Genomic DNA, 71,521 nt, shown 5'->3' with positions numbered 1-71,521 from the left:
TCTGGGGTGTCAGCCACCCCACCTAGTGGGGTGGCTGACAGAAATGCATCTTTTTCCAGAATTTAAGATCAGCTTGGTTCCATCTCAGTAAGTCTGTTTTCCCTTATAGTTGCTTTAAGATCATTTTTTCTGTTTAGCAAGTCCTTTTTCAACCTTATTGTATCTCAAAAATTCTCTGGAACCTCACTATTTCTGCTGTTTATGCACTGACAAAGATGACGGTTCACTATTCATTTCTACCCTTTCTACAGATACCAGAGTGAGGAAGCAAGAAACAGGAGTGGTGTGTTGTCAAACGTGACGTTTCCCTTTCTCTTGCCTGGCCTTCCTGCGCCAGACTACTTTGCTGAATCCAAGGAAATAAGATCCTTCCTAAGAACTACAATAGACGCAACGTTGTTAACGTCAAGTTCCCTTCTATGTTTCTGAGAAGTAAGAACTACTCAAAAGTTTAGTGAGGCTCTTGCTTGTCCTTATTGCTGTAACACCCAAGGCCAGCTAACTGTATGTGCCCTGTCAGAGGGTCGGAAGCGGAAAAGTGCAGAGGGGTCGCACCTGCGGGGAGAAGCAGACAGGACAGGTGACCCAAACCTGACCAATGGGATGTTCCATCCCATCTGCCTTGGGCTCAGGATAAAAGCTGAGGGATCAAAGGGTCAGCCCTCTTTCTTCACCGGCCAGCATCTGAGGATGAAGAAATCTCTTGTGGTTTGGGCTGGACCGGCCACTGAAACAAATGACAAGTTCGCAATTCCTTATTTTGCTGGGGGTTAGAAAGAACCATCATACCCTTCACAGGGGCCTTTAAAGTATTGCACTTTAAAAACTAGCTGGGTTCTAGGTTGAATGGAGCTCTAAAAAATTGTTTAATTGCAACTGGTAGGGTGCTTGCTACAGTCCTCAATAGTGGATAGGTCTAGTTGGAATTCAATCTTTTTTTTTCTTTATTAGTTGATATTTAGCTAGCCACTGACACAATTGGTTGGATGGTCACATCCAGAGGGTAGTGGTCAACAACTCAATGTCCAGATGGAGATCAGTGACAAGCGGTCCCAGAGGGGTCTGTAATGGGACCCGGACTGTTCAATATCTTCATCAATGACACAGACAGTGGGATTGAGTGCACCCTTGGCAAGTTTGCAGATGACACTAAGCTGAGTGGTGTCATTGACACGCCTGAGGGTCAGCATGCCATCCAGAGGGACCTGGACAGGCTTGAGAAGGGGGCCTCTGTGAACCTCATGAGGTTCAACAAGGCCAAGTGCAGGGTCCTGCACCTGGGTCGGGGCAACTCCCAGTATCAGTACAGGCTGGGGGCTGAAGGGATTGAGAGCAGGCCTGCTGAGAAGGAACTGGGGGTACTGGTGGATGAGAAGCTCAACATGAGCCAGCAATGTGTGCTTACAACCCAGAAAGCCAACTGCGTCCTGGGCTGCATCAAAAGAAGCGTGGCCAGCAGGTCAAGGGAGGTGATCCTGCCCCTCTACTCCACTCTGGTGAGACCCCACCTGGAGTACTGCATCCAGCTCTGGGGCCCTCAGCACAGGAAAGACATAGACCTGTTAAAGCAGGTCCAGAGGAGGGCCACAAAGATAATCAGAGGGCTGGAGCACCTCTCCTGTGAGGGCAGGCTGAGACAGTTGTGGTTATTCAGCCTGGAGAAGAGAAGGCTCCAGGGAGACCTTATTAAGGCATTTCAGGACTTAAAAGGGGCCTATAGGAAAGATGGGGACAAACTTTTTAGCAGGGCCTGTAGCGATAGGACAAGGGGAAATGGCTTTAAACTAAAAGAGGGAAGATTTAGACTAGGTGTAAGGAAGAAATTTTTACAGTGAGGGTGGTGAAACACTGGAAGAGGTTGCCCAGAGAGGTGGTAGATGTGCCATCCCTGGAAACATTCAAGGTCAGGTTGGACGGGGCTCTGAGCAACTTGATCTAGTTGAAGATGTCCCCGCTCAAGGCAGAGGGCTTGGACTAGATGACCTTTAAAGGTCCTTTCCAACCCAAACTGTTCTACGATACAATTCAGAGTTGCATAAATAAAAGACCAGAGCCCTTGTCGGTGAATTCCCAAATTCTTCTATGAGATAACACAGGAACCTGGACCACATGGTCCAGATTCCTGTACACTGCCCCACCCCTGCTTGAATCAAGAAAATTCATGCCTCGCATCTCTCTTTCCTGACACTAAAAGGTAGGAAACCACATTGCAGCCACTCCTTTGTAGTGTAGGCCTACACAAATTTCCCTTAGCCTCTAACTTTCTTTATAATAACTACAAGAGAACAAGAGAACATCAAAGGTCATTTTTCTGTAAATGCCTGCCAGCACTTTGGGCCTCTCCAGCCCAAAAGTTCTTTTTATTCCAATTCCATAAATCATTAATCCATAAAAAGATAAAACATACGACATATCCCACATTCACCCCCAGCACTAAATAAAAGAGAAGAGAACTGAATACCACGTCCAGTACCTCAGGATCCTTGGCAATTTTGGCCAAAATTTCTACTGTCCTGTTCAATGAAAAAAGCAGTGGTGCGTGCTCTAAAAGCAGGAAGGATTGTCTATGCAATCCTAGAGAGACTAAAAAGAACAAAACTGTATCACAGAGAAATTGTCTATTGTAAACTAAAGCCACTTTACCACTACTACTTCTTACAGCAGGTAATGTGGCCCTAAGTCATAACCTCCCGATGTTTCAGAACAGTTTGCAGCAGCTTTTCATTACTTCTAACAAAAAGTACTTCAGATTATATTAAAACTAGTTATTGAAATTTATCCAGCGAGGCTCCCCTTTCCCCATCTGCCTTTAAGGGAAGGCTAACTACTTCTTACTCAATAAAATAAAATTAGGAGTGGGGAAAAAAAAAAGCCCTGAAGATCTCACTATTGATTATGCACAATGGTGTATTTCTTTCCCAAGATTATACGAATTCTCCACAGGTCTCAGCTCTAGAGAAAAGTCTCACCTTCGATTAGCAGGCGGCAGCATGTCTGTAGCTTCTCCAAAGCAATTCTTTTCATTCATTTGTCTACTGTAAACTATAGCCACTTTACTACTCCTACTACTACTGCTACTTCTTAGAGGAGGTAATATGGCCCTAAGTCATAACCTCCCTGTGTTTCAGAACAGTTTGTGGTAGCTTTTTGTTTACTCCCGACAAAAACTACTCCAGATTATATTAAAACCAGTTACTGAAATGATTCTGAACTGGGAAAACTTCTGTCAAAAGGCAGCCAGCTAAAGTTGACCGTGCACCAATACTTAGCATGAGGTAAGTACGAGAATTATGTAAGACCATTCTAGGAGATCTAAATTAAATATAACTGGATTTGTAGTTCTCAAGCAATCCCATGAAACGATACTGTTTCAGCAGAAAAATACAGAGGGGAAAAAAGTTAAGGACAGCCTCAGTTCAAATAAATTGAAAAACAGTAACTTGAAAGCTGGCAGCAATAGAATTAAGACAACAAGTTCCATTTTAATATAAAAATAATGACCACAACATCACAAAGTCTTGAGGTGAACTTGCTGTCTCGCACGTACACACATGGAGGAAGCATGCAAGACGTCCTTTCCGTTCTGATTCTAGTCTGCGATATGAAGGTTTACAACACCGTATTACAAAACATCCTTCTCTAGAAGTGTTTTGCTATCGTTCATATACTTCAGCTGAAAGCATTTATTTAGCAAGTGTGAAAAATCTTGCTTCCAGAAGCACTCGCGCCTTCTCTGGAAGCTCACAAGTACGGCAGACTGTGCTTCCCTGTGCACATTCCTCATCCTCTAGCACTGGCGTCCTCTGGAGGGTCTCTAATAACGCGTTAGCTTCAGCAACTCCTGTAATTTTAGGACTTGCTCTCAGCTGCACTCACTTTGGGTTTTTTCCCCAGTGTATTTTCTACCTCCTTATCTTCTACTTCATAAGTAATACCCAAGAAATACCTGTTCCTTAGAGAACAGGGAAAACGGTCAGATTTAAAGTGTGCCTGTTCAGTTCCCAACTTAACTGGTGATGGGGCAGCAGGAGTCTCTTTGCACGTGATTGCTATCCAAATGGAGTAAAACTAGTTGAAGAGAGAGCTACCATTTTGAACTGGAGAAAGCAGAGGAACTCCCTACAGCTATTTTCTGTGATCTCTTGAAATACGTGCTACAGAAGATACCATCCGTATCAAGAATTCTGATCCAACCTTTACTACTGTCCCATGTTTTAAATGCGGTCTTTCTGTCCTTACTAGAAAGGATAGACCAAAAAAGCCCCTGAGATATATATGCCTCCTCCGTGCTGTTCATTTACTGATTATGCAAAAATCGGGAGTGGGGAAAAAAAAAAGCCCCGAAGATGTCACTATTGATTACACACAATGGTATATGTCTTTCCCAAGATTATACAAATTCTCCACAAATCTCCGTTTTAGAGAAAACTCACCTTCAGTGAGCAGCAAGCTGCAGCACGTCTGTAGTTTCTCCAAGGCAATTCTTTTTCACTTGGACCATGATCTGTGCGAGTGTTTGAACAATCCTTTGTCTCACCCGGTTCTCATTCTGGGCACGTCAGAGTTATGCAGAAGTGAGGTGGTTCGTGTAAATAAACCTGAGACGTCTAATTACGGGTTGAGCAGGGCAGAACCTCCTGTGACTGCCCTCATTGTGCTTGATAAAGTCACCCTAGGATAAAGACTCCATCCCCTCATTATTCAAATTCCATCTCCTGCCTTCCTTTTCCTGTTAACTGTCAACTCTCTCTATTTGCACTGTAAACAAAAGGTTTCGTAAAATCCACAGGCAAACTTTAGAAAGAGGTAGCTCAGGTGAATACAACCGCGCTAGAACAGATCAACTATATGCACTCACCGGTGCCTCTGAAAGTCACGTACAGGTAAAAAAGGACAGTCCTGTTTCCTTTGGAAATAAGTCCCTTTACATCAACACCCACACTCACACTCAGTGCAGAGTGCCATTTTGCAAGTGTCCGTAGTCTCCGCAGGAGATCTGCAGGGTTCATTCAAACCACCCACAGCCCTACTGACACACTTTTTGGGGAAGGACATGTGAAAATCCCAACCTTGCTTTGTAACCAGTGGGAAATTTCCACAGCACGGAAGCTGGAGCTTGGAAGAAGTCTGGGTACCCCAGGCACCATCTGGCTTTCTTTCCTCAGCCTCTTTTTCCTCCAATCCAGGGCAGATTCCCTTCTGTTCCCCAGCTCCCCTATCTACCGCTACCAAAATGCTTTACGGGTGGCCCTTAAAGATACAGAACTGCCTAAGCAAAACCTTGAAGCTTGGCTATGTGGTCAGTTTCTGACCAGTCCTTACCTTCCTCTACCCTTCACCTTTTTCAACCACCAGCTCAGGAGGAAAGTTTCGCTTTCTTGCTGCTTTCTTGCTGCTTTCGTCCTTTCTCATAATTTTCCCCGTGTTCAACGCTCTCCCGTGTTCAAAACTTATCTTCCGCCTTCACCCACGCACTGCACAATGAAAACCATTCCACCTCCCAAAATCCCCTCCCAGGTATGCGAGATTCCCTCCCATCTCCCTATGCATGCATAAATTATCTTGCTGAAAGTAGAAGTAGTCTAGCAGCAGCATGCAGAGGAAAAGACAAAACGCGTGTTCTTCCAGCTTGCTTCTGTTGCTCATGACCCTCTTCAGTGTTACAGACAACCACAGCGTGAATTGTTTCAAGCATGCCTGAGATCGTTCAGCGTGGATGAAGAGTCCACCACCTTCATAAATACTACTTCTATAAATCAGAATTTTAAGACTAGAAAAGGTCATTATGATACCGTAGGGTGGACTGTACACTCCAAATTCGGAGAACATACTGACAGTCGGTCTTAAACACACATCACAGAGCTGGGGTCAGCAGGATTCCCTTGTTTGTTATGGACAGGCCCACAGAAATGTACATAAAATAAATTCAGAAGGACAGCTTGAGATCTTTTGTTCCTCTAAGCTATGTCAGTCAAAGACTGGCATTTCACTACTGGAGGCATTAGCCCTTCTCATTTTTAAAATCCACTTTCCCTCATTATAGGCGCCCATTTCTCAGATAATGGGTAAGAGGTGGCTTCAGCCTTGTCCACATATGCTTTTGGTAAAGGCTGTTTATCACAGCATTACCAAATGTTTGATGTTGGAAGGACCTCTGGAGGCCCTTGCTGCCCAGGACCATGTTCAGATGGCTTTTGAGTTATCTCCAGGGATGGAGACCCCACAACTTCTCTGGGCAACCTGTGCCAGTGCTCCGTCACCCTCACAGTGAAACTGTTTCCTGATGGTTAGACGGCACCTCCTCTGTTTCAGTTTGTGTCCATTGCCTCTTGCCCAAATTCCAGCTGCTGTCCTTTAACTGTGTGTATTGACACATCCACTATAAAACTTTCTAAATAAACAAAACATTCTGGTTCTGCTGCAGGAAACCATATTTTCAAAAGAATGAAAAATGTGCAGCTAATTCTTATTACGTATCAAAGAAGAACATTCCATGTTCATTGATTACTCACACAGACCTCAAAGCATTTTTAATTATTGTATTTTTTCCCTTTGCAGTGCTACTCAGAGTAAAAAAAAATAATGAAACTCGCGTGAAAAAAAAACCACATTAGTTTTAAACTCTACAGAAAAGTCATTTTAGGCTCTGCAGGACTCCTTCCAGAAAGAGCTTATGACTTTCTGGTGCACATAATTTTGCCTGTTGGGTAGATGATCGGATCTAAACCAAAAGGAACCATAACGGCGTCAACAGTAGGTTGTATATGTTATGTAATATTTTCCTTCCATCTCTGATCAAAGAGACCCAATTAAAAAAATTTGAAGCTCTGACTTAGAAGGGAAGAAGACAACTTATCTTCACTTTCGCAAAACAAGCTCAACTTCAGTAGGATTACCAGAGTTGTTCAGATTTTCAAAACTTTGTTTTATAGAATAATCCGCTTTTGAAAATGTTTCTGGAAAAAACAAACAAACAAACACACACCAAATATTCAGCATTGTTAATTTACATTGGTCTTTTTCCATAGAAAAACAGATTTTATTTAAAAACCAAACACTATATATGCTATTAACTGCATACACCTGACAATCACTTCATATGTTGGAATATAGAATCATGAATGACATTGCAACATTACAGAAGTAATCTCAAGTAAATTGCAAAATGATATACAGGAAGGACTCTTTGCACAAACAGACGGGTGGAGGACAGAAGACCACGTGGTACCAATTCCAGGGAAACGTTCTAGAGAATACACAGGAATAGCACTTAAATAAGAGGTGTCAGCAATAGAAAAAGAAACATAGGCTGATCTTTAAGGACAAACTAAAACCAGAGTAATGGTTGAACCTGAAATGCAAGGCAGGACGTCAACAGGCTGGAGGAATGGGCTGACAGGAACCTCATAAAATTCAGTGAAGCCAAACATACAATCCTGCACCTGAGATAGAATGGCTGCATAAATCGGTACAGGCTGGAGACTGAAAAATTAAGTAGCAGCTGTGCAAAAAGGGCTTGGGGGTCCTACGGACAACTCAAGTATGAATCAGCAAAGGGCCCCTGCAGCAATGAAAGCTAAGAGAAAGCTAACAGGCTAGGCTGCATTAGCAAGACAATTACAGCCAGCAGATCAAGGGGAACGATTACTCCTCTTTACTTGGCACTTGTGAAGCTGTATCTGGAATTCTGTGCCAAGTTTTGGGCCACCCAGTACAAGACAGAGATTGACAACTTGGAGGGAGTGCATAAAATTTATTTCTCTTGGAATAGTAAGTCATAGAAATCAGAAGCAGAAGAAATTGCTTGGACCATCCCATAATATGTATTTTTACCTTGAAATTTAGTTAAATTTTATTCAAAAGTGGCAGCACAGGGAACAAATTAAGTTCATATGACCTGGAGTCAAAAATCCCCTCCACTTTCATACCGGAAGCATGTTCTTCCTTTGGCTTACTGAGTAACTTGGGCACTTAAGTTACATATTTTGGCTGAAGGTACTCAAGCAGCAGCTCGTTCTCAGCTCATGCAGACTGTACTTCTCAGCAGTTACTGTCCTCAGTAACTTGCTCATTGTTTTTTAGCCAGTTACTTTGCTAATTTTGCTTTATAGTTGTCCAGTAGTAACAAATCTCATGACAACAGACCTCAAGACTTACCAGTTTTCCTTGAAAACAACTTCAGCCTCCTTATTCTTGATCTTTCACACCTGATCCTCAAAAGAAACTACCATATGTCTTCCAAATGTGAGTCATAGAAGTAAAACCAGTATCTGAGCTAGACACCAATACAGGACTTTAAGCTCTGGCATAAACCAATATAATCTGGTCCCTTTCCCACAATTAGCCTCTGAGTTCCAGAGTCTATAAGGTACACGTCTCTAGCTTTTTCTGTAAAACACCTATAACATCACCTTTTTCATCACACCTCCCCACTTCTGTTACCTGCAAAATTGCAATTTAATCCAGATGAATCAACTATTTTTACCTAGACACTTGTCCTGGTTTCAGCTGGGATAGAGTTAATCTCCTCTCTAGTGGCTGCTAGGTTTCAGATTTGGTGTGACAGGATTGTCAATAATGCATATTGTTTTAGTTTTTGCGAGGTGATGTTTATACTATTCAAGGACTTTTTTCAGCTTCCCATTGAAGCTGAGAAGGAGCATAGACAGAACAATGGAATGGCCAGTGGAACATTCCATACCATAGAAGGTATATAAATGGGGGTTGGCCCAGGGTGCAGGAATCCATGATCACTGCTTGGGTCAGGCTGGGCAACCAATTCACTGGGCATTGAGAGGGAGTTGTGTCTTGTATGTTCTTTTACTGTTATTATTATTCTAGCATTATTACCCTTATTATTATTACCACCATTATTATAGCATTATTATTATGATTACCGTTATTATTATTATACCATTATTATTATTATGTTCCTTTTACGTTATTGTTTTATTAAACTGCCTTATCTCAACCCCTGAAGTTTTGTTTTTTTCCCTTTCCCCTCCTTTTCTCTCTCTTCTCCCTACCCTTCCAAGGGGAGGGGGGGGGGGGGGGTGGGGCGGGGGCAAGGGGGAGTGAGCGAGCAGCTGCATGGTCCTAGTTGCTGCCTGGGGTTAAACCATGACACTAAACCCTAAATTTTTACTTAGTTTTGAAGCTTAATGCTTCTATTTTGAAGCATTTGAGTTGAAGAAGGGCTTGTATGTCTGAAAGTTTAGAAGACTTACAGAAAATTTGAGAAATGCCTAGCACATCAATGGTAACAAACAAGTGAAATATAAACTGGATGTCAGTTAAGCCTACAGTCTAGAATAGGATGGAGATGAGTCTTCTGTGCCCTAAACTGGTAATTCACCACTCTTTCAGTTATGATATTTATTACAAATAACAGCTCTTCTCTTACCAGTTCAGCTTTGTAGGTACTAAGGACTGGAGGAACTGCTGATGTTGTAAGACCAGAAGACACCCCTGTTTTCCAGAGCCATATAAGTTTCAGCATTACTCCATCTATTTTCAAAACACCAGCAATTCCACTACAGCATTACCATCGCCAGAGTTATGGGCAAGAATACTGCTGCCATTTCTCATGAAGCACTGAAATGAGGTAGATGTTCATACCTTGTCACTGTTTCCTCAACTTGCTTCCTCTATGTTCTTCTCTTCATCAGCAAAGACTCTAAAGTACCCATACTGCATGGAAAAATCCATTTCAGGATCATGGTATTCAGCTCCTGGCGATAACCAGCTTTTTGCAGATACGGCCAATGGCATCAGAGATGATCATCAGGATAAAACAGAGGAATATTCAAAGCTTCTGAGGTTGCAGGAGTAAGCCTCCCCCTCCTCTCTATTCTCATTTCGTTTTCAGAGGTCCCAGCTACATGGATATTGTATTGTCATATGCACAACCAGGCATCTCTGTTGACCGTTAACTTGTTTTGCCCTGAGTACTTTTGGCAAGACTGTTGAGAAACACAAGTTATCTTTCCCAATTGCATGTTGGATCTGGCTGTATCAAGAACCATTTTGTAGTTGCAGGTTTCCAGGAAATACCAGGCCTTGAGGGTGAATGTCCTCAAAGAAGAGCTCAAATAAAGGAGTTTGTGGGCTAATGCTGCCATAGAGTCTACATGAGGACTGCATGTGTATGCTTGATTTAACTAAGAGATCGGTCTGGATAGGTTGTGGTCTTGCAGGCTGCTGATGGCTAACTTATTTCACAGCTCTTATCTTTTCTCAAGGAGACCTTTCCAGTACAGCCCTTACTTTCTGCACTAACCGTTGTTGGCAGGCAGCCTTGTACCAGACCGTCCCCATTTTGGCCCAGGGCTGGATGCAGCGGCCTGAAGGTGGAAGGTCCTTCCTCTCTCGCTGAGAAAACTTGGATGAAAACCCAGGGTCCACATTAGGAAACTGAAACGGGGAAGGGGTGGGGGTCAGGGGTGGCTGCCCACTTTTGGAGACGCTTGGTGGGAAGGAGTCCCCTCAGGTGAGCTCTGGAGCTTCCCACCTTCTTCCCCAAGAGATTTCTGGGGGAAAAAAAAAAAAAAAAAAAAAGAAAAAAGAAAGAGGGGACGACGCAGGTCTTCACGCCGGGGGTGACCCCGAGCCCTGTTTACCCCCTTCTCCTTTCCGGGCCTAAAAACCACCGCTGCTCTTTGCTTCTCCTTCAAGCATGAAGGACCTTGACGCTTCCCCCACCACACCACCCCCCCCGCCCCGGTGGCGCAAAGTACAAGGGGTGGTGCCGCACGCTGGCAGCGGTCCCGGCCCCCTCCCCTCTCTCCCTCCCCTTCCCCCGCCGGGGCGAGGGCCCTGCCGGCCCCCCGGGATGTACCTCACGGCCGCCCGCAGCCCTCGAGCTCCAGCCACCGCCTCCTGGCTGCCCGCTTCCTAAGGGGCCGGGCATGGCGGCTCTCCCCGCCTCAGCTGGGCAGTGCCGCGGCCCGGGCAGGCCCCACCCCCGCTGCCTGCTCGGCCGGCGGGGCGGGGAAGGGGCGGCCCCGCAGCCGCCCTATAACTCCCCTTTCGCCGGGCAGGGCGGGAGGTAGCGGTTCCTCAGCGAGCGGGATGGAGGCGTCGTCGACGGGGCAGCACCCTGTGGGGTTGCGGTCTCTGGGCAGAGCGCTGGCCGGCAGCCGCCCCCAGGAGCGCCTCGGCTGCCCCCCGACCTCCGCCAGCGGCGGCGGCTCGAAGGCTGAGGCGCGGGTGCTGGTCATCAACACGGGCGGCACCATCGGCATGGTGCAGGACGTCAAGGGTGAGGGGGGACCCCGGGGCGGAGCGGGGGGCGGCGGAGGCGGGCTTCCCCCCTTCCTTCCCCCCTCAGGGCGGGCTGAGGAGCCGGCCTGGTGCGGGGGGCCGGCAGGGCGCTGGGCTGGGGGATGCGCCGTCTCGGCCGGCGGAGGCTCTGGAGGCTGCCGCTTCCTTAAGTGACAGCCGCCCTTTGGTGGGTGCTCTGCCCGGCGCGGCTCAGGGGTTCGGCAGCCCCGGGTTTCTGCGAGAGGGTCCGAGCAGCGCCGGATGGGCGTGCGCCTTCCTCTCGGCCTCTCCTCCCGCCGGCCGGTTATTTCGCGTGGCTTACCTGATAGGCATCCTTCTGACAAGTGAGCCTCACAGTTAGTTTTAGAGCGGGTTTGGGCAGAGGACAACGTGTTTCCTGGAGTATGAGTCCTTTCTCCCCTCCTTCGCGCACTGAAAGTGAAACCGGCTTAGTTGTACCAGTCATGCAGTCTTTTTTTTTTTAAGCTCAAAAAAAAGCCACTGTCCTGGGCTACTCAGAGAGCACGTGCCTCACATTCCCACTGGGAAGAGCATGGGCTGGTGGAGGTGGTGGCCACGTCAAGGATTTTCAAGTGGTGACCTGACAGACACAGCTGATGCAAATGTGGCAGCGTATGTGCTGCCAAGTGTCATGACAAGCGAGATCAGATGCAGCATCTGTGCTCATCTGCCTCCGGGCAGGCTTCTGCTGCTCTCTTATCAGCTCTTGACTTCCTTCAAGAAATCATCGAAGGGTTCTGCTTTACCTTACCAAGAGAGGGTGAGACTTATGTTGATGAAAAGGCTAGACATGCCAAACCCCCTCCCACCAGCTGAAAAATGTTTAAATCAAAAATTGAACTCTCACATGTCTTGGTATACTGCCTGCATTTTACCTGAAAGCTTCTTGGGTACCTGCAGGTATACCTATATGTTTTCAGATGCCCCTAAATGTCAGCAGGTAGGTGCCTAAATTCACCTAGCGCACCCCCCCCCCCCCCCCGGCCCCTGGTCCAGAAGCTGGTTGAAATGGTACTTAAGCACCACTAGACCGTCACTCGGTATGCACAGATCCTGAGGGATGCCAGAAGCATCAGCCAACTAAAGTGTCTGGGGAAAAGAACAGATTTCAGCCAGGTCTGACTTGCTGCAGGGCTGTGTGTTTACCAACATTGGTATAAAAGGGAAGAGCGTAATCTATGGGGTGGTGGAGATAGGGAAGCAGTGCAATTTTGATGAAAATCTAGTCAGTTTCCTTCCTCCTTCACTTGTGAGGCAGTGAAGCATCCTAGGGATTCCAGAGGCTGTGTCTGTCTAGGTTCAGAAGTGTGGGTGCTTGCATTCCTTACTACAGAATTTCAAGCCCCTGCCTGAAACACCATCTCAGCTGCTCATTTGTGGGATCAAAATACTTGGGACTTCACCTCAGAGCTTCCTAGACTAGATTTTTTTTTTCTAATACATGTACTTCCTTTTCGGAAGACAGGATGATGTCTTTGTTATTGTAGGGAAGATGATTTAAGGGGTTGTTCTGCTTTGTGTTTGTTTTTTTTTTTTTTTTTTTTTATGGCTGTAATCTTTGTGTTTATTCTATCAAAGTTGCAAAAAAAAAAGTCTATATTTCAGATGACATGTCGTGACTTTCCTCTCTGTCTGCATTATTTATACTAAAATAACATCCTACTTCTATTGTATCAGCTTCTAAAACACTTTTTTTAAGCAAATAAATTAAAATCACGTCTCTTGCTTATAAATGAACTCCATAACCTCTGCTCATCTTGTATGCCTTTCTCTTTTCCTTTTGCTTAACAAGTGTCAATCATTAAAGCATGTGCAAACAATCTAACTGTTATGATCCAATGATGCTGACTTGCTACATCCTGGTGAGGGTTTCAACCTGCTTTTCATACACAGTTCTAGCAGCAGAACAGCCAGAGCACCTCTTTCAGAATATTTGGCAGTCTTTAGTGTTCAGACAGAAGTTGGTGAAAGGGCATGGGAAAGGCAGCATGCTTCAAAGGAAAAAAGCAATAGATGCTCATTTCTTTTATTAATCAATTGATAGAAAGTGCCTGTTTACAGCCATACCTAGAAATAGAAGTGTTTTATTTCAAGCAAGGTGAAGAGAAGTAGCTTCCTTGAACTGCATGAAACCTTTCAGAGCAGCAACTGCTCAAAGTGAAGGGATCAAGCCAAGTTTCTACCTAACTAATTTCTATCTAGTCTTACAAGCTTTTCTATGGCCTTTCCAGTTGCTGGGAGAAGATGGTTTCATTTTTAAAATCGGACTGTTTTGATAGGCCTAATGTGTTCTGTAAAGGAATATATTCCTGTGCAGAACTGTCCCCGTGTACAAGACTGATACAATCACATTCCCTGGGCTCGTGCATGCATGGAGCAATTAATCATCATGGTACCTAATTGTAAACCTCCTGCATGGGTTCTGCAGTTGACCTGTGCATGTGTGGCAACTCCAGCGTGTCTTGGACCTGTTGGACTTTCTGCACACCTACAGGTTACCTGTGCAGGAGGCATTTTCAGAGGATGGATAGTCTGTTTCTCTTTGTGTGAGTTGGATCACAACCAGACTCAGTTGCAGGTTCTCTCAGTGTTCATGGTTTTGATGTTAAATAATCCATTTCATTTTCCTTCTACTTCCTCTTACTTATTTTCTCCTACCACAGCCTCTTTTGGCTTATCGGTAGCTCATTTCAGAAAGAGAATCTTACTGCACTCCTTAGTGAGGTTACTGTGAAACTAATATTTGCATCGAGTTTGTGCTCATGTTCTGACTGGTGCCTTCAGGAAGATCTTTTCCTTGGGCTAGTGGGCTGGATCTCTTTCCTAGCTTTTACCTGAAATATTAAAGAAAAAAAACCACCCAACAAATACAAGTAGAACTAAACTCAATCACCTCAGAGAGATTACTGATCATGGAATAGAGTCTGCCTGGGTAACTTAGTTAATTATCTGTATTTTCTCTATGTACTAGACTGCCAAAGGACTGGCTGCTGTAGTCCAAACCTTTTTCTGTTTGAAACCTATGCACCTCACTTCTGAAAGCTCTACTACAGCTGTAGAAATTAATATTTTGGAGAAAACTTTCTGCTTCTCTGCCTTTGCAAAATGTAGTCTCTACTTTTGGGATCTGGCACCGTAGATGTATGTGTCATTTGTATTGATATTCCTATAAGTAAAAACTGGTTTAGCAAAGTCCTTTGTATTCGTCAGCATGGAGAGTTTGTTAGGATTGGGGATGATGACTTCAGCATGCTGATGTACAGTACGCTCTTTCTCCCTAATGTCTGTGGTTTCTTGGGTGCAGAGCTCCACTGACACAGCTGCATCAGAGTTTTTCAGTTCCCCGCTCTCTGCTGCAGCACAGATTATAGGATATCGTAGTTGGCAAGTAGCAATCGCTGTCTTATCTATAGCACCAGAGTGAAAAGCAGAGTCCTCCACTGTAGATGTGACAGAACCCTGATTGTTCTCCTCAGCCACAGTTGCTTGTTTGCTGTTCTGCCTTTGCCCAACTGCTTTGTGATGCTGGGGTTGGCCAGCTGAAGAGGGAAAGGACAGAAGTTGATGAGAGGTATTTGGACAAGTTGCACAGCCTGCCCCTTCTCTGCAGGGGTGAAGTTGCCTCAAATACTTGGTTAACAAGCTTGGCTCACAAAAGATGTTTTCCGTGCATAATAAAGTACAAGAGTTCTTAAAACAGTTGCACTTGAGTTCCCCTGTGTTTGCTTCTGGAAGCCATAAACCAGAAAACAATGCTAAACCTGGATGCATTTAGGGGACCGCATAGGTTGTAAGTGGGTCATCTTGGATGGATCTGCAGAATGTCTTAGGAGAAAAAAAAAAAAAAAAAGGTTTAAATTCAGTGCAAGCAATTACAGAAAAATCCTGTCAGATTTGTGATTAAAAGGTGAGGAACTTCCATTTATAGAGAGGGGTTTTAAGAATATTAATGTATACCGTCTCTCTGGTTCCTGGGCCAAATACAAAAAATAAACAGTCTAATCCATTGTCAATATTCAGAGCAAGATGAGCACTGGACAAACAGAAGAATAATCACAAAACACCCAGAAAACACTTGAAACTAGGCTGCACTTCAGAGCCAAAATGACTCTATGCCCAAACACAGCAGAAGTGGCCATTTGCGACTAAGCTAGGAACATCCTTAATAGGAAAAGCAGGGATTATTGCTGAATGAAGGAAACATCCAAAGCTTGAAAGGGTGTTAAGTATATTTTGTAACACAAAGTATTCTGGCAGGAATCCAAACAAATCCACTCAAATGCTGTTGCCGTCCTGTGAGAAAGTTGGCTATGAAGGGGCCTGCTGCTTCGTTTAAGGCAAGCCAGGAGGGAGATTAGAGGGTTCTTAAGGATTTTTCCATCAGTTTGGAAAGTAAATGGAAAAAGATAGAAACGCTATTTAAAATACTTTCTGTGTTTTGGAATATTTTAAATGAATGTTGCTATTTGAAAGTGAAACAACAACGAAAAAAAAAAAAAGAACCAGATGCTAACTTGGATGAGAATTGCTTTTAAACAAACATAATAACTAGGCAGTAGGAGAGATTTACCTGGCCTTAAACTAGGAATAACTACAGCTAGCAGAAGTAGAATAATGAGGTTCGAGAGTTTGTTTGCGATCTGAACAGGTCGTATAAAACATTCACTGAGATTCAACTGAACTGGACAGTAATGCCAGTAGAATCTTGAAGTCCAGGAGGATGTACCTCTGACAGAAGTTTCTTGAACGAAAAACATCTCAAAAAGTCAGACTTAAGAAAAACAGGGTGACTTCTGAGTCTGGACACCAGGACTGTTGCTGTCCTTCCTGAAACAGGGTATTGGGAGACGAGTATCAAGTTAGATTCACAAATGAACTCAGTTCTATGATGCTGAGGATGGTAACATAAAAAATTTAGGTGCCTTTCTGTCTAACAGAGAATGGCATGTGGATTCCCTTTGAAATGTTGCAACCAGGACAACTGCAGATCCAGCAAACAGTAAGTGAACTTAAGCCCGAAGCATTTTAGGGCCCCCAACAGAGATAGTAAGACAACATCACGGGTAGGAAGAGGGTGAACAGAGCTTAAGATGCATCCACTCTTTAGACTTTTTCTATTCAGCAGCTTATGCACCTTCTTTGCCTGTTGCCAACTGAGATGTTCAGTCCTAAATGTGCTGGTGGAAAGTACCTATTCAAGAGAGAGTGATTAGAGTATGTAGTTAAGACTTATGGGAAATTGAGGCTTCTCTATCTTTGTGTGTGTATATACACAGATCTTTGTCTATATCTGTCAGTGCTCAATACCTACTGTGGAGTTTGTTTTCGCTTTCTCTTATTTTTTTCTTTCCTCTAGGGAAACGCTATCGTCGTTGATAGCGAGACATAACAAGCAGCTTTCCAATACAGTCATACTTAGTACCTTGCTGTTTGTGCCAATACTGCTACAGACTAAGAAGCTTAGGTAAAAATATCACAACTTTATAGTACAAAATAATGCTTAGTGTTTTGTTTAGTGTTTAGGTAGAGAATAGCTAGGGCAAATGTAAAAGAGAGTGGTAGAGTGGTAGCTTTTTGCTACAGTTGCAAAAATTGGCTTTCTGCCCCTACTGCTGATTGGTATTTGCACACAAGCAACCATTAAAAATAGGTAAATCATAAATAGTTGATATGGAAGAGATCAGTAACATTATTTCTCTTAAATAAAGGATTCATTTATTTCAAGTCAAGAAAAGAATAACTGCATGGAGATTTATTGGTTATATTCAGTTTTCACATTCTTAAACTGGCAATAGACTTTAAATTTAATTTGGAAGGATGGACAAACAGCTGTGTAACGACTTTTTCCCTCTTTACTGTGCCACTTGCTTCCTTCCATCCCTGCTCCTTTATTTACTTCCTTTATTTTTTATTTTTAAGGACTTGCTCCTGAGGCCAATAAATTAGTAAGCAGCTTGAAAACGATGCCGATGCTGCATGATGAGGCATATGCTCAGGAAACAAAACTGAATAACTTCCATGAATTTCCAGATAACACGTTGGTGCTCCCGTAAGTACATTTTCCTTGGGAAGGGGGGGGGGCAGGTTAGGAAGTATCTTGTTAATTTTCAGATAATTACATCTCCAAACATTTAATGTGAAAAATCCATTATGAGATAAGCCAAAATGCTTATATTGACTTAAAAGGAAAAAGCTTACTATGTCTAGCATGATAGAAAATGTCTGTTTCAATATATTTACAATGAAGTGTCTTACAGCTGTTTGAGAAATAACTTTTAAATTAGGCTACAAGTAACCATTCTGGGCAGCTTAGTCCTGCATCTTTTTCTTGTTTTGGATATTAATTTCTTACTGTGCAAACATACGGATATTCTATAGAAACTAAGAAAACTGTAGATACAGCTCTGTGTGAATTATCTTCAGCATATGTCTGAGAAAGCAGAATCTAATTAATGCATCTGTGAATAGGCCTCATGCTTTAATTCTGCAGGCCTTCTGTTTTTAAAAAACCCAAAAAGCTGATTGTCTTTGCCAAATTTATGCAACATTATGATAATAAGCGATGGGTTTATAATTAATCTGCATCGCTTCTTAACTGTTGGGCAATGATTAATAAGCTTATAGGTTTTATTTAGAGGGCAGTATGCTAATTTGAGATATTCCCCAGCTGTGATGAATGACTGTACCCCTGTGAACATGTTAACTTTGCACAAAGGATGATTTTACGCAGGCATTCAAAAATAAATGGGACTATAGCTGTTTTGCCATAAGAGTAAAAATGGATATTCTTTAATCTTTAAGGAGAAAATAAAGACAAAAAAAAAGTAAGGTTTATTAATTTCTTTCGATTTTGTATTGAGATCTCTGTGTAAAGCTTTTAAAAGTAACCACTTAAAAGGCAAATGGCAGGAAAAGGGGTAAAAGGAAAAGAAATGGGCTCCTGGTGGAGTAGCATTGATGTGAACATACAGTTTGTGTTAAATATGATGGTTATACTAAGAAAAATGGAGATCTTTTACAATACTGTTCTTGTAACAGAACAACTTTTAGATACTTTAAGGGATTTGAAATATAACAAAACTACACTGATATACCCATTGGAGTCCTAAATAGGACTCCAAGTCTCCTTGTCCTAGTCTCCTAGCACATCTTTTCCATGAAGAACAGAAAAGCTTAGAACAATCATTCACATCAAAAACTAAGGTTTAAAACACAACCTTGTCTTTTTTTTCTGGCACTGCTGAGTGCTGTTTCTGGAGGTAAGTCATGGCAAATTGCCATTTTCTCTTTTGTGCTAGCCGAGTGATATTTTAACTAGGCAGTTGAGAAATATTGTGCGTTTCTGAAGGGAGAAAATAGGAGTATTTTGTGAACTTTGTATATCTGTGTGATAACCTCAATGTAAGAGGAACGATATGATGTCTTTTTAGAGAGGGGCATCAAAAGTCATATCTAGGCTGGTCTCTGCTGTCGGTGTGTTGTTTTATTTAAACAGCACATCCTCAGGGGAGCTTTCTTTTCACAGATTTTCAACTGGCTTCCAAAGTTACTCTTAGCATGTGTAAATATGATATCCAACAAGGCAATTTTTCATAAGAAGTCTAACTTCTTAGGTACAGTATGTCAGTTGGTTATGAATGAAAACTACACATTGTTTAAATGCTCTCTCTGCTGTATGCAACAGTCTTACAGGCATCAAAAGGGGAATGGGTCTGCAGATTTTATTAGCTGATGAATTGGTAATTGACTCTTGGGTTTGCATGTTTTATATTGCTATAAATATATACAAGAATAGCAAGCAGGAACAAAACACTATTGCAAATGCTGAGGGAAGGTAATCAACTTTTCTGTGCTCGAAGCATCTTATTTCTGGAACTTCTACACATCCATGCAGTATCCTGGTCTTTTCTTATAGCCTTTGACCGTCTTCCGATGTAAATGTTGAAGTATCTATCACAGTTACAGCTTGCAAAGGACTTTCTATCATCCTTGGGCAGTGGGAAAGTTTTGGGAGCGCTCTGAAGATGGTCCTGTTAAACATGCTCCGGGTGGCTCTGCCTGGAAGAGCGAGTGGGAAGGGTAGAGCTGTGCTAGCAGTTCTTTGTTAGCTGTTTGTCGGCCATTGCGTTGCTAAATAGGAACATATTCCAATTAACGTAAGAATGGGTGAGAATGGTGGATATTCTATCCTCTTCCAAGCTTCAGAAAGGTAGCAGAAAATATTTGTAGTAGGGTTCTTTTATTACTCCAAATCTTAAATGCCAAGTTGAATTTACATGTAGTTGACTTTGTTCTGAGAGGTTAGAAAGTTAATGTGGAGAAATGAGCATGTTTTGTGGGGTAAAACACATGCTCTGTATGCAGCCCATTTGGCTGGCAAATCCAAGGTCTTTGAAGAGTCAAATCTCTTGAGATAAGCAGGTGGAGAAAGGGAGACCCACGTTCCTTGGAGTCAGGGAGAGCAGACAGCATGCTAAGAGCTAGGACAGTCCAACCGTGATTCCGTAGCCATCATTGCCTTTGATAAGTCCCTTCCAAATTTGGGATTGTGTACTCTTATAAGATGTTTGAGCGTCTAGATACTTCTTAATCTTTGGTCTCCATCTGCTGGGCTACACACTGCATAATGTTTGAAAGTGTTACATTCCTCAGCCCCACAGGTACTTTATCCTATTGCTTGACTGTTCCTTTTTGGTTTGGTTTTTGGTTTTTTTTTTTTGGGTTTTTTTTTTGTGTTTTTTTTTTGTTTTGTTTTTTTGGTTGTTTTTTTTTTTTTTCCCTTGCATTGTTGCTTTGTCTTGTTTTTATTGTACTTCGAGCAGTCTTTTCCCAGCTGTCAAGGTTGCACTTGTTCAGTGGCCAATAATTGATCACCAGTGAGTTGTTTATATTCCTGAGGCCTCTGTTTTCAACCTATGCCACTATTTTAAGATCTTTTTATCACACGCTTGAACTCCACATCATAACAAAAGACACCTGGTACCATGAAGCAAACTTTCACAACAAGATGTCAACAGGCCTAATAGGCTGGGGCTGGGGTTTTACAAAGTTAGCATATTACTAGCAAAGGCAACAGTTTACTTGAAGATCTTCACTAACCAAGAGAATTTTTTCTGAATTTTCTGAATTTTTTTCTGAAATATGAAGTCAGAGAAACTGAGAAGAGTGGACCTTCTGAAGGCCACAACAATGAATCCAAGCCATAAGACTCTGAAGTGATGACGCCCTTTGTGTCAGGAATGGGTATCTATTTATAGGGTATCTATTTATATTTATCAAAGGATCAAAACGTTGGTGCAACTCTTCTGTTGACCCCCTCTAAACCTTGAGAGCTGTACAGATTCTTCTCAATAGCTTACAAAGCATTTTTAAACCTTAAGGCTTCGTATCGATCTTTGTTAGAACTCAGTTCCAAACTTAAACAAAGTAAGTCTGGGTTCTTCTTTTCTGTCTTTAGTTTTGCCAGCCCCTCTCCACCTCCCAAATTATGTTTATTATTAAATTAAATTTAGGGATTTGTGTTTTAAACCACATCAAGCTATGAACTTCTAAACTTGGAACTTAATGTTCAAAATTTAACACCATTTTTTTGCCATAGACTTGGGGGATGGAGAGGAAAAGAATGAAAACTACTGATTTAGACAAAAAAACAGAAGTGATGAGCTGATATTATCTCTAAAATATTTTTTTTTCCCGATTCTCTTTCTTGATAGTGTCTCTAAGCAAAACAAAAGAATTTTTTACACAATCCTGGAGCTCTCACCACTGCTTGATTCTTCCAACATGACACCAGAGGACTGGGCCAAAATTGCAAAGAAACTTGAGGTACTGTGGTGTGGGACAAGAATTAATTTGTTGCTTAAACTAAACCAGCATTATATCTAGTATACTTAGCAAGATAAAAATAATTCAGTAGCGCTATATATATATACACACATATATATATATGATTCTATATTTGTTTATTTAAAATGTAAATGTTATGTACCTTGCTTAGTTACTTGCAAAGTAACAAGTACTATGCTTGCAAGGCTTGCTGAATTTTTTTTTCCTTTTGAAAATGTTGCAAACTCATTCAAGTTATATAGTTCTTCCAATGACAAGCCATGCCATAATTCTGTATGAGAAAATAAATAGGAAAATTTCAGCTATGATTGAATAAGGTAATATGTATGTTGATATGTTCTCAAATGTTGACTTAAGTTCACTGTCCAAAAATGTTGAATAAAATCCTTCGGTGTAAGTAACTTAACTGAAGGTTGCTTAGTTACACATCATTTGAATGTTTAAATAGCTTGATAGCTGGCTATTGACATAGAAAATAATTTCACATCTTTATGCCTTTCTTACTCTGGACACAGATGGACTTGACTACCTTTGGCTTTGCAACCAGTATAAAAAAATGCTATCATGGTTAGGTTTCCCACACTGGGAAATGTTTAAAGCCATAGATATTTCTGCATATATAGAAACATTCATTACATCTGCATTTTTCTGCTCCTGTCCCCATGTCTGACCTTAGTTGTGTGCTTTTAGGAAAGCAGAAATGCGAAACACTTCAAATACTTCACACCAGGAATTCATACATAGCTGTTAGAGATAAATAACTATGGGCCTAGTAAGATATTGCTCTTCCACTCTTGCTCTCTCTGCGATAGTGGGCTTTATAGTGGAAATTTCCTTCTTCAACCAAGCTGTTGCAATGCATGCGGACAGTATAATAATGCAGGGAACGATGCTGAAGATGCAGGTAACAGTCTTTCACCTTTAGGTCCTCTAATCCTGAAACCACCAAACTGGGGATGATGGAATCCATCTTGCCAGGGCAGAGAAGAGACAGAGCTGGTGTATAAGTGGACAGCCTGTAGAATGGCGCAGGGACGCAGCTGGGAAAAGCTCAGGGTCAAGAGTAGAGTAACACAAAGAAGGCAATGCCATGCTGAACAGGAGAGAAGTTACCTTTCTTCCTTCGTGGGACATTAGTTTTATTAAAACTCCTGAGCTCAAGAAATGCTTCTTTCTTGTACACAGAATGTGGCTACTCTGTATGTACAAATATCCAGTACATGTAATCCAAGTGCAAAGTGCTGAGAAGGAAAAAAAAAAAACCCCAACCTTTAACTGCCTAGCCTATGTATGGACACTGCCACTTTGTGTTCATCTTGGACACATGCTCGGCACAGCTGTAGCGTGCTGGTGACTTTCCAGATTGAAATGTTCTAAGATGTTTCTGTGAGATATCTCCTTAATTTCCAGCCTGATCTTTTATGTTATGAAGGTTAAACCGAGCTATGTTCTTTCACATCTAATAAGGTTCATAAGGCTGAAAATATTTGTGAGCGTACCGATTGAGTTAGAGAGGACAAGTGGCTATTTCTGTGACTTTAGCCCTTTTTCAAACTGACTTATCTTGTTACTGCATTGGTGAATAAATGTAGCATGCTTTTTGCATCACTCTATAGTTTGGCCTACAGAAAGATCTTGCAACGCTCACTGTTGTTCTGCTGGCTAACTTGCTAGAAATAAGCAGAAATCCACTGAAACTTCCAGTAGGCAGCAACATGTAGGCATGAGTATGAGTGAAGAAGTAGCAAAAAGACAAGTAGAAATCTGCAGGTGAGTTTGGAGGTGACCTACCTTATTATCAGGAGATGCCAAGCATGTGTGCCTACTGTAGCATAAGAAGTGTAATTACAAAGAAATCTCGTTTAATTCTATGGTAAACCCCCTTTTTTTCCCCATGCTGGCACTTCATATATCCGCTTAGACTTCTGTGTAATCGTTTCCATGTTACCAGGTTAGATTAGAGACATCAGTGTCTCTCACTACAGTGTTTATTGTGTGCATCAGTCTTAAAATAAGAGGAACCAATTCAGTTTTCCTCCAAAAGCCAGCAGATAACTTTATTCCAACAGGATGAGCTGTGCAATTCATGGCTTTGCATTGAAAACAAACCTCCTATGTGGAATTGTATGTAGACTAAAGTTATTATTAAGTGCTCTTTTGCATCTGCACATGCCTGATAGTCTAAGGGACTTCTTAAAAACCAGAAAGTGTACGTACATTAACGAACAAGGAGCCTCTTCACCTCTTTCAGCTGCAGAAGTCACATACTGCTGCAGAAATTATGACTTTTCAACAGAAGAGGGCACTCTTACACTGACAATTTGCCTGTCTGCCACCCGGATTAAATGGACTGTTTTTTCTATATGTTATGATAGCATTGGTTTGCCTAATCTGTTCCTGTAAATGGTGTAATCCCTAAAGTAAAAGCGGCAACAAGAAATCAGACTATACGACTAATTTGCATATGTTAACATTCCTGTTTAAAGCCATTGCTAAGCTTTTCTTAATTAGCAGTCTTCTGGTTTAAAAATGCTGCATTAATATGTATACATAGAAGAATCTCTTTGACTGTTCCATAATTAGAATTACTGGCTCTAGTGCTTAGTGTCCTATTAACCATTAATTGTATTTAAACTGAAAACAGGATAACTTTAGGAGGAATTATGCGTGTAGTACCCTTTAAAGTATTATGCTGTTGCTTGCAACAGTGATTGTAATGCAAGATGTACGTCACTTGCTGATGCCAGTGCATTGCTCTAACAATGTGAAAACTGTCTCTCCATCTCCAGGAGCACTATGAAAAGTACGATGGTTTTGTGATCCTTCACGGCACTGATACCATGGCCTACACAGCTTCAGCCTTATCCTTCATGTGTGAAAACCTGGGTAAAACTGTTGTTCTGACAGGATCTCAGGTAATGGACTTAATATGAAGTTCAAGTCAGAAGCCTCATTCTTGGTTTTTGTATGTGAAACTAGGTGGTATCCTGATTACCACTGTATAGTTTAGTAGTGCAGGGTGGGCCTCTGGCCAGGGTGAATGGTCACGGTGCTGATAGAAATCAGTGAGAACTGACAGGCTCACCAGCTGAGGATCTGCCCCATAATTTTGTCATTAATGACTTTACAACTCTGTACCAAATCAGACCAGTAGTTCATTATGGCTGGGGCCAGATGCTTCAGAGAAAGATATAAGAGCCTGTCATTGGCTGTTGTGTATTAATCAGTTTATAAGAGAAGCATCTTTCCAGCCTCAGGTGGCTGCTGGTTGTTAGCTGTCTTTTTTTCTTTTAAAGCCCTGAAGCTTATTACTGTTTACTTCATCAGTTGTTATCCCGTCTTATGTTACTTGTTGCATTCTTTATAATTTTTTTAGTAATCTCTAAGCATTAGATGCATTTTTGATCATTTCTATTCCACAAAGCAGCTAACATGGTCTATTTCCTTTCCTCTAAAGAATACATTTGTTAATTGTCATTCTTGTAGCTGGAGATCAGCCCTTTGCATATTGTCTGAGGGGGAGGGGTTGTCTTACTAGAATAGCTTGCTTGAGCATAAAATACAGCTCTAATCACAAAAGAGATGAAACATCACACTGTAAAATTCCCCTCCCCCATCTCATAACTTCCCTTTCACATGTGGTCTATTTGAAGTCAAAATACAAAAGTCTAGGAAGGAGTAGGCTCCCACTTACTGTCTTGACGTGGGGCAGTCTAACTGTGATACATCATATTCAAGGTTTTACTTTCTTTTTGGCTTTACAGCTCGAGATCTGCCTGACATGATCTAGCAATGGAGCATGTGATTTTTTTTTTTTCATTGCTGAATGGAGCTCTGACTCTCTGTTAATAACAAGGCAATCTGAAAAGGCATGGAAGTCATCACTCAGCAAACTAAATTTCTGGTTTTAATCTTGTCCTTTTTTGTAGGTAATAACCTGCTGGCTTAGTTTTGCTGTACTATGAGGAAGTATGGTGCAAGACAGCTGTTGTGAAGCCCACAGAGGCAGCTCTGTATGATCTGGGGCTTTTGCTTTTCCTCTGTACAATCACTTCTCCCGTGCCCAGTTGCCTTAACTATGCGTGCTTTCTATTTTTTATAGTTTTTCTGAATCAGTCTTTTAATCTGCTTAATCACACCAGAATCATCTCTATAGTAGCTTTTAAGCACTTAAATTATAAAAGTCTGTTGAGCACAGAGGGAAACCCTGCCATCTGCTGCAGTCTAAAATAGTTTGGATGAAGAAGGAAACTTTATTTGTCATAAATCATTGTTAGATAGAGTATTCATGTATTTGTATTGCATAAATTGGACTCTTTTTTTCTGCTGTGTAGGCTTTACATAAGGGATAGGGTGTAATTTCAGTCTCTGCTCTCCAGGTGCCCATCTATGAGCTGCAGAATGACGGCCGAGCCAACCTTCTGGGGGCACTGCTCTTTGCTGGGCAGTTTGTGATTCCTGAGGTCAGTTTGCCTGTCTCAGAAGCTGCTTTTCTCCCTGTAGCCAGGACACACACATACTCAAAATATCCATTAGGCAGTAAGGAATTGCACTTAAGCAGGAAGATAAATGGATTCAGCTGAGGTAACAAGCGCTTCATGGCAAAGCACGTGCCATTGTCTCAGGAGTCATATCCTATTTTGCCCATATACAATCTATAAAGACTATCAAGTCTGAAATATAGCTTGCAACAGACTTAAAATCAGAGGTTCCCTTACAAATATGTGGGATCTGAAACACTTGTCAGTTTTTTAACTGAAAATTACTTCGAAGTTCTAAAGTTGCTCTAGAACTGGTAGGAGCGTCTTCTATCTCTCGTTCCTGAAGGCTAAAGTTTCAAGGAAGATATACCTAATGGACATGGAAATGAAGATATACCTAATGGACATGGAAATACCTCCATGGTCTCAACACCTCATGTTGGTGCTGTGCAGCCCAAAAATCAGAGAGAAAACTGGTCAGGTTTTCTGGCTCAGGTTACACCCCATTTCACTTCTGCCATGCTCCCAAAGCCAGTTCTCATAAAACAACAGCAATAGCTGACTGGCCAAGAACTTCATAACTAATAACAACTTTGAGGTATCTCTTTTCCTTCAAATCCCAGTTGACAAACTTTAAGGGACTTGAAAAGGAACCTAATTATTTATGTGTGGTAACTCTTTTGAAAGTTATTCTCATTTTCACTAGGCCTTTTGTTAAGGTTTTGGACTCTGAATCTAGATATAACTGATGAACTTATTTAAAAAGTCCACACTGTTTCTTTCCTCTATCTCTGAAGTGGGCTCGGGCAAATTTGCTGTCTCCTAGACTATGCCTCATGAGAGGATTATGAAACTAGTTAGCTCTTAACTTGTTTTGTTCTTAAATTCTTAAACCAATGTGTGACAAATGTGCCAACTTTTTGAAAGGGTAAGAGTTGTAAACATCTAGGAGCCTCTGAGTTGCTTTAAAGATTTAGAAAACACTTTATAAAGGACAGACTACAGTATTTATCTACTGAATCTTTTAATTACTGGCTTATTCATAGACCTGTTTCTTTACTTGTCTTGCAGGTGTGCCTGTATTTTTATAATAAACTGTACAGGGGAAATAGGGTGACTAAGGTGGATGCTGGGAGTTTCAATGCCTTTTCCTCACCTAACCTGCCTCCACTTGCAAATGCTGAGGTTGATATTACAAGTAAGCAACATCATCTCTTAAGCCTTGTAATTTATGCCACATGCAATATAACTCTAGCTGAAAGGAATCTGCGCCTGTGCTGTTTTTAAACTCAAATATCTTTGAAAGCCCTGTAGCTTGACTCCACTTTATCTGCTCTGAAACTGTTTAAATATTAGTAAGACTGAGAATTTGTGATTCAACTGCATTTATCTATTGAAGTGAGCTACACTGACTTTGACTAAAGATCCAAAGTAACCAGAGGGAATGTTGCCCCTGTCATGAAAATGCTTGCTCTGAAGATAAAAATGAGGGAGTGAGGACTGAAAGAACAAAGAGTTTAATCTCATTAGTGACCATGCTGGGCTCCGAAATCAGGCAAAAGAGTCATTGTAGAGTACTTGCAGCTTCAACAGATTCTCTGTTTGATGCATGTCATTGTGTAAGATGTTTTACTGGATGTTTAGGACCCATCTAAAATGCAAGCACGCTGAAAACGGCAGACTTAGAATATGCTTTGTATGGATTTTTTTCCCCCAACTTACTCAGACTCCCTATAATTTCTGTATGTCTGGTTTTTTAAGGAGAGGAAAAACTACATGAAGATTTCAGTACCTGTTTGCAAAGTCATTAACATGCTGATGTCTGTTCTTGGATAGATGGAACCCGCTCTTCAGAAAGGGGAGAAGAGAGACACATTTGGAGTCTAGCCAAATGAGGAGTTGCCAAAAAATGTACTAAAGGACAGTTAAAAAAAATATAACATGTTATGTGAGCTGCTTTTGGGTAGGTTAGGTATATTAAAAAGGAGTAGGATTTGGTGACAGTCTTCATTATTTCCAAAAATAGGAAATAGGATGGGTGCTAGGTGCCATTAGTGGCAGTAGGAGCTGTAGCCCTGTGCCATGCAGTGTGCCATTGTGAGTCCTTTCTACTACTAGAGAGAGAGGCAGACTGCAATTTGGAAAAACAAACTTAACCCTCCCACCTAATGAGTGGGAGTGACTTTACAAAGTTTGGGGATCAAAGTACTGTGTTTGTAGCAGCCAGATACAAAATGAGGAAGCTTATGAAATACTGTAGTGGTACGGAAGACTCCTCTCAGGTAGAGAGTCTGCCACTGTTGTATTACTATGCTGTGTCAAATATGGTGTATGTGAAATCAACGGAAGTGCTGTCAGTTGATTGTTGCAGTAAATTGGGGAGAATCTTTCTTGGGTTTTTATGAATTGCATCAAATAGGGTATAAATAAATTCTGTTTACTGACTGATCAATAACGGAATCAAGCTGCAAATTGCATGCTATTTCTCTCTTGGATTTGAATGAACTGTTTTGTGATTCCTTGTCTAAAGTAGAAAAATGAGAAAGTTATTAAGGACTTCCCTTGGCCCATATTGGGTCCCATTATCTTTTCAGTAGAATGCCCCATTGAGATCAGCGGGGATTTCTGATTTAAAAACTGATGGTGTGATAGGCTCTATTTTTATTAGTTTCAGTTGATTACCCAGTTAGGGTAGCACCATTTATCCAAGATGACGGTGTCAGTATTGAAGGATTGTTTCATTTTGAAAAAACATAGTTTATAGTATGGGCAATCTACTAGTGCTGCTTTATTTTGTCCAAAGTAATTGTTTGAAACGTGTGTCTCCCTTGAGTTTGGTTGTACAATCCTCATACGAAGCTTTCGTGGAGACAAGGAACCACCTGGGCTTTTAAAAACAAACCAAACAAATCTAGCACCCTTTAACTTTTTTTTTTTTTTTTCCCAAACGACTTTGTATAATATGTCTTAATCCTCCTGTAGTCAAGCCTGACTGTAGACAGGCTTGACTCATGCTGCTTCAGCATTATGGAGAGCAGCCTGAGGATGCCAGGCAAAGTAACCCATGTGCAGAAAGTCTTCCTCGGGCTTCCTGATTCTAACAAAGCTGGGAATGAACATTCCAGAGAAGCAGAGGGGTAGAGGTGACAGGATGGAGGGAACGGGATCATGGATTGGTACACAGAAATGAGGAGAGGACATGATGTTTAAGGCTTGGCACACCATATAAAAGCAATGATCTACTTCAGAGCCAGAGAGGAGAAGGAGAAGCTTAGTCCTCTTCCCTTCCATACCCGAGATGTAGCTCTCTCCTTTGTTTTTTATATCCATTTTTCACCCTGTTTCCCCTTCAGGTGAGGCTCCCAGTGGATTTCTGATCCCATCAACTGGCCGTGTTCTAGGTCAGATCCTTAACAGTGTTAGCAACACCTAAGAGTCCTGTTACCCAGTTTTAGACGAGCAAGTGTGTCAGCTTCCTCAAGACTTTCAATTTAGCACAAGAAACTCACGTAAGAAGTGAAAAATTCTAGCAAACTCCTCAGATGAGCGAGAAACCCAATGCCGATGGGAAATGCTTTTGCAGCAGAATCGGAAATCTCTGTATGAAACAGATAATGTAGGAAAACCAAAAAATATTTCTAAGATTCTAAAGCTTATCAAATAAAAGGCCTTGCCTTATTTTTCTCATGTTTTGAAAAGAGGAGCGACAAGGAGGACTATTAAACTTGAAATGTGTAAAGAGTCTCAGTATATTTCATAACTGATTACTCTCCTCTGTTCTCTATTGTCCTAATGAAGCAAATATGAAACTTGCTTCGTTACCATGGCTGGACTTTCTTCATCACACATGCATGTAACTTCTGGGAGTGGTGCACATGTACAGTACCATATGATGAGAAACTTAACTTCTGTAGAGGACGAACAGAGCCCATGTGACTGAGCATGCAGATGTGGTGCAGCAGCAGATTAGAAGGCACTTTTGGGCTCGTCTACCTACCAGTCTTGTTAGAGAGAAGCTATTTGTCACTGGCCTTATCTGTGTCTTGGTTGGCAGTTCTGGTTACTTATGGTAAAAAGACCAAGTCATTTATGTATTAAGGCAAATGCCAGCTCTCTTCACTGAAGTGCTTTTGGTCCCCCCATTCCCTTGTAAGTAGGCATGTCGATTCTTGCAATGACACCATTCAATTTAAATATTCATATCAAAAGGTGTGTGCCAATTGTTTTATAACAAACTGCCAAAAAAGGGGGTCTGTGTTTGTCTGCCTCCTTCAAGAATTTGCACCCATAGGTTGGCCTGCGCTCCCCACCCCTTGGCTGCCGCTGTGGATGGTAATGAATGCCGGGGCAGCTTATATAATGGTAGGGCTCACCCGTAGCCCTGCAGAGAAGGATGAGAAGAAAGCCTTGCTGTTTGTCTGGAGCTCCGCAATCACGAAAAGCTGTATTTCTTGTTTGATTTCATAACTCGGAGTTCAGTCACCACTCCTAAGGGAGGTGTCACTCTTAGTTGCTGCTCTCCAATTATAAGTTGAAACCTGCATCGTGGCATAGGCACTGTTTAAAAAAAGGAGGGGATTTGCTGCTTTCTAGATTGTTTAGAGCTGCTTCTCTTTTTATTTTGTTTTAAAATCAGGTTGATGTGTTTTCTGCACCAACCCTATCACCATAGTTCTGTCTGTGTGTGTGTGAATAAAGCTGAATAAGATAAGGATGTATTTTTGAGCTATAATTTTAAATGCTGTAGTGTTTGGTAGGGAGAGGGAGATTGGAAATTGCAGAGTATTGTTTATGTGATGGTTTTGTTTGGAAGAATAAACAAAAGGCCTTAGTATCTTGAATGCAGTCTCCTTGAATAATGCAATCTTTTCTATCCCAAGCCATTTTAGATACAGTATATAAATAGCCATTACGTCTTTATTTTATGTACACTGCTTTAAAAACTTTGTTCTGTGCAAGACCAGTAGCTAGCTTATGTTTGTCCCTCAGGTCTGTATCCATATTTATATAATGCAGTACACTATATCGGTTAAAGTCTTTACAAGCACAGGCCATCCAAGTCAGAACAGTTTACTTTTTCCTGCGTTGTGCCAAAACTGAATATCTCTAATTAGTCACTCTTATCCATAGGATAAAAAGCTGTTATGAACACCAATATATACAGCTTTTTGTACTTCAGTTGCTTGTATGAGTTTCATACTTAAGAGATTGCTGTGTGGTATGACTATAGGCTGCGAGACAGCTGATTTATTCACTACAGTGAAGATGCTTGAACTTAGCTATGTGACATAAATATTCTTCCTTTTTAAGGATGTAATCTTTGAGATGGAGGATGCAAAGGGTGTATTCTAATCTTTTTTTTTTATCCCCTGTGTGGCCCTCTACCTCACTTATAACAGTTCCGAATAAACCTGAGATGAAGTCAGGCTTTTATGTATATTTGTCTTTGGCTCTTGCATCACACTTGCCTTTTGTTCTGCCTTTTAGACTCATTTGTCTAATGGAAAGCTGACATCTGTGGAGTCTGCAGTACCGAGCACATTATGCAGGCTGATGAGGTTCATGACCAAGAGAATGTTAACTCAGGGACAATCTTTAGTTCTTTTTTTTAATATAATTTGGAATTACATCACTGTACTATGTCTGCATGCATTACATTTATCTTGAAGATATGTTATTTGGTAGAGCGTACTCCAAGAGTACAGGTATAGGCCTGGTATAGGTCTGACTTCTGAACTTATTCTCTGATCTCTCTCCTTGGTTTTCTACTTTTGGCAATATCTCAGTGATCCATGCCAAGGCAGGTTTCCTCAGTTCATTTTTCAAGTTTGTTACAGGCACCAGGGATGCTGATAGTTGCCAAACTTAGTAGTATGCATTTGTGAAGTTTTGGCAGGGACTCCTAGCTTATGGAGGATAAAGGAAAGAAAGCTCTGATATAATTTTATTGCTGCCCTTTCTTATAAAGGAGGCTGCTTTTAAAGAATTAATCTGTGTGTTAGAAGGTTGAAAAGATTGGATTTATTGCTAAACACTGATGCTTCTTAAAGCGCAGTGCTTATGAGTGGATGTGGTTAGCCTATGAACCTCAAGCAGAGCAAATGCATGGCTTTCTACACTCACCCATGTACCTCCTGCAGGTCTCTAACTCTCTCTGGAAAGCTCATGGAGGCCTTTGAGAGCTACTTGAATAACTACTAAATCCAACCGGGTGGTTTCAGAACCGTGATGGCCAAATTAGCACAAAGAAAGAAACTGTAGAAACTGTCTATATTTCTATTCTCCCATTCCATGGACATTAGGAATCCATGTGCTGAAGTGTGGCTGGTTGGCCAAACATGATGCCAAGCCAAATGCTTGTGACCTGTTTAATGATGTATGGTGGTTTTTTTTAAGAAAAAATATACAGAGGCTCTAGCTGCTGACAGGAAGGGCAAGTTCATAAAGTCTTATAGGTGACTGCTATTTTCTGTCCTGACTTAATGGATTGTGTAGTTTTTCGTATCTCTGGTAATGTGGCAACAGAGGAGGCTTCAATGGAGGCTTTTAAATGTACTCTGAATTTTCTTGCAAACGGCTATCTGCCGATTGCAAGAGATTGCAATGGTAAGTGGTGTGAGTAACTCTCCACATGGCTGAGAGCAAGTCAGTATTATGCATGCAGATCTTTTATCTGTCTTGCTGCTTGGGAGTTTCTCCAGAATTAAAAAAACTTAAATCATGATGGGGAAACAGGTAGCTTTACAGCATGGTCTACTTTCATTGAAGCATGACTTTCTGAGCTGTTGGCTGCTGTTTGTTAAACGTCTTACGCTGCCTTGTGAGAGCCATCAGTGCTGCGCTCCTACACTGAAGTAGTAAAATTTTGAAATCAATAATGCATGACTTGGCTTCTAATAATGCAACACAAACAAACTATTAGTTAAACAGCTGACTTCTGGCTCTAAATGTATAATCGGAGTTAATTGAATCCTTGCTATTTATTTAATCGTTAGTAACTACCTAATAAACTCTGGAAGTGATTAGCGGCAACAGTACCTACTTTTGTCATCTCTTAACGTCTGGGAAGATGAAAGTCTGTTTTTTAAACGTGAACCCAGGCTGGTGTCAGGCCAACTACATAACAATGAAGTTCAGGTCAGTGCATAACAAGTAAATATCTCACTTGTGCTAGACCTGTACAACACTGTTGGTTGAGGCTTTCTGAGCGCTCTGAGCTGGGAGAGTTGGCGCTAACAGGACATGTTCAACATCGTGAACCCATCACGTCTAGTACTCAAATGCTTTTCACAGCTATCAGACTTCTCTTTTGAAGAGGTTGTAGTAGAGGTATACAGCTTTGTGTCTGATAGATCATCCTGTTCAGTAATGGTCATTGAACTAAAATGTCAATTTTGGAAGTCTTTGCTATAAAATGCTGTTAAATTGAAGTATACTTGTTAAAGATCTCCTTGAAGGGCGCTGACTTAGAAATATTGATGAGTTATACTGATTTATCTCAGAATCTAGACTATTTTGGAATTAAAGCTAAAATATAACAAAGTTGAGCCTGACCTGGATGTGGCCTTGGAGACATATTTTGTGGTACCTAATAAGTAAGGTGTTTTAGATCAGCTGCTATGGCTGCTGTCTTAAATGGGTCTTCATTTCCTCTTTTTGAAAATACATTGTCTTTCATGAATCCCCTATGTAAGAAACAGTTTTAAAGACAATGTTGTAAGTATGAAGGGCTACAAGTGTACTTAATATTGTGTTTTAACATTAAACTAAAAGGGCCAATTGTGTCTTAACATTAAAGTAAAAGGGCCATTTCTCATTAACAGTAAACTGGGAAACGGTGTGGAGATCCAATACCAAAAAGAAATTTCGAGTTCACACCAATATGAACAGGAATGTTGGGCTTCTGCGAATCTTCCCAGGAATCACCGCTGCTGCTGTAAGTGTCACCACTTCATTTTGGAAGTGGGTGAAGTGATAGTCAAATGCTTGATTAGTTAGCTGAAGCAAGGAAGCTGCATTGTTGTAGCAGTGGTTGGGGTTTTGGAGGGAAGGGAAAGGATCTGTCTTCCTCTGATAAACATTTTTTGGTATATCAGAGCATTCAAAGACAATTTTCATATTCCATTAACTATTGATAAAAGCTTTTCAAATATCTTTTGTCTAAACTGCCTGGGCTCTGAAACTTAAAATTAATTCCTTATCAGGGCTCATAAATAGGTCGTGTGCTTTTCTGGACAGGTGCAGGCTGCAGTGACTGTGGAAATGCTCTCTTGCTGCATATGGAGGCATATTAATAGATATCTTGTAAAAAAAATACACAATATGGTGGGCGGAGGGGAGTGTAACTATTTCTACAACTCGTGCTTCTTTTTTAAGGTTTGTTTTGTCTCATGGTGATGGTTAACATGACCATCAGCATTCATACAGAGCTGAAAATGAGAAGTGGGATTTTTTTGCCTTCAGAAATTCTTTTGCAGAACTGTCGTTTTAGGTATATTTGTCTTTAAATTTTTGTCTAATACTAGTTCCATTAAATTGACAGGTCTTTTGTGGCTGTTGCCATCTTAAATTGAATCTAGTAGCTTAAGCAGCACTCCTCAATTATATTACCATTCTTTTTAGGTGAATATGAACAGATGGAAAGGCAGAGGGGTGGTATATCTGCAATAAAACTCCAACTGCATAGTTAGCCTCATGGGGGCTTACAGTGTATCACATTTAGCATATGTGATCAGCAAGGAAACATCTAGGTTGTTTAAAATACATCTTTCTAGGAAGAGGACTTTGCTAGGCATTCTTTTACAGTGAGGCACGATAGCTACCTCATTAACAACTGGCCAGAATAGAATAGTGCCTCCTTTTTTTTTTTCTGCCTTGAGTTAAATCAATTGGGTTTTGAGTTAAAAAACTCCAGGCTTCCTGAGAATATTCTTTCCTGAAAGGAGACACTCTCTCTCAATTAATAATTCTACACTTATTTCATAAGTGTAAATGTACTTTTTTGTTCCACCATGGTCCAACAGTATAGCCTGTTAATGGCACTTGAACAACAGGATCTTTTTTTCACATTGAGGTCATGACTGTAGAAAATAGTTGATTTTAAAATCTATCCCTCTAGGAATTTTAAAGGAAGATAAAGAGTGAAATTCTCATTTTTATAAAACTTATTCTACAGTCTCAGTTATTGCAAATGGGAAGCACAGAGGGGCATGAGAAGATGCAAGGCTTGAGAGCCTGTAATACCATAACAGGAAAAGACCATTTTTAAAAACTCTGTGCCATACATGAAAATCTTAATGTGAATTAAAAACAGCTTTTGTTTCTCTTCCCTGTCTTGTTTTTAAACAGGTAAAAGCATTTCTTCAGCCTCCAATTGAGGGGATTGTGCTTGAAACTTATGGAAGTGGCAATGCCCCAAACAACAGAGAAGATTTGCTGGAAGAACTGAAGAAAGCAGCTGAACAAAAAGTAGTGATTCTAAACTGTACGCAGTGCTTGCGAGGGTCTGTTAAAACGGTCTATGCAACGGGGCAGGTAAGGGTTATGCAATGACTTCAGACTCTGCTGCTGTGTAAAAGAAACACCCCACTGACACAACTTGATAGTACACTTCTAGTAGTCGCAGTGTATAAAACCAGGTTTATTAACTGTAAAGATATTGCTCATAACTATACCTGAAAAATCTTAAGCTGGGAGAATTTAAATATGTATCTGCAAACAAGATCCTGTTACTCCTAGTCTGAATGGTTGAAACAGTCAGTTCAAATCCCAAATTAGTGATTGCTCGCTCTTGTTATGTGCAGGACTCCAGGATACCTTGCATTAGACTCTTAGTATCTCTCCCAAAGGGACTCCACTGAACTAAAGAGCTAGCTTTAGGGTCAGATGATCAAATAAAGTAGTATTTGATAGGCTAGCAGTTACTTAGCTACAATCTAAGAACATCAAGAAAGCCTGTAAATCCAAGCAATATTCCAAATTCTAGTTTTTAATTTGACTGGAAGTACAACTGAATTCAGTGAGAGATTGGAGAACGGTATGTAAGGAAGTGTCTGTCTTGCAGAATGGAAAACACTTGTGTTTAACCCATGAAGGCTAGCTTAAAGCAGACTTTGTGTAGATACTGTTAATATTCAGGGAATTTTATAGTGAGTTTCTCAATTGTGTATTAAGACATAACATCACTGGGACCAATAAAAGGTCAAAGCAATGTAAGAGTATGTGTTGTATGTGGTACTGTGAAGGAAGCTGGTTTAACTGGCCTTTATGAAAAGGCTAGCCATTAAATAGCCAAGAAGCACTGCCAGGGGGTGACTCATCCCCCTGCTTTAGACACCTGGTTTTGCTGGGAGCAATCACCCATCTGGCAGAGCCAGCTTCTTCATCGACTGTGAGGTAAACCTAGATACTCTAGTCTGGTGCTGAAACCTGCCTCTTTTAACATCGGTTTTGATGCATTTTTATGTTATATTTGCTTCAAGAACACATAGCCTGTTTTGAGGAGAAAGAAAAAGAGATTGTAAGTGTTTCTTTCCGCCTCTTCAGTATCCAAACTCAGTATTTTCTAGTATGGGCAGTCATTTGGGTGTTGGTAAAACTTTTGCATAACTTAATGGAGATGTTTTGAGAAGTATGAACTTTTGCAAAAATCCTGTGCTCTGTAGCAAATATGATAGGAGTCCATAGATTATATAAAACAGTTCACATGGAAGGAAGAAAGCAGTTAAGTCAATAAAAGACACAAAACATATGTGAAAGAAAACATGAAAATTAAGCCTAGCTTTTATGGGATCTTCTGCTTGAAACGAACTGCTAAAATGTATGAAAGGAAGAAAAAAAAAAAACATTTTCTATGCTCTAGTTAAAAGATTCTCCAAGTAGACACCTCTAAAATGGCTTTTTGCTCTCTGAGCCAGACTGTTGATATGCTGAACTGAAAGATTCTGCTCAGGTCTTACTGACCCACTGTAAGGTTGTGTGGAAATCTGTTCACTTCTGGCTTCCACTTTTTATATGGAGCACGTATGATGTTGCTTCAGCATCCATTGGTGGAGGCTGTCCTGTTTTCTTGGCATCTTTTGAGAACTCTGGCAGAGCCAAGTCCTACAAAGTTACTTCATGCTTATTCTTTCGTTGCCTTCTCCTTTTCATAAGGAACTGCTCAATGGAGGAAGTATCATGGGTGAACGCTGGAAAGTTGCTGTAATGCTAACTTCACTTTGATTATCCTTTAGATAAAATCTTTTACAGGTCTTTGCATATGGCTAGGCCATTTTTTACTCACTGAAAGTCAGCTGACTCCCTGGTTTCCCTTGAAGTGTTTGTTTTAATGAGCTGAATGTCTGGCCTCTGATCCCTCTGCACAGTAGAAACTTATAATTGAGGGGACTTCAGGTATAGGAAGGAAGCTGGGAAATCCCTTCCTCCTCCTCTTTCTCAGACCCGCTGAAAAAGCCCTAACTGTTCTTTGGCTAATTCTGCAGTACAGAAAGTATTTCTCACCTTCTCTGCATATGTTTTCCCATGGGATGTTTAAAAATGTTAGTCTGGGGTTCTTGGAGGGGGGTTAATGAGCTGATTAAGGCCCTGTATCTTGCTAAAAATATTAGTTAAGCCACAAAAAGTCGCGAAATCGAAGTTTATATACAAGGTATTTAAAAGTAAAATGCAGTGTCAAGAACTTACTGCAAGATGCTTAACTGTGAGGCATTGCATTATGGCAAAGATGATGATCTGTGATTTAGAGAAGCCTGAGTGTTCGCCCAGGTACAATTTAGTGACAAGAGATCTGGAATCTCCTTTGTCTTTGCTGTCTTGTTCACTGTACGCTTACAGGGCTTGCTGACCATAGCAAAGATCTTTCTGCTTTTTGCTTTGGTTCAGATAGTTTATTTTTTTTTAAACTACCAGAAAGATAAGTTAAAAGGTCATCTTTTCCAGTTGTTGTTGTTAAAACTGTGTAAATTAGATATTTTAGTTGTATGTTCTAAATCATACACTGCTAGTGCAGTCTGAAAGGATCTGAAAACACTCCTGCTGTGAGCACACTGTAGTGCTGGAATTCATCCAAAGCAATGCCCCATAAAAGAATGGTAAATATGTCTGTGTGAGAACAGCCTACTTGGCAATGTTCAAAATGCCACTGGGTTAAAACAGAGTAACGGCAGCTTTTCAATAAAGGGAATCTGACAACTCTGCAGATAGCTGATACGGACCTGTAACCTTTCCCTTTTAGCATAGTAAGTGACCGTGGCAAGCGTTTGGGTGAATTCTTCGATGTTATTGCACGAAAAGGAATTTAAAGTAAAAGTCATCTTTATTCAGCTGGCTGTAGTATTTGCTTGGTATTTGATAACTAAAATTACAAAAATTACAGTGGCAGTAAGAGGAGCAAGAGAGTGGGGGGCATGGCTGCATACTGTATTCTGTGTTGCTACTCATCATTCATAAAAATTTTGTGTTCACGCAGGTATTTCTGAATGTTATGCTAATTGGAATCATTATTCCTTTTTATTCAGGCTCTCGCTGATGTTGGAATAATTCCCGGAGGTGATATGACACCAGAGGCAGCCCTAACTAAACTGTCATACACTCTCAGCAAGAATAAGCTTAGCTGGGAGGAGAAGAGGCAGGTAAATATTTCAGTGTGACCTTGAAAGGCTTTAACTTCTCATCTGGTGTGCTAGCTTCTACTTAGCTGAATGCCTTGAGCTTCTCCCTTGCATTTAAAAACGATTGGTTCCAGAGCCAAAATGCAAACACGCGTGGTTTTTTTCCTTAAGGAAAATACTGTTAGGCAATTGAATGTATGTAGATTGAGAGAAAAGAATTCTCTGCATAAGTCAGGTGAAGACCATGACTGAGCCATAAAAATGCCACCTTTAAACGGTAGTAGTCTACCTCAGATGTTTCTGTACTAAAAACCCATATGTGGAAATTCATATGAGAGACAGAATCCCAACCCTACTGAAGTCAGCAAAGATCTTGTCATTGATCTTAGTGTGGTAAAGATTTCATCCAAGACTCATTCACACAAAACTAATTCTGAAAATAAAGATTGACTACAGCCTCTTCCTTTACAGCATTACTCATGACAATGTTAGACTTTGTTTCTCTAAGAGGACATACACTTTATAAATACATAAAAAAAGACAATTATTCTAAGAACCAATTGTAACTGATTTCAAAATCATAACCCCTTTAACAATGTTCTTACTGTTCATTGGTGTTTCATCAAGTCTTTTTTCCCTCAAATTATATAGTTATGTATCTTGTTCCTTTTATACAAGGAACATATAGCTCTGAATTAGATAGGGGAGCCGCAGTCTGCAGGAATGCATGTGTTTCCATGCTTGTATGCAGTGAAATCATAATCCTGACACTTTGGGAGATGACATCATGATGAGTCACTCTCTAGACTTAAGCACTGCATGCACATGTGTATCTTATGATGGTATTTTGTTTTTATTAAAACTGAAACAAATTTGATCGTTCTTTCATGCTCGGTATCTTCCAACCAGTAGCAAACATATCTGGATACCTGTGATCGTAAGTGGAGTGGCTGGAAGTACCACTTACTGTGCTTAGAAACAGTTTCAGACTCTGAGCTTTCGGTTGTTTGCTAAAGCCTGGCTCTAAAAAATAAGAGGAGGAGGAGCTATGAGGATGGCAAGAACATACTCTGTGCAAGAACATGCTTGACAGGTGACATAAAGCTGTGTGAAGAGTAGTGGTATTGCATGAGTTTGTGTATATACCCTTGGGAAACCCAGGCTCTTCACTGGTGCCCCTTTGGTACGCTCACTAGCCCTGGAACATACATATACTGGCCTGTTCTTTTAATGCAGATTTTAATCTTCTTGCACAGAGGATTATTTGACCTGGGACAAGAGAAACTTTCCCAGCTGGCTTCCTCCCTAGATGTGTGAGTTGAAACTTAGAGGTTTGGTGAGGGACCTGCTTCAGCACCTGGAGGTGCACAAATCTATGGGGCCGGATGGGATCCATCCAAGGGTGCTGAGAGAGCTGGCGGAAGTGCTCACCGGCCCACTGTGCATCATTTATGAACAGTCCTGGATAACTGGGGAGGTCCCAGCTGACTGGAGGTTGGCAAATGTGACGCCCATCCATAAGAAGGGCCGGAAGGAGGATCCAGGGAACTACAGGCCAGTCAGTCTGACATCGGTGCCTGGGAAGGTCATGGAGCAGATCATCCTCAGTGCCATCACACGGCACATGCAAGAGAACAGGGTGATCAGGCCCAGTCAGCATGGCTTTGTGAAAGGCAGGTCATGCCTGTCAAACCTGATCTCCTTCTATGACAAGGTGACCCACTTGCTGGACAAGGGAAAAGCTGTGGATGTTGTCTACCTGGATTTTTGCAAGGCTTTTGACACCGTTTCCCATAGCATTCTCCTGGAGAAACTGGCTGCTCATGGCCTGGACAGGTATACTCTTCGTTGGGTAAAAAACTGGCTGGATGGCCGTGTCCAGAGAGTGGTGGTAAATGGAGTTAAATCCAGTTGGTGTCCAGTGACGAGTGGTGTCCCCCAGGGATCGGTGCTGGGGCCCGTTCTCTTTAATATCTTTATCAACGATCTGGATGAGGGGATCAAGTGCTCCCTCAGTAAGTTCGCAGACGACACTAAACTGGGGGGGCGTGTTGATCTGCTTGAGGGTAGATTGGCTCTGCAGAGGGATCTGGACAGGCTGGACAGATGGGCTGAGGCCAATGGTATGAGGTTCAACAAGGCCAAGTGTCGGGTCCTGCACTTGGGTCACAACAACCCCATGCAGCGCTACAGACTGGGGGCGGAGTGGCTCGAAAGCTGCCTGGCAGAAAAGGACCTGGGGGTGTTGGGGACAACCGGCTGAGCATGAGCCAGCAGTGTGCCCAGGCAGCCAAGAAGGCCAACACCATCCTGGCCTGCATCAGGAATAGTGTGGTGAGCCGGACTAGGGAAGTAATCATCCCCCTGTACTCGGCACTGGTGAGGCCTCACCTCGAGTACTGTGTTCAGTTTTGGGCCCCTCACTACAAGAAGGACATTGAGGTGTTGGAGCGTGTCCAGAGAAGGGCTACAAAGCTGGTGAAGGGTCTGGAGGACAAACCTTATGAGGAACGACTGAGGGATCTGGGGTTGTTTAGCCTGGAGAAGAGGAGGCTGAGGGGAGACCTTATCACCCTCTACAACTACCTGAAAGGAGGTTTTAGAGAGATGGGAGCTGACCTCTTCTCCCTGGCGACAAGTGATAAGACAAGAGGAAATGGGTTCAAGTTATGTCAGGGCAGGTTTAGATTAGATGTTAGGAAGCATTTTTTCACTGAAAGGGTTATTAAACATTGGAATAAGCTGCCCAGAGAGGTGGTGGATTCACCATCCCTGGAGGTGTTTAAGAAAAGGGTAGATGAGGTGCTTAGGGACATGGTTTAGGAGTGGTGGTGTTTTTATCAGGGTAGGTTAATGGTTGGACTTGATGATCTTAAAGGTCCCTTCCAACCTCACTGATTCTATGATTCTATGATTCTATGAGATAGCTGACTTGCTCAGGTGAGGACTTGGTGATGGCACGTTTTAGGTACCACTGGCACAAGGTACTCCTGCATCTTCATGTGCCGCCCTTCGGAATTTGCTACACAGTTTTTGTGTGGTGGTGCTGGGACCTCCTTTATATGGTTTGAAAAACAAAATAAGTTTTGCAATTTCTTTGAGTTAAACAGGATTGGTTTCCTCATTTGACTCACTGTACAGACCCACAAACAATTGTGTTGGCACAACCAAGGGAGCAGCACACTGCATTGCCTGGGCAGGAATGAGTGGTAGAGACCAGGAGAAGAAGAAAGCCTGGAAATATGTTGTCTGTGGCAATATCTTCAGCTAAACATATCACCAAACAATAGTCTCCCAAGAGACGGAAGCTCTCCTGAAGCTGGCGTGGTTATTTTAGGATTCTCTTTCAACACGAAGCAGCAAGGAATGTGCCCCCAGACACATGCAAATGGCTGCAGAGCTGGTAGGACTGAGTAAGGCATGTAGGGCTCCGCGCTGGATGCATTTAGCACAGGTGCCAATTGCTAAGGTTACCTGTGCAAAGCAATGATCTCAACCTGTCAAACTCCAAAAGTGCGCCAAAGCAGTTGGTATCCTCTGAGTTACATGCATATGGGACTCTTCCAGCAGACAGCTATGGTGTTGTCAGCGCTTGGAGTTTTTTTTTTTTAATAAAGGGCATGCCTAGACATAAGTAAACCTGGGGCATTCCTCCTTCCAACATCACATCTGTTTCTTGCAAATTTCACAATCCTGCTTTTTAAAATTCTAATTGAAATAACTACGTGCTTTATAGCTGCATCAGCAACCTTTCGTGAAAGAGTGCCAGTATGTAAAATTGACAGAATTGAGGAAACCAGTTGCTTTTTCTTAACAACTGGCTTCTCTCTCTGTTCTCCAGATTTCCAAGAACCTGTCTTTTGGAGTATTTTCTTTTCTTTATTGCCATGTTCAAGCACTTTCTACACATGAATCGGCTGACCTTTTTTGTTTCTTTTTTTTTTTTTTCCTGGTTGTATTGGATGCACCCATCCTGCAAACTGTTACACGCCTGCTTTAATATTGAATGACTAGTACTACTGTAGACCCTCTGTATTCAAAGCTGTCTCTATGGCCAAATTTTAACAAAATCAGGGCTAAGGGAGCTGTTTGAAAATCCATTGAAATACGTAAGTGTCCACAGGCAGCTCTGGGCTGCTTTGAGGCCTACATACAGTCTGTGTAGGAGTACTGAGGGTTGGGAATGCTGGCAAAAGGCAGCATTTCAGAATATTCTGGTCCTCAGCCTCACTCTGCTAATTACTCACTATCTTTGTGTTTTTAAGTAAGCTGCAGCTTACCCCACTAGGGAACTTTTGTCTGCATACTCTAAAAATTTGGGTGTTTTGTTATGTGCTTATTTTGCTTTCTTTGCTTTGGAAGAAAGTTTTATTCGCCTGTCCTTTTTTGTTCACCCCTTTGTCTTTTTAAACTTGCAGTCTTCATGGGACAGTAACTATTTCTTTAATCTTTTGTCTGCATTCAATTAGTTTCCATAATTCCTCCAACCAATTTTCTAACTTGATCCTAAGGTTTTTTATTAGACTACTACCATATTTTTCCTCTGCTAACAAAGGATTTGATTGCTTGCTTTTCAGATGCTGAGTGAGAATCTAAGAGGAGAAATGACTGTTGTACCCACAGGAGCCAAGATCTCTCTGAGAGATAGCAAGTTTATTCAAGTGATTGCCAAATCGCTAAGTATCAGCAGCAAGGAGGTATATACTTAAATATTTAAAATTGAACTCATATAAAGCTGTAAACTCAGTGAAATGAACCTAGCTGAAAGATAAACAGCAAAACTGAAAGAAAAACGGAACATCGGAGCTTTTATATGTTTTTTTTAGTACTGAGTGTCCCAGCTAACCAGTTGGGTTAGGGAGAAAGGACACAATGACAAGCATAACATTAAAATGTTTTTAATTAAAAGCATATTAACTTTTTTTTTCCCTCTTTGTAGCCCCATCTTGAGTTTATTTTCTTGGCTGGCTGGTTGCAATAACAAGCCTTAGACAGTTGCTGTAATTCAGGGTATCAATGATATGAAAAAGTGCTTTGTATTTTTGTGGTCAAATGTATTGACAGTTTGGAGCAATCCAAATAATAATGGGAAAACAGCTTAATTGGACATGCAGTCATAGAAGGCTGATACTATGGAAGCACTACACAAGTGTAATTTGTGGTGTGTAATATTAGTACCTGCCAATTGGAAAATCAGAAAATATAGTATTGGTTGTAAGATACAAGTATTTGCTTTTATCTTGGCTTGGTTTCAGGGAAGATGGGATTTTTAGTAGCTAATGAATACTGAACATATGGTTCTTCTTTAGTAAGCCTGAGAAATGGGAGGATATTTAGGGGGCTTATGGGGTTTGTCAGTGGAGGTTTGGAAGTACAGTTTACACAAATACTGAGGAATCACAGGAATAAAGTTGATCCAGTCTTGAGGAGACTGGACTACATGGTCTTTTCCAACTTCTGACAGCACTGTTTCTCTTACTGTACTAATGTGTAACTATGGCAGTATATAGATGGTAATTAGTGCGTGCACCTTAAATTGTATATATAGATATCAGGTAATTGTAGTGTTGCCAGGGAGAAAAATAAATCTTCATGGATGTGAGACCGACAAAATGTAAAATAAACATGAGACTTCTTTCCTTCCAAGAACTAAATGCTACCATTTTTAAATAACCAAATGACTAATTTGGAAACTTTACATGAAAGCAAGGGCAGTGTTTTTATGACTTGGACATCAATCATATTAGAGGCGAGGCTGATATTAAATGTTTAATTTTATTTGTTTCTCAGGAGTTAGAAGCCATAAGAGATGCATTAATTCCACCTTTGGCTTGTGCTGCAGCTAAACTGGGTGACATAGACGCACTAAAAGCCATAGCAGAAATGGTAATGTAAAATTAACAGTTTGTAAAAAACATGAAATTTTAAATAGAGCTGTAAATGATGGGAGGAAGCTATGCTGACTGGGAAGCAACTACCTAAGTTTTAGAATCAAAGTGCTTTGACTAATACAATTGGTTTCTAGGCTCCTCAGTCTTTGCCTTTCAAAACTGGTATGTTCTTTCCCCTATCTGGTTCTCAGCTGTTTACATTTTCTTTTGAACTGTGAAAATACAGGTAGTTTAAAATGCAAGTTCTTATCTGCTAACTTTGGAACACTTTAAAATGGTTTGTGCTGCTTTCTTTCACTTAACTTTCTTTATGCATATTCATAGTATCCAGCTTTTGGATGTAAATCTATCATGATTAAAAAAAAACAAACTTGAAAATTATATTTAAGCAAAACACAGTGCAGTGCTAATTCAGTATTTTTGGCTCTCCTCATAGCTCTAGCTTGGCTTATACCTGGAAAAAGCAACAGGCATTTCCCCGTATCATCTTCTCCACCTCTTTTTTTTTTTTTTTTTCTCTTTTCCTTGGTTTACCCTACTCTTGAGACTTTGGTAATGGGCCTCGAGAAAAGATAAACATATACTGAAAACAATAAACTAAGGCAAGTAAAATTAGCAGACTGTAGGCACAATGCTGCTGTATGGCTTACTGCAATAAAGAGCATATCTGAAGGGGCTGTAATGAGAATATGTATGGGGGGGGAACACGCAGAAGGTAGAATAAATATCTTTATTGGTGCTAAAACAACACTACAAGATAAAGTTTAAGTAAGTTGGATAAGCTTAACATTTTGGTGGCAGAATTAAAATGTGGTGTATGCATCTACTGTTGTACCAACAACTTAATGTGCAGCCATTATCTTTTTAGCATGTGAAAGATCTGTCCTTTTGTAGGGTGGAAACTGGAGCTGTGGAGACTATGATGGCCGAACTCCACTTCATATTGCAGCCTCTGAAGGGCATTTACCATTAGTTGAGTATTTGTTGACATCTGGCGCAACTGTTTATGCTAGAGACAGATATGGATCTACCCCACTGATGGATGCAATCAAGTTCAGGTAACAAAATAATTTATACACCACTGTATGTGAAGTTTATTACTCTGGATTTAAAGTCCATCACTTTGTTTTGGTCTTGTTTTGTCTCAGCAGTCATGTCTAAATGCCAGCAGTTAACATAACACAAACTATCTTCATTTCAAAGGATTTGACTAACCTAAATTACAAGATTTTTTTAAAAATAATATGAAATGAAAGCAAACAACTTGGTATGCATGCAGAATTTTAGCATAAGGTAACTTATTGCTGCCTTCCCGCCAAGACTTTATCCATAATTTCAGGACTCCACTCTTTGTTTTGAGGCTACCTTATAAAAGAGAGGCAAACTGTTCACTCCTTTTGACTGTCAGAAGTGAGAGTGCAGGACCAGGGGCTGTCTGTTTTCCTTCTGCCCTCCCCTTTCTCATCAATACAAGACTGTTTCAATTGGCACAAAATATACCAGTAGGTTGACACGTTTTAATCTTTCCCTCTCACCAGTGCTTTCCTGACTCTCTTGCTGGGTGACTGGTTTTTTGATTTTTCCCTTCCGCCCACTCATAATTATATGGGATGGCTGCATGGCTCTGCCTGCTTTGTGGATTTCCTCTTCCTGTTGTTCTGGATGTCAGCAGTTCTTGAATGGTAGTCATGGACTGGTCTTTTCCATGTTTTATATTCCTAAGGAATGGCCATAGCACAGAATATAAAAGTTATCAGCTATCAACATTTAATTTTTAAACACTTAGTTTATGTAGCCTGGGGATTCATAGAGCCATTGGCCTTCTAACGTGTTAGAAGCTGCATGCCCTAATCTCTTCTTGTTTCTTTGATCCACTTTAAGCTCCTTATCTCATATTCAGTCTGTATGATTGCAGGAGAAGCTTTTTTCTGTAAAGGAGCTTGGAGTGATAGCATTTTCATGGTCTTCACGGATGTCTGTCCCCAAATATTCCTGCAGCTTTCTAATGTTGACAAGTTCACCTGGTCTGTCAGGCTGGAGTTAGCTCCCTGGGAGGTCTGACAGTCCTGGTTTTGCATTGGCAGCAGGAATAACTTGAAGGCTTTTTCTGTCTCAAAGACTAGATGTAGAAAACTCAACAGGCTCTGTTAACTTGAGACTTGAAGTCCTGCATGGCCACACTGTGCTATTGTCATACCTACTGCATGGTCCCCTATGGCTTTGTAGTTGCTGCTTTAGCTTATGAATATATAAGCCCTTCAGTGGCAAACCCTTAAAGTCTTAAAGCAAAACCAAGCCCAACAGCAAATCAAACAAATAACCTCGCAGTTGAATAGGGGTGGCTCTGGTCCAATGTGAGAAAATGCTAAAGCATTAGATACCATTAGATGTTCCTGCAAATCAGGCACCTACTTTTTTTACCGCACCCATCTACCGCCTGAGGAATTTCACATGAGCTTGTTGTTTGGATTCCTTAGCATTGCCACTCCTATATTAGACTCCCACTATGACTCTTAAGCTCTTTAAAACTGCACACCCATTTTGATACACGGAATTGCAAAAGGAAACTGCACCATGACCATTTTCAGTTTCTCTTTTTGTTTCTACTGTTGGAATGAGAGGAAGAGTTGACTTAAAACTAATCTCATAAATGTGTATTTGTGATCTGCTGCGTACTCACATGGCATTTCACACTGATAAGCACATAAAGGACAATGGTAAAGTTCAGACAGCTGTACATATGTGCAATTAGATACCCACTAAAAAGATTTCTGCTACAGAAATATTTAAATTCTATTTATAAACAGTTGTGTGCTGAAAGTGATTATCCTGATACAGTGTACAAAGTGGCAGAGAGGGAAGGTGGAAAACTGATCTTAATGAACAGTCAATGCTTTAAACTGTTTAATATTGTAACTTTCTCAATTTTACTGAATATTGCATCAGCTTAATCCCATTTTCTGAGAATTAGGATTTGTTTAATTGGCATTTAACTGCTGTACAGTATCCACTCATCTTAAAAATAGCTTTCTTCCAGTTTTTTATGTCACGTTTCTCAGTGGTTTGCCTTTTAACCTAGCATGCAAGCCTATATAATGATGGCTGATTTCTCTTCTCCATTTAAAAATCTGTAAAGATGATCAGGAGTTATGTCTCTTCTTAAAAGCTTCTTAGCACTGTCAGCTGCTAGACAACTTGTTCTATATCAATGACAGTCTCTTAAATTTTTTTACTTTAAGTGACTCTTTCTTTGTTTCTTTAGATGGTAAAATGTGGAGTCCCTTTCTAAATAAGAAATAAACTAATGCATTTCCGTTTTTTCATTTTTAACTCTGCAATTTGCATGTAGTCTCATTCACTTTACGCATGAAGCTAAACAGACCACTGTTAATTTAGGCCAGTTGCTTGACATCTAAAAATTAGTAGCATTCCTTTAATTTCTTAAAGTACCCTCAAGGGATAATTCATTTTCAAAACAATACAATAATATTTTTTTTAATAACAGAAACTCTCTAAGCAGGAAAATGTCTTGAATAAAAATTGTGTATATTTTATGTAGTAAAAGCACTTCCATTTACTCGTAGTGCAGTGGTAAAAGGTTGAAAATGGGGTGTTGTTCATACAGTGCTGTGAGAACATCAGATTAGAAGTAGTAAAACTACCTCCCACGTAAATATGAATTTAAATACTTGATATTTTGCAAGGTTACATTTACATTACTTCAGGAAATCTAAGGCAGAGTGAAAATCTAACCACCAGTGACTCCAGAAGTGCATTCAAGCCTGTCCTTACAGTATTTGAGCGTAAGATTCCCACTGATACCATGCAGAAAACCGAACAAGTGAAACTAAGCTGATCCTGCCATAACCATTCCAGTTGCTAGGGGAGCAAGCATTAAAAAGAATGAAGCCAGTCAAGTTTGGATATACATTACACCTGCGTTTCTTTAAAGAGAGGTGGTGGAAGGTGTGCGCCCTAAGGCCCCAACCCTGCAAACTCTTACATGCATGTTAATTTCACATGTGTGATTCATCCCTTTTGAAGTTGATTCGCTTTAAGTAAGTGTCTGCCAAGTCAAGGCCTAAGATGATACGTACTGCACAGCACTTTGATAGCTGTGAATCCAGAGCCCTTGTGAACTGGTAAGGTTCGGATGTCTTTATCTGGAACTCAAACTTCGCTCATAGCAGTGAATGTTGAAGACCACATTGAATCATTTCTTTTTGCTATTGATCCATCAGTATACATTGGGGTTTTTTATCTCCAGTGTTATCAATAATGGAATCTAGCAGGTGGGAGACACTAGAAACACTTTTTGTCTATTTGTTTTCTCCTCAGGGAGCAGATTCAGGACAGTGGTAGTATCAGAAGGCTAACTTAAATAACATATGTAAAATAGCATTGTTTCTATATGCTGTGTCGACCAAAAGCCACAGTTTGGTAACAGAGAGCCCTAAGAAAAGGGAGAGCCAGGAACAGTTTGGAGGTGACAATAGTGATGTTGGCCTTCCCTCTACACCTTGAATTTTCCTTGTCCAGCACTTGCTCTGCTCTTGGGTTTGTGCTGTCACCTTAGAACAGGAATTGCATTTGAACGGTTCCCAAGAAGTTCATGGCTCATGACATCAGCTGAACTTCAGATCAGCTAAGCTGTGACCCTTGTGAGGCTTTTGTAGAGCTGCAAGAGAGCAGCACTTAAAGAAACAACTTCTAAAGGCAAATAACTTTCATGTGCCTAAGACATAACAGTATCGGAAAATTCACAGCCAGCCTCTTGCAATACGAATAAGGCTCTTGTGGTAGGTACAAGACAGAAGAAGTGGTACTCTGGATAGGGCTTAAGTTTCTGCAGAATGTAGATACTGTTTGGATGCAAGTAGGAACAAGCTGTAGTGTGACTTACCTCCTGCATAGTTTTCATGTTGAGTGATGGGAATGTGAGAGGTGGTCCATTTGCTTTCTTGGCTGTATGGGCTCTTCATAGTCGGAGTGCTAAATTTAACACTGTTAAGTTGCGCATTACTATTTGTCCCTGTTCTTCCTCTCCCTTACCCTTCCCTTAACAAGCAGTGGTATACACCACCTCCTCTTCTTCCTGCCATACCAAGAAACATGATTTTGAGTGACTCTCAGTCATCAGACACTATACTTCTATTTTGAAATGTTTCATTGTAAGCATGTATTGTAAACACTGTTAGTTTCAATGCTTAAAGATTTATTTTATTTCAAATCACTTTTTTTCTTCATTTAAATTTTCTGTATTAAACGCATCAGGTAAATGCCCCCAAATCTGTCTCTATCAAAGATTTATAGAGTCCCACTCAGAGTAGTAATAGCTGTGTGGTGTAGGTGGGAAAGCACTTCATAAGTGCTTTCTGGAGGGTATCTTGCCACCAGTGAGGACTAAATAGTTACAATAGGGGAAAAGAAAAGCCTGGCTCTTTGCTGGAATCCAGAGACACGGACTTCACAGGGGAAGAACACTGAGGGAAGATACCACACAATATTACATGCTTTGCTGCCGTTTATCTTTTAGTGCTGCCCCATAGCAAAGCTTTTATTTTAAAAAGTGCTAATTTCATGCTGTGATTTCGAGTATAAGGTGGGAAATGAGGAATACTCCAGGCCAGTCGTTGGAGAGTAAGCAGGCTCACTCCCCATGTCCAGTTCTCTACCCAATGTAAGCTTGAGTGAACAAACATGTTCTACTTTAATCTATTTTAGGTCAAATTTCTTTTCAGCTAATTACTGTTCTGCTTAAGGCTAAACTAAACATTTCATACATGTAGAATTCATTCTTCACCACAGACTGAAAAATAGGAAGCCATGCTATTATTTGCTGGTGTAAGGAGATGCTTGTGGAAGACTAGCCATGTCGTAAGGGACCTACCTGAGAAAATATTTTAGATAACTGAACAAACTTGCGGCATGTGCTGTTCCAGCAATGCTTTGCCATGAAACAGAAACAGATTTTTTTTTTTTGGTCTGTCAACTGAAACAAAGTACAATTTAAATAAATCTGCCTAGTAGGTTAAATAACATATATTTGGAATAGCAAAATGATTCTTATAGCATCTATACAGTTCTTTGTTTAGTTTATAAATTAAGATCTTATATGAAACGTATAAGCTTACACAGGCTTAATATGGATAACAGTAAAGTAACTTCTCATTCAAGACAGAATTTCCTAAAAAGAAGCAGAGGGGTTAGAAAAGTGGTTTAGTCCAGTTCTAAAATGGAAAGGCCCATGGCTACCTCCAAGAAAATGCAAGCGATTAAGCAGAATACGTATGTGAGCTTTTTTTTTTTTTAATTAATACAGAGGAGTTTTTAGGTATGGGTTGGAAAGCCCCTATATTTCCTATTACAATGATATGGCTAACTCTTTGTTTTGAAGTATTATAGTGCAACTTACTTAAAAGAGGAATTATGAAACTGATCTATTCCTGATCTACTGGTGTCATCGTGCTCTTTCTGGAGAAAAAACTGTGTTTGGATTTGTAAACTAGATCATTTGTTTAGCAGAGGAGCACATCGTCCCCTCCTTTTCAAATCGAGTTCTAAACCTTTCACTGGTCACTTGTGAAAAATGTATTTTGCAGATTTTTCGTGTCATGTTATTTTCTACTCATGACAGTACCTTTAGAGACTAGCATTTTCCATAGACTTTCTCAATCTTCTGACTAACATATAGGAGTTGGCTGGTAGTGCTTAAATATCTATTTGTCCCTTTATCTCAAAGGAAAGGACAAGGAAGACGTCCTAAAGACTCCAAATGGAAATAAATAATAATGGTATTGGGAGGAGAGGGTTAGGAAAAGATGTGCTTTTGTGGGAGCACATACCACAATTTTTAAGCCCTAAAAACCTGTCTAGCTTCTACATTAACTTAAAGATTCTTTGCTTATCTGCAAGACATACATTTTATTTAAGACTGATATATATGGGCATTGTATTCTGTAAAATACAGGAATGATGGTGTGTAATAAATGTCTTCACTCTTTGCATGTATTTCAATCACTAATATTTCAAGTGTTAAATTAAGCTAGCACTAAGGTAAAGAAAATAAAAATTATTTGAAGAGAAAGGGATGCATCCTTTTCATTTTCAGAGCTGAACTTAACACTTCCATGAGCTTAGTATGTGAATGATATTTTGATAGGAAGGGCAGATCTGTTTACGACATCTGTCACCTTGGAGAAGATTCATTGGTTCTGTGACGGTGGTGAATATCATGTAAGAGCTTTCAGTGACTGTTTGTGTATATGAATAATGCTGGATTTAGGGAAAAATAACCTACTGGTCAAAACACTTTCTCTGTTTTGTCTATTCCTTTCATAAAGGCACGTACAAGTGATTAATTTGTTACGAGAAACGGGAGCGCACCTTTCAAGTCATGACTTAGAGAACATTGGAACAATACTCTGCAGGTAAATGGGATATAAGGTGAGGTGGCCCAAAGATTGGGATGGAGAGGGATGGATTTTCAGACGAGGCTCTCCAAATGAAGAACAGTGTGTAGACGACTTCCAAAAAACAGTTGGGTCCCTGGCACGTGACGTGGCTATTTCTGTGCTAGACTAATAATACAGAAACAAGTGAAGTGATGAAATTAAAAGCAACTCTGTGTTGGAGCACCAGTAACGCAAGAGAGGTCCAAAGTAGGGAGTATCATGGGGATAAGTGAACTGGAAGCAAATATGCCACATTTTTTCCATGCATTTTCACTGAGGAAGCGTGAGGAGGAAGCTATGCAAGGTGTGATTTAATAGCATCTCTATTTGAGAATGAAGCTGCACGTAATGCATTGGTTTTATTTTCTTAAAATCCACTTTTCGCTTATGTGGGAATGGTGTCTACTTTAACTCACATATAACATTGTTCTTAAAAGTAACTAAATCAAATAGACAAATAGGTTTAACCCCCAAACCTTTGAACAACTGCTTGCCATCTCGGTATTTAATTTTAAGAGGATACAACCCTCTGTTGAAGCTGGTTCTCTTTCCATACAGTTGCTTTTAATATATAAGGTGGTTTAATTATATTGATATATATTATGAAAAGAAATAGATGCTTGAGTTTATTTTTTCCAGTACTGGTCCTGAATTACAAAGTACTCTGAAAACTGTAAGAAGGTTTCATGCATTTCCTAAAATTACTTATAGTTTTTACTTCATTTATTCTTTTCTTCTCAAAACTGAACAAAACCCCCTTGATTACCGGCCTTTCTATCAGGACTTGGCAGGAAACCATGAGACTTGTAGGGACCACCCAGTGCTGTATATTGTCTACAAAACTATAAGGTCAAGGTAAAGCTTATGTGTGTTCTGTACAGAAACTGGACTCTGTCCTTTTAGTAGTTTTGGAAACAAGAAATACTAGCTGGAGTCTTTTTGTTGTTGTAACATGCTCAGAGGAGACTGGCTAATAAGACTTTTGCCATGAAGTTAAAGTATGCACTTCCCAGGGCACTGCAAGTGATAGGACAGAACTAAACCCTTGACGTGTGTACTTTCCCTCTGCCCGGGCGGCGAGAGGAGTGGCTTAGGGAATGACATTGCTCTGCAAATAAATTGGCCCTTTACTTAGCCCTGGTGCCACATGCAGAACCAGTTTGGCTAGGTGATCTGCGAGTAATATGTCCAAAAAAAAAGAAGAGAACGAGGGTTCTTTAAACAAAAAGTGGTTCTGATGCAGTTTGTTACAGCATTTTAAGGAGGATCGTACAACCTGCATCTGTATTGCACAATCTTCTGTTGTTCTGAGCTGGTATTTTAATAAGAAACATTTAAGATATTTTGAACTTGCATAGATGGTAATAAGTTGGGGGTTGGACTAGATGACCTCCAGAGGTCCCTTCCAACCCTGACTAATCTGTGATTCTGTGAAGTTTAGTATAAAACCAACGTAAATCTTCCAAACAGAGGGCGTGCGTGCACGTTTGTGCAGAGGCTGAATGAGAACTCAGCACAGAGTGGTGTACTCAGGGTGAGAGGGGAAGAGGGTCTCCCACCTCAGTGCGGGGCAGGAGTCAGGGCCGTGGCTCCCTCCCAGCAGGCAGCTGGAGTGGTGGCCATGGCCAGAGGCATGACAGCATGGCCTGTACCAGGAGCACTGCCAGCCTGAGGCCGCGGCCAGGCTTCGGGACAGCGCTGAAGTGTCTGTGACTCCGTAGACTCCCCATAGACTGCTCCTGCAGAGCTGAAAGACTTGCTATCCTCTTGCTGTTTTAGAGGGCCTGGCATAGTCTTTTGCACCAAAGTGGACTTTTTCCACAGAGCGGTACTCAGATGCCTTAAAGTCATTAAATCTGAGGTACTGGTGTTTGTCCTCCTGCCAAAATGTCTCAGATACTTCTTCTGGAGTATCCTTAGATGACCTGACTAATACACTCATTTTTCCAGCGTGCTCAGGCTCACCTCTCTGTCCTACCTCTTACCTCCTCCTTTTAAGCCTTCTCTTTGCAGGCACTGGTACCTTCATGGCAGTCAACATGTTCACATGGTGAAGCTGCTTATAGAACAAGCTGTTTATAACATCTTCCCTCTGTATAATTCAAACTATTTTCCTACAGCTCTTCTATCTTGTAATGCCCTGAGCTGCAATTTGTACCAGTCTGAATTTGTCACCAAAGCAAATATGTCAACTTCTTGGGGTTTAGAACAACAAAGCTGCTTGCTTTCTGATAACCTCTGAGTTTCTGCACTTGGCTAACTTAACTTTTTTCTCCCATACATTTCTCTCTGAATTAGAAGCTATAATCATGTTTCCCCCCTTGCTACTTACCTATTGTCAAACAAATTTGCTTTCATAAAAGACCATGAGCAGGGATTTCTGTATTTTAATACTGTCTCCTCAGCTTCCTTCTGTTTAGACTCATGATTCTAGAATAGAATAGGATAGAATAGTCCAGTTGGAAGATTTTGGAGATAAAACAAAAATAAATGTGCTCCTTTGGCATTGGTGATGTTTGAGAGCAAAAGGAGTACCAAACAAAACTGAGAGCTGGACAGTATCAGCAGGAGCTCTTGTGTGGGAAGTGGAGATGCACATAGGTGCAGCCAAGATGATCTAGTTATTAAATCCTTCATGGTTTCATTTACTGTGGGTTTTTTTAGGAAGTGAGAGGTGATAGTCTGCTTTTTGGAATCCCTTTGTTGATATTTTTGGTATCTGGTTCATGGCTTTGTTTTGAAATGATAAAGAGATCTCAATGTTAGTAATCTGTTAAAAATGCCAGAGTCTCTTCTCATATTGCAGTAGTATTGTCATCTGTCTGCAAAACCAAACCATGATGAGATAAATTGGGACACTCAGACTTACTCTGAAGGCTTGTCAAGTTCTGGAGTTGGTAAACAGTTGCTTTGTGTCTGTTTTTTAAAGGAAAAAAGCCTGTATAGAACTGAGATATTCTGTTCAAGTCTGTACATCGCAAAATTAAATAGGGGCATAAAGCCAAACCAGCTTTCTCTTTCATATTATTAGATTTCATAAAATGATATAATATACAAGGATGCAGCCTTTCAAAATCAGCAACTTTCAGAATAAGATGTGTCTTCAATTTAACATAAACTTGGGGGGTAAGGCTGGGGGAGGAAGGATAAATATGCCTCTGCAGGAATTAAGACCAAGCTTCTAATGCCTGCGATCTTTCAAAGAAGTCTGTCTGTCTCAACTGAGAGAGACGTGGAGATACTAGCTAAGATCAGCACTCACAAATGGGTTCAGGATAGAACAAACCACGCCTTGTGCTGGACTTTTAACTTGCTTTCTGAGGGTTTTCATTTAAGGTAAAAAAAAAAAAAGAGGAAGACAAATATTTTCTCTTCTGTCAGGGTGATGATACACCTAAAAAAAAAGACTTTCCTGATTGTTTTTTATAGACACTGAAAAAGGAGGATTGCTGAAAAAGCAGAGCTTTTTTTCCCTGGGAAAGATGAAATCTTAGTACCTGAGGAGGCAGGAGGGAACCCCAAGATGTCATTTCACTGTACTCATTACGTCCCAGATCTAGAACTGCATTGGCCCTTGTCCTTCTAAACCTTCTGAGACCTGAGCAGCTTTGCTCCTGGTACCTTGACAGTAACAGAGCACCCCTTAAACAGCAGCTCCTGTAACTGAGTTTGCTTGATGCTAGTGTGGCAGGAGGCTCAAAATCTGAGCACATAATTGCGTTCTCACCATTCTTGGTATCTTAGCTCTGTCATCATCATTGCTCCATTAGCCATGTTGAAACTGTGAAATGGGTACGTAATCTTTTTTTCTAAATGCAAGAATATTGATAGGCAGCATACCTGGGATTATCTGCTGTAAAAGGTATCAGTCAGTAAAGTAAATCAGTCAGTTTAGTAAAATGTGATTAAGTAGTTCTCTGTCAACAAAGCAGGTTTTAAACATCCCGACAAGTGTATATTGAAGTTATTTTTATTCCATTTCATAATAGAATAATGATGGACTTCTGCTTAGAGGATGCACTTGTAGTTGGAATTGTTGGCAAAACTATCTTTGAGAAAAATACAAAGATCCCCATAGTGTATGTTGAGAAGTCCTAGGTATATATTTGACTATATGAAGTACACTTACAGTGTGTAAAGGAAATACCGATGCAATTGGCTTGAGTACAGAGATTTGGAATTGGAGAAAATGTTTTGTGGTGTTCTTGATTATAATCAATTCAGTGAATAGTAGGTATCTTCTGTTTAGAGTGGTATCTAAATTTTCTTGCAAGCTATGTCACTTTTTGTTTTCTGGATCACGGTCCCCATAGAATACATTTCTCACTTGATCAGTAAATGGCTGCTGCAAAATTGAAGATAATTCTGTGTAGTCGGATTGCTTTAATGTCACAGAAGGAGACCACTTCACAGTTTTGACCTCTGGCAACATGGGTTAAATTGCTCTTTCTGAACAGGTGCTATTAGGCAGTTAATTTTCAAGTAAGTGCAGTAGTCCTTGTTTGTTGCTTACAGTGATGCTAGCTGAATTGCCCTGGGTATGTAGGTCGGTCATATTTCTAAATGTGCTGGTCTTTGCCCAAAGTGGTTTCCGCTTTGCACGTGGCTGAACAATGAGATTCCATTTGGCAAATACAGTGCTTTCCTGTCCAGTGTTGGAGACGCTTGTGACTCTCACTTACTAGGTAGGCTTTTTGTTTGTTTGTTTGTTTGTTCCTTAATTTTGTGACCTTCCCCTGTCAACATCAAGAGACTTGTCTTTGTAAATAAAGATAATTCTTGTGTTCCAGAAGTGGCTGCTAAGTTTTTTCTTCTCTGCTTTACTAATGTGTACTTTTTCCTGCGGTTTCCTTAAAGACTTCCCACTGAGCTTCCTGTTAGACCTCTTTTGCCTTCCTCTGTTTCTGTATTGCTTTCTGAGGGGCCTTTTTTGTGATGGCAGTTTTCTTTAATGATTTACTGATCCTTTTCTTCATGATGTCAGACTGAAGCACTGTTAAACCCCATAGCACCCCACTGCCACTTCCCTGTCCCCCAAAGCCCCCAGCTGTAGGTCTTCTGTCCTGCCTCAGGGTTGGTGGGGTTGCATGGAGGAACATGGAGACCATTTGCTTTCCCTTTTCCTGTCCAACCTCTGGGACTGCTGCAAGCAAAAGCCTCTCTCTGACTTTCTCCTCAGACTGCTGCAATTAGAGGCTTCCACTCCCCTGAAAACATTTTTTTCAGGTACTTAAAGAGATTTAATCAACAACAGAAGTGATTTCAGCCCAGCAGAGAAGTGAATGTTTCAGCCTTGCTTTCAGGGTTTCTTCCATAAGCTTACCTGACTGTCTGCCCCTTGCATCTTCCAGCCTTCTCCACTCTCCACCAGGTCTGTCTGGCTTGGTTGTCATACCCAGGAGCCCGTCACCGTCCTCCATCCCTGCCGCCAGCAGTATGCCGTTCCCCCACAGCGAGCACTGTTTAAGGCAGCAAACTCTGAACTTAATAAGTTTGGGGAGGGTTCCCCCTCTCTTAATGAGATTCAACCTCATTTGATGATTATCGGTGTGGTTCTGCTGAAATAATCTGCAAGCGCACGGCAAGCTCAGGTCTGAAGTTGGTATCTTGAGAAAACCGAAGGTGGTTCTCCCGGCCTTGCAGTCAGTTCAGCCTGTCCACAGGCTTGGTACAGACAGCCGCGCTTTTGCAGGTGTACAGGTTGTTAGCCTTCCTTTAACCAAAATAAAAGTGAACAGTAAGTATTACAGATGAGACTACCAGCAGATACGCAAAGAAACAATCTGGTGTATGTTCCTCTGAAAACTTTAACTCACTTGTTTGTATATGGTTCATTTTGATCCTTTCTATTGATTGTTATACGTGGCAGATAGAGGTCATCTTTAAAAAGCTTATTTTTGCATGCTGCCCATTTAAATCTTACAAATTATCTTATAAAACTCAAAAAAACCCTGTAGCTGTGTTACTGTCTAAATGATATCACATAAATATGCTGTCATAACTTCTGATAGCAAACATACTTATCCCCACTGGTGAAGGGGGTTTGGTAATGGTTTTACATGAGGCACGCTGATTGCTAGCACATCTGCTTGTGCTCTCACTCAGCTGCATCTTGATTTAGCCATTGCCCTCCCCCCAACTCATTTCATGAGATAAATATTGTGTTGTGAAATATGAAACTGCATGACTTTTTTCCCCTTTGGTCATAGTCACACCCACTATGTGAAACTAGCCTGTTGTAAGTACTTATAGCACAGCCCTATTAATTTAAGGAACTGATTCATCAAGCCGTGCTGCTTGCTCAGCTATTCAAAGCTGTTGTAATAGTGTTCCTTTACTTACCTCTCTGCCCTGGCGGCCATGTTGAGCCTGTTCTGGTTCAGCGTTTGCCTGCTGAGCTGAGCTAATTGACAGGACCCAGGAGCACACTTAAATGGCCTAAAAGATTCAGAACCGATATTAATTATTCTTTTTTCAGCCTCACAGCTAGAAACGATGTGGATGGGCTGTATGCCTGGTACCTAGCTGGTGCAGACCTGGACCAAACCGGTTATGATGGCAGAAGTCCTCTACAAGTAGTAAGTGTGCATATGGCTGTACTCCGTATGGCGCGCTAGCTGCGTGAGTAATAAGACACGCTGTCGGATAATATTAGTTTGGGAAAAGTAAATGCTGCTTTGGGAACTATAAACCAGATTAGAGTTTGTTACAAACTCAAGTCTGGTGCTGTTCCGACATAATAAATTGCTGGAGCCAGAATTTTCTCATCTATGTCAGAGGAATTAAAATTTAAATTGGATTTTAATTATTTTGTGGTAACATATTCTTACTTCCCACAAGTAAGTATTTGCATGTCCTGGTGCACAGGATGGCAGGATTTATTCATGTTTCTACTTACAGGCAGAGGCTACAGGGCATAAGGAGGTTCTTGACTTCCTTAGACAAAAGCACTAAAGAAGGTAAGATCTCATTTTCAAGTGCTGGATTTCTGAAATGTATGGATCAGCGTGTACATGTATGAAGGGGGATTTTGTATTTAAGCCTTGGCTCTCCCTAGAGCATTTGGGTTCAGCTGCTGTCCCTGCCTTAGTTTCTGATATGACCCTCAGTGCTTTAATCCTTCCTTGTAGAGTGAGGCTAATGTTCCCGCCTAAGCCTGGAAGTGTTTTTTTATGGTGCGTTCCACAGTGTGGTTCTGTGCTTGGTCGGGAATCTAAATGCTACCAAAATAAAACCACTGAGGGCAGCAATATCTTGTTCTGTTGGCTCGTTGCAAAAAAGTTGCTCCTCTGTCTTGTCTGTGTGAGAGAGGAAATGCCTTTTCTCAGGCACTGCACCAGGTTTTCAGGGTGCCGTACCCGCAGCATGGGAGCATAGCCTTCTCCAGTAGAGCTGCAAGGTGATCACAGCTGTTGGGCTGCTCAGCATTCTACTCAGGAGGTCCTACTGTGTGGTACCTGCAGCATTTCCACCTGTGCTCTCCCTCTAGCTTTTAACAGAGCACCTTACACCAGCCCATCTTCTAGTGTACCATAGTCAAACCACCACGAGAAATGTGGGGCAGATTCTTACTAGACAGGAGTTAGTTGTGTTACAGGCACAGACTGCAGAAGGCTGTCTTTCAGCAGAGAGCTCTGCCGAGGGGTTGCTGGCCCTCGGGGCGCAGTGCTGTGGCCTCTGTCTCTTACTCAGCCCTTGGACGAAGCTCCCTGGGTAGTCACTGACACAGACTCCCAGCGTGGATCTCTTTCTGTGCTGCTAACACACCCGGTGTGTTTCCCTAGCTGCGTGCATGCGAGGCGGGTGTGAGCCTCCTATTCAAAGCATCGGATCTGACAAGGCTCTCTATAGGAAACTTTTCTGGGTGTTTGACCTTCTCCAGCGCTGTGCTGTAACTGCAGACATTAAAAATACCTGTCTTTCATTTCTCAGAACTCCTTTCTGATGCAATACATTGTTTATTTAGGTATCTCTTCTCCAATATATTGGCAAGTCTAATCCCAATTTAAATATTGGGAGGAGGTGATCTCCTTTATATAATAAAATTAACACAAAATTTAGTTACAGGTTTTGCTGCATCCATGGTGGCTTTGCCTCTTCTGTGTCCCATTTGATCAATGAGAGTGAATTAATGCGTAAGTGGGGGACTGCAACTAGAACAGCAGCATTTTTTCATCACTCTGTACTGGTCTAAATGAATATAGGACAGAATCAGGCATTTTTTGCTTTCCTGTAAAGTTTTTGGGGTTTTCTTTGGTTTTAGCTAATATAGAAGAAATAGATAAAATCAGTCTTGACCACTTAAATAGAAGTTTTCCAGTGTCCAGGATGAAGATGCTAAAACTACCTTCAGAATATGGGTTATGTTGCAAAGGGATTTCCATTTTCAGTGAAATATGTCTGCAAAAGTCCCTTTTCTTTTGTAAGTGGCGAGTGAGCGTGTTAAATCCTCAGCTCCTACATGGATCATCTCTTGATTCCTCTGGACTGAGCCACCAGTAGTGTAGCAGTCTGAAGGAGGTCTTCAGTACTGCACGAGAACTTGCTTGGCAGGCTACAAGGCAATCTCTTCTCAGGAAGATTTTGGATACCACCTAGTTCTAAACATCCATTTTCTCTTTCTCCAGAGGCTGTAGAAGATGGTAACTCCTCTTCAGAAATACCAGCTTTGAACATTAATGGTGTTAAGCAGTTATGGGAGGAAAAGCGGAAAGGAGCAATGGTAGCTGTGCTTGGAGCATATAGGGAAGCTAGAGCTTAAAAGTATTCTTTACCTGGGATCACATTAAGTTCTTGCTGATTTTCTAAGAATAATTTGCTGCTTTTAATCATTTTTTTTAAAAGAATTTTTTATAAACAAGTGAGGCTGGAATGCATTGCCTTTATTGTACAAGTTCTGCTTTTAAAGAGGCCTTTTGAATCTTCTTATGTTAAACCAGTGAGGACAATATTGCAGGCGAAGCAAACAGAAATGCTGTGGTGAATTCATACCAAGAAAAAAAACCAGTGGATTGTGCATTTCTGGGTTTCAACTAATAAAATCTCTGAGGAACAATGTTGGTTTCACTTTGTCTGTTTTTTGCAATGGCTTGTATCACTTCAGTTGCAATTATAGCAATTGTGAGTGTCAGTGCAAACAATTGAATCAGTCATGGGCATCTGCCTGCAGTTGTGTACTAATCTTCACCAATGTGTCACTATAAAACCTCACTTAAAATGAGTAGGAGGCAGATGCCATAAAACATGTTTGTGGGACTCTCTAAGTGAATTGATTGTTTTGTTTCTAATAGCATCTTTCCCACATCCTGACCGGAATATAATCAAGATTGCTACAAGCTGGACACATAATTCTTTGGACTGTAAATGTGATCTCAGTATTAACAGACCCAAGTTTAAAGTCCTAACACTTTCAGACTAAAGAAGAAAGCAATAGATATCTTCACAGCTGCGTCTGCCCTAGAATATGTAAACGTAGAGAATACTTCAGGCAAATGCATATATCGGAGATGGCAACTTTTAATTTCACCTACAGCTTCTGCAATAATCTATGTGGATTTTCTATCTACTTCATCTGAAGAGAATCTTTGAAGTGCAGATAGTTTTTTATTTTTCCTCTTTATACTCCTCAACCTTCCCACAGCTCTTCTTATCATGGAGAAAAGCTGCATGGACTACTTGCTGAGCCTGCTAGTATTAAAAGATTCCCAGGGTACATTGCATATCAGATCCCCCTAAAACAAAGTAACTGTGCATGTAGTCTGAGGAAACACTGTATATGCTCCAGTTAAAAACAAAATAAAAACATAAAAATGCCTGATTTTTTAATGTGAAGAGTAGTGCACCTCTTCACTATGGTCCCCAAAACTACAACTATTCTGTCTCATTACTAAATGCTGTCACATAGCAATAAACATGCCTTAGATTGAATAAAATTAATACGGAATTAAGTAAATTAAACCTGACATCAAAAATCAGGCTTCAAATTCATCACCTTTTTGGTGTCTGATGTGTAAATATGTAAAGGTGATGTATGTAACAAAGTACTGTTTGTGAAAATGTTTACGATCAGGAGAAAAACCATCCATAGACTCTTCTTCCTATGGTATTTAGACCTACCATCTTAACTCTTGCCTAGTCAGTAGTCTAAAAGTTGATCCACTGAAGTAGGAAATCCCTTAATAAACTTCTCTGCAAGTGACTTTCTTGTGTTTTGGTTATTTTCTTTTTTTTTTTTTAAATGGTTCTCAGATGCAATAATTTGTCCATAGCAGCATCCATTCTTTATTTCTGTACCAAAATGACTGACTGCAACGTATACAGAGGCGGCAATATTTTCCTTATACTTTTCAATAAGGGCTCACCTGGTTTACGGAAAACTTTCTAAACAATAACATTCTTATATTTCTAAAATAAAACACCCATGTAAAGTACAAAGCATACTTTCTTTTTCAGTTGAACAGAGAATGGCATTCTCGTGTGAATTACTGAAATAATAAGTCTCAACAGTAAAACTAAAGGAGAGGGAAGAAAACAGACAACCATTTTCTTCCTGCATATGAGCCAGGTGGAGACACGAAGGGCAACATTTAGAAATGTAATCCAGGAAGAGTTTTAGTTTGAAGCTTGTGATGGTAAAATGAAATGGTTCAGATCATGTTTACGGCAAGAATAAAGCAGTATTAGCTTCTTTCTGACAAACCTTTACAGAAATATATATCCTATTAATATGTTCTCCTGCATAAGATAGTGTTCCTGCAACTTTCTAGAAAATTTGCAATTTACCCTATAAATAGACCAATACCTAAAAAATCTTTTAATGATAAATGCATGAATGCAAATTTAACATTTATCTAAGAAAGAATGGAATCTTTCATATATGTCAAAATTTAATTCAAGAACTGTAACTGTCTACAGGCATTAAGAGAAACTGTGTATAAGGTGCTGTGATTAAAAAAGTGGCAAAAATCACCCAGTTAAGGCCAGAAACTTCAGCTTTTGATTTGGTGTTGGGGACAAACTTCAGTAATGCTTTCAACATCCTGTGTTTGTCTAATACACCCTTGGCTCTGTGGAGTGGACTTAATAATCATAATTATACTCTCCATGATAACTCCCAGTCTTATGATGAATTTATTTATGTGTAGTAACCCTTAAGCTTTACATAGTTATTGGTCAAAAGCAAAATCTTGTTATTAGTAAGGAATGAAAATTCTACCTATTTGTTTCTACCTATTTGTTTTAGTTCCTATAAGCAGCTGAGTGTCTATCATTAGTTAAAGTATGCAAGATATTCCAGGAGCAGCTTAATTTTTTTAAACATCCTAATTTTTCTCCTTCAGATCATTCTTGAAAAGATCAAATACACTCTTCTTTTTATCCAGCAATCTTCTGCTGGGTAAAGGTTTGCAGATTAAGCAGCAGTACTGGGCCATTACTAACGCAAACACGCTCATTCTATTGCTGGGACTAGCCGCGGGTCCATTTCATAACTTCTGTAACAGCTTTAACTCCAATCACCTATGATGTCCATGTACCCTTTCATGTCTACGCCCAGTTATAGTTTGTTAGATCTAGCACACACTGCAAGGATCATCTGCACATCTGTGCTTGATGTTTTATACACAGCGCACATTGGAACAGCACGGTCGAAGCTGGGTGAAGTTAGTTTTGTGGGTTTTGTTGCAGAAAAGCTTGTGATCTTTTTTAGCATCATTTTATAATGCTTATTGGAACGTAAAGATGACATTGCAGTGGCTGTTAGAAAATGGCAGTGACTTCCATTCTTTTCCAGCATCGCTCTAATAATGCAAGTGTTCGGGCTGTAGCTTTCCTTCCCCTGCAAAAGCAGCAAGAGGTGAAACGCCGTGCCAGGAACGTGCACAAGCTCCTGAGACAGCCTGCTACTGTGTGAGTGTCAGAGAGGCTCCTGCGGGTCTGCAACCATCCTGTTGCGATTCAGCAATCCACTGCGATTTCAGCAGTGACTATACAACAGCAAAAAGAGCATAGTCAATAATGTGAGGCTCGTAGCTGCTGCACAAATGTTGGATTTGTTTCCAGTGTTGGATCTTTTAAGTTGCAGTGATGCTCTGGGGATGAATGCTGGTGCTGGAACCTCTGCTGCCTCTCTGTGGGGGAGACACTATGAATGCCTCCTGTAAAAGTCAAACATTACATCAATTCTACAGCTTTCTTCACTTGAAAGACAACACCCAGCTCCACTTTGTTTCTTTTTCCTAATGATCCAGCTAATATTGCCAAGGATAGGGACTATTTGGCCTATGTCAGCACTTCCCTAACACTGCAGAAAGCAGAGATTTGCACAACTAACATATCCAAGTTCCTGTCTGATTTGAGTTACAACTTTCCTTTCCTGAATGCAACCACTTTCTTTTTTACTGATGCCTGAAAACATTGTTTCTGTTTGGAGATTATCTTATAAAACTTTTGTGATGGAAGGGCATTCTTAATTATTTGAAAAATCAGCATGTGCTTGTCAGCTTGGTAAACTGTTAACATCTGTCAAGGCTGTCTGACCCACTGACAGATTGACTGTGTCTGATCAGTACTTGCTGAATTAAATCAGTTGTTCAGCAAGGCTTCAGTATCTGCTTGTTCTTCTTAAATTGCTAAATAACTCCAGTTCTGCACATCTTAACTTGGAATTACTATACTATAGCATGTCTCAGTTGTTTCATACAAGGATTTTGCTGTTCGGCAATGAGTGATAATGAAATCTCTCATCTGGAACTAAACCCCTTTATCTTCCTTCAATCAGAGTTTCTTTATTTGCAGTCTTCTGAATGGTGTGATCTACTGGGATTCTTCCAAAAGATTGTGATCTAGTTGGAAGAGTTGTCCATTTTTAAGGCAGGTTCAAGCAGTGAAATCACTAATGAGGGAAATGTACCCCTTATACATAGAAGACAAAGCGCGCCCAGTTCCACTTAACACACAAAACATTGATGGACCCATAGTGCGATCAAATTCAGCCATAGGTGTAATCCCCTTCTCCAGGTGCCTATGCTGATCCCTGCTTAGGACCTACCACAGCAGTGTAAGAAATAAAATGCTTTTAGTTTCCAGCATCTCAATTTTGTTAGATCACTGAGATAAACTCGAAGTAATTGTATGATGGGTGAAAACAAGAAATTATAAAGAACCGATCAAATGTGTGCAGCATATCATCACAAGCATTGCTGATACATTTGTGTGTCTTCCAGGTGGACTTTATCAGCAGTATAATCATCTTGTAGACTAGTAAGACTAGTCTTTGCATGATTCTTTAACAATGTTTTATGACACCGTGGTGCGTGATTGCATGGTTGTAACAACACTTTCATTCTAGTGACTCTTTTAGAAAAGCTACTGATGTAGAAGGCTTATAAGATATGTAAAATACTCTACTGAACCATACAAATGAGTCTGTGGGACTCAAATGTTGCCATCTTAGATAGTCCATGAGTCAGAATAAAATCTGGTACTACCAGATTTATTATTTGTGCAAAGTGTCTACCTGAAAATTACTTTAGAAACTTCATTAGACATACATTTGTTTACCTGTGATCAGGTGAATGGGAAGAAGCAGCAGCCTGCATCTCAGAAGCGTAGCTGAGATCCTGAATCATAGCAACAAAATGAAATGTCGAGAGTAAACCACACAAAACAGAAGGACAATGTGGCTCTGTTTGGAAGAGTTGATAAAAATCTCATGGTCAAAGGATTTGGTCCTTGATGTCCAAATCTATGTTGATGTCTGACCAAAACTGCCTCTGACGTAACAGGAGGATGGAACAAATGGGGACTACAACTCCTCGCATTCTCCGTTGGCAGGGAAGAGGCAGTGCCCCGTTCCCCCTCACCCAGCCCTGCCCAGGCTCGCCTGTTCGGGCACGCTCAGCTGGTGCATATCTTGCGCACTCCCACTGGCGCTTTGTGCTCCACACCGGCACCTCCCTCCCACCCCAGGATGCTGCACATCAGAGGGAGATGTCAGCCAAAGCCATGGGAAGGTGCCAACCAACATACATCCTGCAGCTTTGCTCCGCAGCCTCCTCCGTACGCAGGTGCTGCCAGGCTTCAGCAACGCGTGACCTGATGGGTGGCACGTTGCGCGACTAGGCAGGAAAAGGCCGAGAGATCGTTTTCTGTCTTGCAGCAGCAATAAATATCACAACAATAAATAACCACTCTCTCAAGCCACGGTATTCCTTCATGCCTCCTCAGCTTCAAAATGGGACCAGAAGAATGGTGGCCAGGGGAGATGTTACCTGGCCAGAACTGCCTGCTTAGTAGCGTATGCAGCATTTCTGAGTACAGATGAGCCCCGTTAATTATACGTTTATGTGCACAATAAATGTGTTTATTCTGTAGTGCCACTGTTGTAGATCCGATTAGGCTCTTGTGCTTGGTGTTCAACAGTCACAGACCCTGGTTTTAAGAGCTTACAAGTGAAATTAGATGAGACTCCACGCAGTGAAAGGTGACAAGAAAGGGGCAAGAGAATGACAATAATGTTTGTTTATGTCAGCTGGTTATTTCTACACCTTGGTTTCCAATTATTTAATATTAAATGATTAATTATTAGCATAGAAAGAGAATGACAGTCCTGGCAAGTCAGTAGCAATGGTCATGTACAGCAAAGAAAAGAATGTCAGGGTAAAGAAAAAGAAATCTTAATGGCAATCTTTTGCTGAGAGATAAGGAGTTATCACAGGTAGAACAGAGAGTTGTAAATTAATCCTGTCATATGCAAGAAGCTGCTGCGCTGGGGAGATTCTCTGAAGGTGATGCCTGTGCATGTATAATTACACTTGCATCTCTCAGGGTGTGTGGCTTCCTTCCTGGATATGTTTTGCTGTGGATCTTTGTGACCAGTGCCCAGTAAAAGTGGGATTTTGATGCATCAAATTCTTAATTTGGCATATCTGGATTTCCGATTCCCACCAAAGGGTCCATTTTGGTTGACATGATTCCCAGCACCCTTGAGGCAAGACATCCAGCAGAGATCTCTGCTGAATCCTGTAGAGCTCCAGGACTTCAGGACAACGATGACTGCCTGTTATCTCTGCTGACCGACAAGACTGTGATGTGAAATAAGTCAGTTTATTTATTTGGACCACTATGACCGAGCTCTCTGCCCACAACTATGTCACCATTCACCACTGTTGTTTGGAAAGCTCTACGTTCAAGGACATAAAACCAGAAATATGAGATGTTGCTAAAAATTACCATGCCACTTCACTGCAAAGTCACACTCTGTATCTTCAGTGGCTTGAACCAGCAGATACTTTGGAAGTCTCAACAAATGGCCAAATCATTAGTAATGACTTCCTTTCTGATGTCTTTATGGGATGGAACACATCATTCTGCTAACTGAAAAAACAGCTAGCTGGTGAACGTCAGAAATAAAATTGGGACAAGGTTTGTGATGGCTGTCACAATTAATCATTGTAATCAATTACAAATTTATTAAAGTGTGCTTAGTGTAGAGCTGCTAATCTTAAGTATTCAATTGTTGGCTGAAATTTTCAGAAAAATCTAGTGATTTCAAGTGTCAGCTTCCAGGGTCTAACCTGAACCTTAATGGCAGAATAAAAGGTGGCTGGCGTTGTATGAAAGTCAGCTCCTCTTATAGTCTGTAGAGTCAAGCACCTGGGAAGTGAGGCATTCAAAATTACCGGTCATGTCAAAATCTTGTTCACTGGCTATTTAATTTGTATTTTTAATTCAAATTAAAAAAAAAAAAAAAAAAACAAACAACAAAACACAACCACACACCAAAACCCAACCAAACAAAACAATACAACCCCCCCCAAAAAAAGAGGAGAAAGGAGAATTGATTGTGTGGAGATCAAAAAAAAGTAACCATGAGACCAAACTTTCCTGAAATTTGGTAAAAATACTACAGAGATTGTTTCTCCAGAGTTGATTGCAAAACAGGACTCTGGATTCCATTTCTCATTCACGCATCTCCAGCTGTCATCTCAATGGCACTCCTGTGCCTCCTAAGCTTCCACTGGAAAGTCATGGCAAAGTATAACCTAGACCAGGACTGCAGAAGTACCTCCTCATTGTTTTCAATATGCTTTTCCTAATGTTTTTTAGGGCTGCTACTGCTGGAGTTGAAACTTCTTAATATCAAGCTCTTGATGCAGAGGCTGATGGATCTCCTAGGACACATCCGCTCGACAGCTCATGTGCCATCTCTGCAGCACAAGGATTGTTTTTCACCCTTTTTTTTTTTTACAACTGCTGATGCACGTGTGATTGTACCCACTGATCCAGCGTCAAGTGTGCAAAGCCCTGAGGTCTCCTTATTCTACACTGTTTAAGAACTGATGGGTTTAACAATGAAATTGAAAATTTGAAGTAGAAACCAGAAAATTTACAGTGTTATTTACTGCTAGCTATTGTGCTACTGTATACAGACAAAGCTTGACTTGAAAAATTCTCCCAAAGAGGGAAAAAGTACATTAATTTGTATAATGTAATTTACACAGTTAACTGCTGGAATGAACAAGATGTTAAATCAGAACGAGGAAAATGGTGAAGTGTGGTATTACAGGCTAAATTAGTATGTAACCTCTGTAGTGCTCAGGGATGATGAACTGTCTTTTTAGGTAGAGCATATGAGATAAAAACTCCTTTCCTGTTAAAATGATAATTTTGGGTTTAATCAAAATTTTGTGCATACAATGGTGGCATTTTCCAATAAAATGTGAATTCTTAGCTTCACATGAAGCTGTTATCCATATTTTAATTTCTGGCCTGTCTTTATTAATTTAAGTACTGAATAGCAAACCCCCAATCTTTCTAACAGTTCTTAGAAAAACATCCCACGCCATCTTAATTCTCTATAAATCACTTGATGTTATTCAGGCAACAATCTCAAAAGGCTTCATATTTATAAGGAAGCATTAGACCATCTCTCAAGGTGTTTATTACTGCAAAACAAGTTACTATCAAGCTATTATTATGCTCACATGTGACACGTAGTGGGCTGCTATATTGACAAATGAGTTCGAACCAAGTAAAGTCAACAAGAAGTTGCCCCATCAGTGTTTGCTATGAACATATGGAATGTTGATTTCCCAGGGTGGGAGAAAATCCACTTGCACAGGGTTTTTTTTCTGTTTACCAGGCCTAAGAATATGACAGGTACTTTACAGGACATGTCAGACTCCCAGTCTTTGCTTAAGAAACTTCTAACCTAATTTTAGATGAGCAATAATGAGCAAGAATAGCAAATCAGTAGGGAAATGAACAAGAAAGGTAAAAACCAGAAGCCAAGAAACAGTAAGCTCCATGTCCAGGCTTAGTTTATGTGCTCGATTTATTTTAAGTTTAGGATTGTCAGCTAAAACATGTTGTAGTACAAGGAACAGTACTTTGAGTTGTCCCATGCCCTTCCATGATATTACCTGTGGAATAAGGTATTGGCAGTAAAGTATTGGGACCTTTTGCCAAAGGAGTGTGGGGATATTGATGGATAATAATGATAGCACCTCCCAGTCATTTTTCACATCGTTTTTTCAAAGTAGAACCACCTTGAAATATAATCTTCCTCTCGTTACCAGAGCATTCATGATCTTCCATATTCTGCCATGCTAACAGCACACCCCTTTATGTCCTCCCACAGCCTACCCTTCATCTTTGCTTTCTCCCAGGCCAGCTCTTTGTCTCTTAACAATCACCCCTGGCATTATGTCTCCTTTTGAGCTGCCCTCTTTGTTTGACACTATCAGCTGATTACTATTTGCTTCCCCCTTCCAAGAAAACTCCGCCTGCTGTACAAGGTGCTCAAGCCACCATGTTCCACGTTCCTCCAGGTTTCAGGGGTTTCAGTGCAATCAGAGAGCTCTCAACATCTAGTGTGGTGGGTAGCATAGTCCTTTTCATTAGGTTTGTGCCCCTGGACTGCAAACACCTGGGAAACGTACCTGCTGCTTGCTTAACAGGGCCATTTATTGCACTGTGATCCCTTAAAAAGCAAGCCCAGAACTACTGTAGTCACATATATGCAGCTGAAAAGAGTAGGATATAAACAATACCTAGTTTAACCATCAATAGAAATAAAGGGCTAATTACCATTCCTTCTAATACAACTAAATTTTCCCCTCTGTACAATTTCAAACCCAATTCTTTTATTTTAATGCTTCAATTATTTTTCATACCTTCACAGAGAAAGAACAATTAATACATGGCTTATCCCTTGTGTCGCGCTGTCTGGCCACTTCTACTGTTAGGCACCTCTACTCTTCTAACTTTTAAAGCCTTCAGCCTATTCTGTGAGAATACTAGTGATCTAAGGGAATTTATACATTGACTAGATGGACCCCTTTAAGACAATAAAGTTCACTCTAGCCATCCCTTATATACCCCTTATGAAGAAACACGAGACCTGTACTCTCTTTTATTATATTCTTCCCTGAAGAAAAACAAAACAAACCTAAAACATTCTATCAGTAAACCCACCAACATTTATTAAAAAAAAAAAATCCAAAGCAGAAGACGATTCATCCTGCCTAAACCCCGTATAGGTTCTTGGACCTCAGTTCCCTGTGGCTGCCCCAGGCAATTCCCCACTGAGGGCTCAGAGTCCTTCTCTAGGGGCCATCAGCCATGTGTGACTGAACGTGGACCAGAACAGCGATGGGATCCTTGGGGATTATATATCTCACCAGTGCAGTAGCGAGTTCCGACTGGTTTGTCCGGAAAGGGCTTTTGCACCCAGTTAGTATGGGCAGTCAGGTTATTATTTAGCTGAGTGGTATTGTGGAGCCATGGGTGTGGGTACGGGTGTGGGTTTGTGTTTGTCAGGGGCAGGCGAGAGTTGGCAGTATCGTTAGTGAGGGATTATTTATAAAATATAGCTCATGCAATCATGCTGTGAGTGCTGTGTACAACACCAGCAGGAGTGGGAGACCTAAGACACTGTGTCATAAAACAAATGACTCTTCTTGCAGGGAGTAAAGAGCAGCCTTGCTTCCATAGATATCCGCTGATGCCACGGACAGAGGTCCCCTTTGAATTAACTCACAACTCGTGCACCTTCCTCTATCCAAGGAAAGCCAATATCCTTTTGAGAGAATGAGAAGGTCCAGAAAACCCATATGGACTGGGCTATCTGGAAGAAGGCACAAAATTAACTTCTGGGTTTGAACCTGAGAGGGTAGAATAGAAGAACAGGAGCTGGTTTTACCAAAGTTGACTGAAACGCCTCCAGCCTAGATCCGGGGAGCTTCCTCAGCATGAGGTTTGCATAGGCTCCTAGAGCAACCTGTCTGCTCCTGCTTCTGGTGTGAGCACCACGTTCACACGAGCCATGCTGGAAGAGCTGCTGCACAGCCACGAGGGCTTCTCCCTCCTCAGCTGCTCTGTGACACTTGTATGGACACTTCCTCTGGGAACAGCTTGAGTCTCCTATATATTTTTAAAGGGCCAAAGATCATAGGATCTGGAGCGCCAAAATTCATACACAGCACTTAAGACAGTTCTTTAAACATTCAAAGCACTATATAAACATTAGCGAAGCCTCATAAGATGAGGTAGGTAAGCATTATCTCTCCCTCTCGAGGTGTGGTGAAGTGACTTGGCTGAGGCCGTAGGCTGAGTCACTGGCAGAGCAGGGTTTACCATCCACATCTTTTTGAAATGGTGTCTCCTGGGCTGGCTGGCAAGAGCAGCACGCGGTCAGGCTACTCAGGCAGCCCGGCACCACCAATGACCAGTATCCCCGCTGCCACCATGGCCATGAGGTTGGCATGAGACCTGTCCCAGGGCGGCAGGGCGTGAAGGCCTTTCAGCTCACCCCAACAACACACCTCAGGAGCCTCGGTGAATTAGGTTTCACTGCTATTCCATCGATGAAGAGTGTAAAATTGAGAGGAATTTACTGAAGAAGCCCAAACTCTGACATGGTTCCTCCCTGAGTCACGGCTAAGGGCATAACA

At 40.9% G+C, this 71,521-nt stretch overlaps 1 protein-coding gene across 1 annotated transcript; it reads left to right on the top strand.

Annotated features, from left to right (window-relative positions):
* Positions 1–11,069: 11,069 nt before the first annotated feature.
* ASPG (asparaginase) lies at positions 11,070–60,613 on the top strand. Its single transcript, XM_082485227.1, has 16 exons — positions 11,070–11,260; positions 17,203–17,332; positions 20,997–21,108; positions 23,919–24,044; positions 25,509–25,592; positions 26,682–26,808; positions 33,434–33,546; positions 34,959–35,144; positions 38,129–38,242; positions 42,799–42,918; positions 44,012–44,107; positions 45,007–45,170; positions 51,456–51,542; positions 58,045–58,144; positions 58,467–58,525; positions 60,194–60,613. Exons 1-15 carry the CDS (start codon positions 11,071–11,073, stop codon positions 58,518–58,520), a joined length of 1,803 nt encoding a protein of 600 aa, XP_082341353.1. The 5' UTR covers position 11,070; the 3' UTR covers positions 58,521–58,525; positions 60,194–60,613.
* Positions 60,614–71,521: the final 10,908 nt, after the last annotated feature.

Source organism: Vanellus vanellus (assembly GCF_965231255.1).
Source record: "Vanellus vanellus genome assembly, chromosome: 6".
Lineage (NCBI taxonomy): Eukaryota > Metazoa > Chordata > Aves > Charadriiformes > Charadriidae > Vanellus > Vanellus vanellus.
Note: the sequence above shows the minus strand (reverse complement) of the source record. Positions and strands in the feature narration are given on the sequence as shown.

Coding starts and splice junctions, on each gene's coding strand:
- ASPG (XM_082485227.1), top strand. CDS start 11,071: ATGGAGGCGTCGTCGACGGGGCAGCACCCTGTGGGGTTGCGGTCTCTG. Junction 25,593..26,681: donor GGCAGTTTGTGATTCCTGAG/GTCAGTTTGCCT, acceptor CTTGTCTTGCAG/GTGTGCCTGTATTTTTATAA. Junction 51,543..58,044: donor ATTGGAACAATACTCTGCAG/GTAAATGGGATA, acceptor TTCTTTTTTCAG/CCTCACAGCTAGAAACGATG.